Consider the following 70,580-nt stretch of genomic DNA (forward strand, 5'->3'; position numbering starts at 1 on the left):
TGTGTCGTCATTAATGCCCTGTCACGGCAATGCCCAGAGACCAATTGCATTAATAACGAGCTTCCTGTTACATGCATAATCTGAGTCCTGTTTTGCTTAATAATCCAGACACTGACAGGCCGGTGAAAAGTTTTCAGTACAGGCAGATCGTGCTGCACAGAGATCAGAGGGTGATAGAACAGAGCGAGGGATGCGATGTTACAGGTGCGGAGAAGGTGCACACAGGGCGAGCTCAACAATAGGTTTTGAAATTTGAGAGCTGCTTTCAGAAGGGTGTGACATCAGGCAGGCCGACTGAGCGAACGCCTTTCCGCACTCGGAGCACACGTCCGGCCTCTCCCCGGTGTGGCTGCGTTGATGGGTCTCCAGCAGGTAGTGATAATTGAATCCCTTCCCAGAGTCCCCGCACTCCCACGGCTTCTCCCCGGTGTGAGCCCGACAGTGAAATTCCAGCCGAGATGGGTGATTGAATCCCTTCCCGCAGTCCGCGCGTCTCCACAGTTTCACCATGGAGCTGGTGTCCATCTGTCTCTTCAGGTTCAATCCTTGTGTGCAGACACTTTGAATGGTGTGTTTTATTTTCTTCAGGCTGTGTAACTGGTTAAAGGTCCTTCCACGCTCACTGCTGCACTGGAACACTCTCACACGTGTGTGTGTGTGTGTGTCCGTCCCTCAGTACTTTTTCCAGCCACACTGACCCTTAAAATGCATCCTCAAAGTCAGAGCAAAGAGATACGCACTTCCCCTTCCATATGCAATGGCTGATGATATTCAGGTCCTGATGTCTCAAGTGACTTGCTGTGTTGTTTGATTCGAGCCTTCTGAATGTAACCTCTCCCCTTTTGAATTCCCTGTAGAAGGGCATTACAGAAATCATCACGGTCAGACCGAGTTAGTAATTTACCAACTAATCTAATTGTTATCAATATTTATCCCCTCTCACTCTCCCAAAGCTGTAAAACCCCATCACACTCAGACTCTCTGTCCCCAGTACTTGGACTCAATGGGCTGAATTTTTAATTTGATGTAGTGTTGCCACAAATAACTAGGTACAGCGAAAAGTTTTGTTTTGCATATAGTACGGCAGATTATACCATACAGAGATAATTAGGGTAATAGGTCAGAGGGAGGAATACAATGTTACAGCTTCAGAGGCGGTGCATAAAGAGCAAGGTCAACATTACGTTTGTAATTGGAGAGGTCCATTCAGAAGTCCAATAAGAGCGGGGAAGAAGCTGTTCTTGAATCTGTTGGTACACGCGTTTTAAGGTAAACCCCTTCTGTGCCACAATGACATGTTTGTGAAATGTCCCTTTGTATTTTAGCACTTGCAGTTGGGAGGTCACCAGGTGAACCAGTTGCACTCCCTCTAAAGCGACCTCGACTGAGGCTAATTGCTCAGAACTGAACGCAGCTTACCTGGAGTTGACCTGACCACGTTTGTGAATCACAGCGCTTTTCCATTCAAACTAACACTTGAAATCCCCCACCCATAGGCAGAACAGACAAACCTTTTGTCCTTCCATGTTCCAAGACTTATGACGTTCAGATCCTGAAGAAATGAGTGACCCCAGTCAAATCTCAACGTGGCGTTTGACCTCACCTTCCCATCTGTCAATCTTCTGGTTCTACTCTGCTGGAAGATTGTAGACAACTTTAGGTTAGAAATTCAAAAAGAGACCAACACTTTTTGTGGGTGTGAGTTTGGTGTTTACAAATCCTCCGTTCCCCCCCCCCCCCCCCCCCCCCCCCCTCCAGGCCTGGTAACAGGATTTTACCAACGCTGAAGAATTCTGCTCCAGATATACCTCAGCCCTAGCTCAGCTTTTCCGGTCTAGCCAAAACGCTGGCAGAAACCTGACTCAGTGGCAAGTTGCCCAAATGTGTCCTGTACACAAAAAAGGCAGGACAAACTAAACTGGACACTCCATCAGCCTACCCTCCACCAGCAGGAAAGTGATGGAAGTTGTCATCAACAGAGCTATCAAACAGCTCTGGCTCAGCAATAACCTGCTCAGTGACAGCCAGTTTGGATTCTGCCAGGGCCACTCAGTTCCTGACTTCATCACAATCTCAGTTCAAACAGGGTCAAGAGAGCTGGATTCCAGAGGTGAGGTGAGAATTGACTGAGTGCAGCATCAAGGATTCCTGTCAAAACTGAGGAATTTGGGGAATGAAAACGCTTCGCTTGTAGGACTCATACCTGGCACAAATGAAGTTGGTTGTGGTTGTTGGAGCTCAGTCATCTCAGCTCCCGCTGCTTCTAAGGGTGGTGGAGGCAGAAATCCTCGTCACATTTAAGAAGTATTTAGATATGCACTAACAATGTCAAGGCAAACAAGGCTGTGAGCCAAGTGCAGGTAAATAGGAGTAGAATAGTTGCTTGTTTTTGTCTCAATGGGCCAAAGGGCCTTCCTCTCGAGCTGGAGACCTCTCTCACTCTATAACCATCCAGGACAAAATAACATGCACATGCATCCACTCTCTCAACCACTGATGCCTTACAGTCTGTACAGACTCGGGAGACATCCGACCCAGACCCACACCCTGCCCGCATAACTCCGCATTGTCTACTCCTCCGAGCCAGCACATGTCTGGACTCTGTGGGAGAACGTGTAAACTCTACACTGACAGTTGCCCCCAAGGCTGGCATCGAACTGGGGTCCCTGGCGCTGTCAAGCGCTAACAAAACACACTTCGGAAATTCACTAAAGGTCTTAAACGGCACCTTCCAACCTCCTGACCGCTTGCATTTAGAAAGACAGGGGGGCAGCAGACAGATGAAAACACCAGCCCACGCAAGCTCCCCATCCGGGCCACTCACTGTCCCGACTTGGAAGTATACCGGCTGTCTCTGGGTCAGAATCCTGGAACTGCCTTCCCTAACAGTCAAGATTAGAGTGGTTCTGGAAAAAACACAGCAGGTCAGGTAGCATCGGAAGAGCAGGAAAATCGACATTTCGGGCAAAAGCCCTTCATCAGGAGTAAAGACAGGGTGCCTGCAGAGTGGAGAGATAAATGATTGGGAGGTGGGGCTGGGAAGAAGGTAGCTGAGAGAAGATGATAGGGCGGAGTGAATAGGTGAGAAGGAAGATTGACCGGTGGGTCAGGTCATGAGGATGATGAAGTTCTGAAGAAGGGTCACTGAACTCGAAACGTTAACTCTGCTTTCTCTACACAGATGTTGCCAGACCGTCTGCGTTTCTCCAGCTAGTTCTGTCTTTGAACCAAAACACTGACAATATTCAGTGGACAACATAAATGTTTCCCAGGAGATAAATTATTTGCTGCGGGTTTCGCGCGGGCTGTGCTGATTGATAGTCTCAAACATCCACCCTCGAACTTCGGAACTGGTTTAAAAAAAATTCAGGAATCTCTTGCTCCCAGCCCTGCCAGAGATTCTTGCATTTGCAATGTAACGCATGGAGGGAAGGTTACCCAGCACGCCCCGCGCGTGTGAATACGGCCTATCGCCATCGCCGCGGTTGTGCCGCGCAAGTGCATCGAGCCCCGGGTCTCCGCCCCAGGGGGCCTGACTGAGCGTGCGCGACACTGTTCCCGGAAGCTGTGCTCAGCTGGTACAGGGAGCGATGGCTACTGCAGTCAGAGGCGGTGGGATGTTGGGGGGTGGGGGCAGAGAGACACTGGAGTCAACTCTAGCCGTGCAATTCGAGGAGGCAGGGGAGAGGGAAATAATAAATAAGGAGTAACACTTTGGGAGGGGCGTGGGAATCAGCAAAGCTCTGATCAAGACGGAAACCCTGGAAGGTGGATGGGGAAGATTCACCCGCAAGCTGGAGGCCCCAAGGCTACAGGTAGGCTCCTGCAGTGATAATGTCTCTACCTCTAGGGGAGGGAGACCTGGGGATCAAATCCCACCTGGTCCAGAGATGTGCAATAACATTGCAGCACAGTGGTTAGCACTGCTGCTTTGCAGTGCTGGGGACCTGGGTTTGATCCCACCCTCGGGCGACTGTCTGGGTGGAGTTTGCATCTTCTCCCCCTTTTCACTGGTCGCTACAATATCAAGGGCCGAAGGTCCTGTACTGCGCTGTAATGTCCTATGTTAAAAATCACACAACATCGGGTTATAGTCCAACCGGATTATTTGGAAGCACTAGCTTTCAGAGCACTGCTCCTTCATCAGGTGGGTTATGGAGGTTAAGATCATGTTCACAGAATATAGAGCCACAGGAGTCCAGTGTCATGTACAGTAACAATCCTTGATTGAGAATTTCATCGTTTACTGAAAAATGTGTTGCTGGAAAAGCGCAGCAGGTCAGGCAGCATCCAAGGAGCAGGAGAATCGAACATCGGTTCTCCTGCTCCTTGGATGCTGCCTGACCTGCTGCGCTTTTCCAGTAACACATTTTTCAGCTCTGATCTCCAGCATCTGTAGTCCTCACTTTCTCCTAATTTCATCTTTTATAATGGGATCTGCTGGTTTCTGTTCTTTGATATAGAAATCCCAGAACTGCTTTTAAATTACATTCTCAAGGTAGCTCAGGTTTTTAAACATTAGGTGTGAAGTCTATGTTCTGTGTCTGCGTGGGTTCCTCCCACAGTGCAAAGATGTGTAGATTAGCCATGGGAAGTGCAAGGTTACAGGAGATAGGTAGAGGGGTGGGACGCTCTTCAGAGGGGCGGTGTGGACTTGATGGGTCAAATGGCCTACTTCCACACTGTAGGGATTCTATGATAGCATTTGTGAGCAAGTCAGTTCGAAGATACTAAAACCTGCAGGCTTTTCCCGTGACAGATAAAATGACCTATTTTGATTCAATGGGAGTTTTAGGGTCACTGGAATCAGAAGAGAAAATGATCGGTTTAACTTCCATTCTGCATAAGAAGGGCTGGAGAGTTGAACCCATCCCAAGTATAGAGGGAGATAGAAAGAGAGAGAGAGAGAGAGAGAGAGAGACGGGGGAAATGGATTGATGGAAAGCGATGGGTGGAAGCAGAGGGAGAGGGTATGTGGGACGGGACATTTTCAGCTATCGGGAAGAAGGGAAAACCATGTTCTGCAGAAACTAGAGGTGTCTGTTCACGCATTTCTATCCCGTACTGACAGGGTTTGTAATCTCCATTTGCAGAATCTTAAAATGAGAGTATTCCCAGGCTGGAAACATCACTTCAAGATCTGGCGGAGTCACTTGATTCAAACGGACCTGAGTACCATCAGTCTTTGGGAGGAGTACCTTTGTCTGTTCTGTTTGTGGGAAAGATTTCAAACATTGATGAGACTGCAAGAGTACCAAGATGCCCGTACACTCAGGAGTAAGAATGTTTCAGCGCACTGACTGTGGAAGGGCCTTGAACCAGTTACAATCCTGAGTGAGAGGGACTGGATGAAAAAGCTTACACAGGCTGATGAATATTTGTATCATTCATAGCAGGGGGGAAACTGATGTGTGTGTTCTTTATGTAGACGACCAGCATCAGCCCAATCCTCACACTATGGAGAAACCGTGGAAATGTGGGGACTGTGGGAAGGGATTCCGAACCCCATCTGAGGTTGAGATCCATCGACGCAGTCACACTGGGGAGAGGCCGTTCACCTGCGCCGAGTGTGGGAAAGGGTTCGCTGACTCATCCCACCTGCACAGACACCAGCGTACCCACACCCGGGAAAGTCCCTTCGTCTGCCCCGAGTGTGGGAAGGGGTTCACTCGCCTGCAGCACCTAGAGACACACGGGCGCATTCACACCGGCGAGAGGCCGTTTACCTGCTCTGTGTGCGGGAAGGGATTCTCTCAGTCGTGCAACCTGCTGATACACCAGCGGCTTCACACCGGGGAGCGGCCGTTCGCCTGTGCTGTGTGCAGGAAGGGATTCGCTCAGCTATCCCACCTGCTGAAACACCAACAGGCTCATGAGTGATGCGGCGAGTGGCTTTTGCGTAACGCGAGGAGTTAATCAAATCTGTTACGAAAGGCTCGCCGCAGACAAGGGAAGCCTCGAAACTGCTCGTGTAGGAGACTCCGTTCGAACTGAATGTCGCAGCTTTGTGATAAAAACGGGCGAGTGAACACACTGTTGAGTGAAGTGAGCATTGTTCACGGGGACACAGAGCGAGGTTACGTGACGGTCAGGAACTGGACGGAGATTAAAGACCAAGAGTTGGTGCTGTGAAAACTGATGGAAGTCCTTCACTCGTTCTCAACACCGGTAACAAAGGAAAGTAAATGTCAACTGGGTTAATCTGTAAATCAATTACCTGGGTTTGTTGCTGTCGTTTGCTTCAGGGAAGATAAGCTTGTCCTAACTCGTACCAGACATTGGTGAGGCCTCTTCTGGAGTACTGTGTGCATGTTATAGGAAGGATATTATTAAGCTGGAGAGGGTTCGGAAGAGAGTTACCAGGATACTGCTGGGGTTTGAGTTATCAGGAGAGGCTGGGAGTTTTTTCACTGGAGTGTTGAGGTTTAGAAAGTCATGAGGGGCGCAGATAAGGTGAATGGCAGGTGTCTTTCCCTGAGGATGGGGGCTTTCAAGACAAAGGGGCACAAAGTGGGCGGCACGGTGGCACAGTGGTTAGCACTGCTGCCTCACAGCGCCTGAGACCCGGGTTCAATTCCCGCCTCAGGCGACTGACTGTGTGGAGATTGCACGTTCTCCCCGTGTCTGCGTGGGTTTCCTCCGGGTGCTCCGGTTTCCTCCCACAGTCCAAAGATGTGCAGGGTCAGGTGAATTGGCCATACTAAATTGCCCGTAGTGTTAGGTAAGGGGTAAATGTAGGGGTATGGGTGGGTTTCGCTTCTGCGGGTCGGTGTGGACTTGTTGGGCCGAAGGGCCTGTTTCCACACTGTAATCTAATCTAATCTAATTTTCATGGCGAGAGGAGAGAGATTTCAAAAAGACGTGAGGCAACTTTTTTTTATATAGAGTGGTTTGCGCGTGGAACGATCTGCCGGAGGAAGTGGTGGATGCGGGTACACTTACAACATTTAAAAGACATTTGGATAAGGACATGAACGAGTGGCCAGGAGCAAGCAGATGGGACTAGTTTAGGTGGGATTAGGGTCGGCACGGACTGGTTGGGCCAAAGGGCCCGTTTCTGTGCTCTGCGACTTGGCCTCTTTTAAAGTTGATTCAAAACGAAGCTCCGTTGTCAAGAACGCTGAATTGGGAGCCATCGGATGAGATGCATTGGGTGGATGGTGCGTTCAACCTCGTCGAAGGCTGCAGAGACGTCAGGAAGAACGGGGAGGGTGGCTTTACCTGTGTCACCGTCCCGTAGAATGTCACTCACGACAAGACATCGGTTGGAGAACTGTCGCGGGGCGGAAAGCTGGAGTGGAGGCATTCTAAAGAAAGATGGCTATGCATTTAGGAGTTTCATGGTATTCATTCATTCACTCAATGAATCAACTGTTGTATTCATTCAGTCAGACAGTCATTCTTCTGAGCTTAGAATCCCTACCGTGTGGAAACAGGCCCTTCAGCCCAACAGGTCCACACTGCCCCACTGAAGATTAACCCATCCAGACCCATTCCCCATTACTCTACATTTATCCCTGACAAATGCACCTCACCTGCACATCTCTGGGCACTATGGGTAATTTACCTTGGCCAATCCACCCTAACCTGCACATCCCTGGGCACTATGGGTAATTTACCTTGGCCAATCCACTCTAACCTGCACATCCCTGGGCACTATGGGTAATTTAGCACGGCCAATCCACTCTAACCTGCACATCCCTGGGCACTATGGGTAATTTAGCATGGCCAACCCACCCTAACCTGCACATCCCTGGGCACTATGGGTAATTTAGCACGGCCAATCCACTCTAACCTACACATCCCTGGGCACTATGGGTAATTTAGCACGGCCAATCCACCCTAACCTGCACATCCCTGGGCACTATGAGTAATTTAGCACGGCCAATCCATCCTAACCTGCACATCTTTGGATTGTGGGAGGGAACCGGAGCACCTGGAGGAAACCCACGCGAATTTGCAAATCCACACAGACAGTTGTCCGAGGCTGGAATCGAACCCGGGTCCCTGGTGCTGTGAGGCAGCAGCACTAACCCCCGAGCCACCGTGTTGTGAGGTGACAAAATGCTTTAGGATTTTGGAATGACAACGGGAGATCAGGGACAGAGTAGTGGATTGTGAAGTGGTTGAGGAAATTGTGTTCTGACGACTTGATTTTTATTCGTTCATGGGATTCATTGCCCTTCTCTAATTGGGGCAGACAGCAGATTCAGAGTCAAGCACATTGCTATGGATCCACAGGCTGAGACAACTGGGATGAGATTCTGAATTTATTTTTGGGATAAGGGCATTGCTGGCTAGGAATTATTGTCAGTCCTTAATTGCTCAAACGTCATTTAAGATACATCTGAAATGAAGAGATCTTGGAGTGCGAGATCATAGCTCCTTGAAAGTGGAGGTATACAGGTATACAGCATAGCGAAGAAGGCATTTGGTACGCTTGTCTTTATTAGTCAGCGCACTGAGTGTAGAAGTTGGGAGGTCATATTGCGGCTGTATAGGACATTGGTTAAGCCACTTCTGGAACACTGTGTGTAATTCTGGTCTCCCTTCTGCCCGAATGACGTTGTGAAACTTGAAAGGGTTCAGAAAAGATTTACAAGGATGTTGCCAGGGTTGGAGGGTTTGAGCTACGGGGAGAGGCTGGAGCATTGGAGGCTGAGCGGTGACCTTATAGAGGTTTATAAAATCATGAGGGGGCATGGATAGGGTAAATAGACAAGGTCTTTTCCCTGGGGTGGGGGAGTCCAGAACTAGAGGGCATAAGGTCAGGGTGAGAGGGGAAAGATATAAAAGGGACATGAGGGGTGACTCTTTCATGCAGAGTGTGGTGCATGTATGGAATGAGCTGCCAGAAAAAGTGGTGGAGGCTGGTACAATTACAATATTTTTGCTTTCTTTATTCATTCATGGGATGAGGGCACCACTGGCTGGGCACAGCATTTATTGCCCATCCCTAATTGCCCAGAGGGCAGTTAAGAGTCAACCACATTGCTTTGGGTCTGGAGTCACATGTAGGTCAGACAAGGTAAGCATGGCAGTTTCGTTCCCTAAAGGAAATGAGTGAACCAAATGGGTTTTCCTGACAATCGACAATGGATTCACGGTCATTGTTAGACCCTTAATTCCAGATCTTGTTTCATTGAATTCAAATTCCACTATCTGCCCTAGCAACCTGGATTCCCAGAACATTAGCTGGGTCTCTGGATAAACAGTCCAGTGATAATACCACCTGGCCATTGCTTCCCCTATTTAAAAGGCATCTGGATGGGTATATGAATGGGAAGGGTTGAGGGAGATGTGAGCCAAGTGCTGGCAGATGGGGCTAGGTTAATTTAGATATCTGATCAGCGTGTATGAGTTTGGTTGAAAAAAAACCCCAAAATCCCACATGTCCACATATACGTTTGTGGGGTGAATTTGTACTTGCAGAGTTACATTGTACCTTGCTCAAAAACTGCATGAATCCATGTAAGACTCTGTCAACTCACTTCTTAGATTAGAATCAGTCTAAACACTATGGCACAGACAACAAAACACAGGGGACAGACACCTTCAACATCTTAAGATCTTATCTGGGCTGACACCAATTGTTAAAACTAACCTGCGAATGTTACTTCTAAAAAAAAGTTTTGTGATTTGCATATCAAAGGAGTGAAACTATCATGGTCATTCTAACAGATGAGAGACTTAACAAACAATCAAGGTATTTTTCAATGTATGATTTCACTTGCATCACACTGTAAACTTGCTATAAGATTAGATTACATTAGATTAGATTACATTACAGTGTGGAAACAGGCCCTTCGGCCCAACAAGTCCACACCGACCCGCCGAAGCGTAACCCACCCATACCCCTACATTTACCCCTTACCTAACACTACGGGCAATTTAGCATGGCCTATTCACCTGACCTGCACATCTTTGGACTGTGGGAGGAAACCGGAGCACCCGGAGGAAACCCACACAGACACGGGGAGAACGTGCAAACTCCACACAGTCACCTGAGGCAGGAATTGAACCCGGGTCTCTGGTCCTGTGAGGCAGCAGTGCTAACCACAGTGCCACCGTGCCACCCACTAACTTTGTGGGCGGCACGGTGGCACAGTGGTTAGCACTGCTGCCTCACAGCGCTGGAGACCAGGGTTCAATTCCCGCCTCAGGCGACTGACTGTGTGGAGTTTGCACGTTCTCCCCGTGTCTGTGTGGGTTTTCTCCGGGTGCTCCGGTTTCCTCCCACAGTCCAAAGATGTGCAGGTTAGGTGAATTGGCCATGCTAAATGTTAGGTCAGGGGTAAATGTAGGGGTATGGGTGGGTTGCGCTTCGGCGGGTCGGTGTGGACTTGTTGGGCTGAAGGGCCTGTTTCCACACTGTAATGTAATCTAATAAATTCTGTGTCTTATGATCGTGTACTCCACAACCCCCTGATGAAGGAGCAGCGCTCCGAAAGCTAGCGCTTCCAAATAAACCTGTTGGACGAAAACCTGGTGTTGGGTGATTTTTAACTTCTGGCTTTGTTTCCCGATTCATTCCCATTGGTTGGAGGACCAGCCCCGCTCTGTCATCCAGCCCCGCCCCGTTGCCTGCTACTGGCTGGAGGCCCAGCCCGTTTTACTTGGATTGGTTGGCGGACCAGTTTCCCTCCCACCCTAGTTTTAATCCAGCCGCTTTGCTTCGATTGGTTGGAGGACCGGCCCACCTTTATTCTCATTGGTTGGAGGACCTCCCCGCTTTCGGCCGCCTCCATTCACTCTGATTGGTTGGAGGGCCTATTGGCCGGAGCTGCTGCCAATTGTGATGGCCCCGTTCTACGCGGGTGCATTAGCAACGCAAAGGCTGCCCCATAGGGCGCATGCGCGATCCCCATCTTTGTGTAGATGGATGTTGTGGTACCAGCACCATCTTTATTGCCTTCCAAGTGCACCAGTCTGTTCAAAGGAGAAGAATTATCCAGCACTTTGTTGTTTTTTTTTTCAATGCAGCCCAGAGGGGAAGGACGAGTGTGTAAGAGTAAGATTTGTGCTGGAAGTGAGGACTGTTTATAAACTCCTTTTGCAGGGCACTGGAGATAGGGAGGTCAACCCCCATCATCAGATTAACACCTTTCAGAGTGACTGCATTCATCAAGAGGTGAAGATCAAAGGCGTCTGAACGTGGAAAGAGAGAGTCATTTCTCGGTTCTGCCTGCGGGGAAATGATTTCAAACTTTGCTGAGACTGAAAATACATGACCTGAGTGAGAGTATTCCAGGGTGGAGAAAGCTCTGAGCTGAAAACGTGTTGCTGGAAAAGCGCAGCAGGTCAGGCAGCATCCAAGGAGCAGGAGAATCGACGTTTCGGGCATGAGCCCTTCTTCAGGAATCCTGAAACGTCGATTCTCCTGCTCCTTGGATGCTGCCTGACCTGCTGCGCTTTTCCAGCAACACATTTTCAGCTCTGATCTCCAGCATCTGCAGTCCTCACTTTCTCCTGGAAAAAGCTCTGACCAGTTACACAGCCGAAGAAAAGCACCACATCAGTCACAGAGGATAGAGATTGAGTGTGGCTTCAACTGACTGTCTAACGGGTCACCCGCACCATGGAGAAACCGTGGAAGTGTGAGGACTGCGGTAAAAGGTTCACTTGTTCGTCCCGGCTGGATATACACCGGCGCATTCACACCGGGGAGAGGCCGTTCACCTGCTCCGAGTGCGGGAGGAGGTTCACTCAGTCGTCCGGCCTTTCCCTGCACCAGCGGGTCCACACCGAGGAGAAGCCGTTCAGCTGCACGACCTGCGGGCATGGCTTCAAGTCTTCCTCCCTGCTCACCGAGCACCAGCGGATTCACACGGGGCAGAAGCCGTTCACTTGCTTCGTGTGCGGGGAGAGGTTCGATCAGATAGATGCTGTCCAGTCGCACCACTACTTCCACACGAAGGAGGGCCCGTACAGGTGCGCGTCCTGCGGGAAGACCTTCAGGCAGACGAGCGACCTCCAGGAGCACCGGCGCACTCACACGGGGGGAGAAGCCGTTCACCTGCCCCGTGTGCGGGAAAGGATTCCCGTAGTCATCCCAGCTGCTGACACACCAGCGGGTCCACAGTGTGGATCAGCCTTTCAGCTGCTCGGTCTGTGGGAAGGGATTTGCTCAGTCATCCCAAATGCTGAGACACCAGCGAGTTCAGAAAGTGACTGCAGGGGTTGGACCCTCCTGTTAATCAGGATTGTCCACAATTGATAATTTAACACTGTTATTGACGTCATTAACAGTCCCAATAACAAGCCAGGGTTTAATGTTCTGTCCATTGCTCGGGGCTGCAGTGTTTTATTTTGTAAAAGTGCAATTTGTTCCCTTCATCGAAGAGCTCTCACCAGGAACTCATTTGCAATAAAATGAAGAACATTAACTTCAAACCTGAATCGATCTTGGGTGCAAAGTTCAGTTCCGCCAATGAACATCTCATTTGAATTCTCACCGACAATTAGAATCGTCGAGTCAAAGAGATGTACAGCACAGAAACAGACAATTTGGTCCAACTCGTCCATGCTGACCCAGATACCCTAACCCAATCTAGTCCCATTTCCTAGCACTTGTCCCACATCCCTCGAACCGTTCCTATTCACATACCCATCCAGATGTCTTTTGAGTGTTGTACCAGCCTCCCACCACTTCCTCTGGCAGCTCATTCCATACACGCACCACCCTCTGTGTGAAAAAGTTGCCCCTTAGGTCCCTTTTATATCTTTACCCTCTCACCCAAAACTTATGACCTCTAGTTCTGGACTCCCTCATGCCAGGAAAATACTTTGTCTATTTATCCTATCCATGCCCCCTCATGATTTGATAAACCTCTATAACGTCACCCTTCAGCCTCCAACACTCCAGGGAAAACAGCCCCAGCCTATTCAGCCTCTCCCTGTAGCTCAAACCCTCTAACCCTGGCAACATCCTTGTAAATTTTTTCTGAACCCTTTCAAGTTTCAGAACATCTTTCCGATAGGAAGGAGACCAGAAATGCTCGTAATATTCCAAAAGTGGCCGCAGCATGACCTCCCAACTCCTATACTCAATGCTCTGACCAATAAAGGAAAGCATACCAAACACCTTCTTCACCATCCTATCTATCTGTGACTCTCAAGAAACTATGAACCTGTACTCCAAGGTCTCTTTGTTCAGCAACACTCCCTAGGATCTTACCATTAAGTGCACAAGTCCTACTCTGATTTGCTTTTCCAAAATGCGGCACCTCGCATTTATCTGAATTAAACTCCATCTGCCGCTCCTCAGCCCATTGGCCCATCTGGTTAAGTGTGATGCTGGAAAAGAAGGGCTGATAAAGGGCTTTTGCCCGAAACGTCGATTTTCCTGCTCCTCGGATGCTGCCTGACCTGCTGTGCTTTTCCAGCACCACTCTGATCTAAACTCTGGTTTCCAGCATCTGCAGTCCTCACTTTTGCTCATCTGATCAAGATTCTGTTGTAATCTGAGGTAACCCTCTTCGCTGTCCACAACACCTCCAATTTTGGTATCATCTGCTAATTTACTAACTATACCTCTTATGCTCGCATCCAAATCATAAATGACAAAAAGTAGAGGACCCAGCACCGATCCTTGTGGCACTCCACTGGTCATAGGCCTCCAGTCTGAAAAACAATCCTCCACCACCACCCTCTGTCTTCTACCTTTGAGCCAGTTCTGTATCCAAATGGCTAGTTCTCCCTGTATTCCATGAGATCTAACCTTGCTAATCAGTCTCCCATGGGGAAACCTTGTTGAATACCTTACTGAAGTCCATATAGATCGCATCTACCGCTCTGCCCTCATCAATCCTCATTGTTGCTTCTTTTAAAAATTCAATCAAGTTCATGAGACATGATTTCCCAACCACAAAGTCATGTTGACTACCCCTAATCAGTCCTTGCCTTTCCAAATACATGTACATCCTGTCCCTCAGGATTCCCTCCAACAACTTGCCCACCACTGAGGCCAGGCTCACCGGTCTATAGTTCCCTGGCTTGTCGTTACCACCCTTCTTAAACTGTGGCACCACGTTAGCCAACTTCCAGTTGTCCGGCACCTCACCTGTGACTATTGATGATACAAAAATCTCAGCAAGAGGCCCAGCAATCCCTTCCCTAGCTTCCTACAGAGTTCTAGGGTACACCTGATCAAGTCCTGGGGATTTATCCATTTTAATCCATTTCAAGACATTCAGCAACACCTCCCCTGTAATATGGACATTTTTCAAGATGTCACCATCTATTTCTGCACATTCTATAACTTCCATGTCTTTCTCCACAGTAAACACTGATGCAAAATACTCAATTAGTATCTCCCCCATCTCCTGTGGCTCCACACCTCAGCTGCCTTGCTGATCTTTGAGGGGCCTCTTTCTCTCCGTTGTTACCCTTCTGTCCTTTATTTATTTATAAAATCCCTTTGGATTCTCCTTAATCCTATTTGCCAAAGCTATCTCATGTCCCCTTTTTGCTCTCCTGATTTCTCTCTCAAATATACTCCTTCTTGCCTTTATATTCTTCTAAGGATTCATTTGATCTCTTCTGTCTATACCTGACATATGCTTCCTTCTTTTTCTTAATCCAAACTTCAATTTCTCTAGTCATTCAGCATTCCCTACAGCTAACAGCCTTTCACCCTGACAGGAATATACTTTCTCTGGACTCTCGTTATCTCATTTCTGAAGGCTTCCCATTTTCCAGCCGTCCCTTCACCAGCAAACATCTGCCCCAAGTCAGCTTTTGAAAGTCCTTGTCTAATCCCATCAAAATTAGCCTTCCTCCAATTTAGAACTTCAACTTTTAGATCTGGTCTATCTTTTTTCATCACTATTTTAAAACTAATAGAAGTATGGTCACCGGCCCCAAAGTGCAATAAAATGATACACCAAATTCTCCCACCTTCTCCACTGTGACCTCTCCATTCCGAAACTAAATTATCGAGGAGTGTGACATTGTGAAATGTGTTACACGCTGATGGTGATGAAGGGTTTGGAAGTCACTGTGTTCAACTATTTCTGACGGAGCAGCAGCAACATTTGGGGAGGGACAGATTGCATGACATGGACTGGTTTGAAAGCCCCTCAGCAGAGGTGAACATGTGTTTCTCCAGCAAAAAGCATAGCTGACCTGATGCACAGCCTCAAACCCAAGAATCTCTTCTCATCTTCAGCAAAACAAATGAGCTGGTCATCGACTTCAGGGAGCAGAGTGGAGGGCACATCCCTGTCTGCATCAAAGGCGCTGAGGTGGAGGCGGACAAGGGAGCATCAAGTTCCTGGTGTGTAAAATGATGCTGCTTCTTCATGTGCTAATATAGTCGGTAGGAGGTATGTCCAGTGTTAACATAGCCTGTAGGCGCTGTGTTCTTTGTCCGTGTTACCATTGCCTGTAGGCGCTGTGTTCTTTGTCCGTGTTAACATTGCCTGTAGGCGCTGTGTTCTTTGTCAGTGTTACCATTGCCTGTAGGCGCTGTGTTCTTTGTCAGTGTTACCATTGCCTGTAGGCGCTGTGTTCTTTGTCAGTGTTAACATTGCCTGTAGGCGCTGTGTTCTTTGTCAGTGTTACCATTGCCTGTAGGCGCTGTGTTCTTTGTCAGTGTTACCATTGCCTGTAGGCGCTGTGTTCTTTGTCAGTGTTAACATTGCCTGTAGGCGCTGTGTTCTTTGTCAGTGTTAACATTGCCTGTAGGCGCTGTGTTCTTTGTCAGTGTTACCATTGCCTGTAGGCGCTGTGTTCTTTGTCAGTGTTACCATTGCCTGTAGGCGCTGTGTTCTTTGTCAGTGTTACCATTGCCTGTAGGCGCTGTGTTCTTTGTCAGTGTTACCATTGCCTGTAGGTGCTGTGTTCTTTGTCCGTGTTAACATTGCCTGTATGCGCTGTGTTCTTTGTCAGTGTTACCATTGCCTGTAGGTGCTGTGTTCTTTGTCAGTGTTACCATTGCCTGTAGGCGCTGTGTTCTTTGTCAGTGTTACCATTGCCTGTAGGCGCTGTGTTCTTTGTCAGTGTTAACATAGCCTGTAGGCGCTGTGTTCTTTGTCAGTGTTAACATAGCCTGTAGGCGCTGTGTTCTTTGTCAGTGTTAACATAGCCTGTACGCGCTGTGTTCTTTGTCAGTGTTAACATCGCCTGTAGGCGCTGCGTTCTTTGTCAGTGTTAACATAGCCTGTTGGCGCTGTGTTCTTTGTCAGTGTTAACATAGCCTGCAGATGCTGTGTTCTTTGTCAGTGTTAACATCGCCTGTAGGTGCTGTGATCTTTGTCAGTATTAACATAGCCTGTAGGAGGTGTGTCCTTTCTTTGTCAGTGTTTTAGATTAGATTACTTACAGTGTGGTAACAGGCCCTTCGGCCCAACAAGTCCACACCGACCCGCCGAAGCGTATCCCACCCAGACCCATACTCCTACATTTACCCCTTCACCTAACACTACGGACAATTTAGCATGGCCAATTCACCTAACCTGCACATTTTTGGATTGCGGGAGGAAACCGGAGCACCCGGAGGAAACCCACGCAGACACAGGGAGAATATGCAAACACCACACAGAGATCACCTGAGGTGGGAATTGAACCCGTGTTTCTGGCGTTGTGAGGCAGCAGTGCCGCCCACAAACATAGCCTGGAGGTGCTGTGATCTTTGTCAGTGTTAACATAACCTGTAGGTGCTGTGTTCTTTGTCAGTGTTAACATCGCCTGTAGGTGCTGTGATCTTTGTCAGTGATAACATAGCCTGTAGGAGGTGTGTCCTTTCTTTGTCAGTGTTAACATAGCCTATAGGTGCTGTGATCTTTGTCAGTGTTAACATAGCCTGTAGGTACTGTGTTCTTTGTCAGTGTTAACATAGCCTGTAGGTGCTGTGTTCTTTGTCAGTGTTAACATCACCTGTAGGGGCTGTGATCTTTGTCAGTATTAACATAGCCTGTAGGTGCTGTGTTCTTTCTCAGTGTTAACATAGCCTGTAGGTGCTGTTATCTTTGTCAGTGTTAACATATCCTGTAGGTGCTGTATTCTTTCTTTGTCAGTATTAACATAGCCTGTATGTGCTATATCCTTTGTCAGTATTAACACAGCCTGTAGGAGGTGTGTCCTTTCTTTGTCAGTGTTAACATTGTCTGTAGGTGCTGTGATCTTTGTCAGTGTTAACATAGCCGGTAGGTGCTGTGATCTTTGTCAGTGTTAACATAGCCTGTAGGTGCTGTGTTCTTTGTCAGTGTTAACATCGCCTGTAGGTGCTGTGATCTTTGTCAGTATTAACATAGCCTGTAGGTGCTGTCTTCTTTGTCAGTGTTAACCTAGCCTGTAGGTGCTGTGATCTTTGACAGTGTTAACATATCCTGTAGGAGGTGTGCCCTTTCTTTGTCAGTGTTAACATAGCCTGTAGGTACTGTGTTCTTTGTCAGTATTAACATAGCCTGTAGGTGCTGTGTTCTTTGTCAGTGTTAACATCGCCTGTAGGTGCTGTGATCTTTGTCAGTATTAACATAGCCTGTAGGTGCTGTCTTCTTTGTCAGTGTTAACCTAGCCTGTAGGTGCTGTGATCTTTGACAGTGTTAACATATCCTGTAGGAGGTGTGTCCTTTCTTTGTCAGTGTTAACATAGCCTGTAGGTGCTGTGATCTTTGTCAGTGTTAATTTCGCCTGTAGGCTTGCATTCTTTCTCAGTGTTAACATAGCCTGTAGGTGCTGTGATCTTTGTCAGTGTTAACATATCCTGTAGGTGCTGTATTCTTTCTTTGTCAGTATTAACATAGCCTGTAGGTGCTGTGTTCTTTGTCAGTGTTAACATATCCTGTAGGTGCTGTATTCTTTCTTTGTCAGTATTAACATAGCCTGTATGTGCTATATCCTTTGTCAGTATTAACACAGCCTGTAGGAGGTGTGTCCTTTCTTTGTCAGTGTTAACATTGTCTGTAGGTGCTGTGATCTTTGTCAGTGTTAACATAGCCGGTAGGTGCTGTGATCTTTGTCAGTGTTAACATAGCCTGTAGGTGCTGTGTTCTTTGTCAGTGTTAACATCGCCTGTAGGTGCTGTGATCTTTGTCAGTATTAACATAGCCTGTAGGTGCTGTCTTCTTTGTCAGTGTTAACCTAGCCTGTAGGTGCTGTGATCTTTGACAGTGTTAACATATCCTGTAGGAGGTGTGCCCTTTCTTTGTCAGTGTTAACATAGCCTGTAGGTACTGTGTTCTTTGTCAGTATTAACATAGCCTGTAGGTGCTGTGTTCTTTGTCAGTGTTAACATCGCCTGTAGGTGCTGTGATCTTTGTCAGTATTAACATAGCCTGTAGGTGCTGTCTTCTTTGTCAGTGTTAACCTAGCCTATAGGTGCTGTGATCTTTGACAGTGTTAACATATCCTGTAGGAGGTGTGTCCTTTCTTTGTCAGTGTTAACATAGCCTGTAGGTGCTGTGATCTTTGTCAGTGTTAATTTCGCCTGTAGGCGTGCATTCTTTCTCAGTGTTAACATAGCCTGTAGGTGCTGTGATCTTTGTCAGTGTTAACATATCCTGTAGGTGCTGTATTCTTTCTTTGTCAGTATTAACATAGCCTGTAGGTGCTGTGTTCTTTGTCAGTGTTAACATAGGCTGTAGATGCTGTGTTCTTTATCAGTATTAACATAGCCTGTAGGTACTGTGTTCTTTGTCAGTGTTAACATAGCCTGTAGGTACTGTGTTCTTTGTTAGTATTAACATAGCCTGTAGGTACTGTGTTCTTTGTCAGTGTTAACATAGCCTGTAGGTGCTGTGTTCTTTGTCAGTGTTAACATATCCTGTAGGTGCTGTATTCTTTCTTTGTCAGTATTAACATAGCCTGTATGTGCTATATCCTTTGTCAGTATTAACATAGCCTGTAGGAGGTGTGTCCTTTATTTGTCAGTATTAACATAGCCTGTAGGTGCTGTGTTCTTTCTCAGTGTTAACATAGCCTGTAGGTGCTGTTATCTTTGTCAGTGTTAACATATCCTGTAGGTGCTGTATTCTTTCTTTGTCAGTGTTAACATAGCCTGTAGGTGCTGGGTCCTTTGTCAGTATTAACACAGCCTGTAGGAGGTGTGTCCTTTCTTTGTCAGTGTTAACATTGTCTGTAGGTGCTGTGATCTTTGTCAGTGTTAACATAGCCGGTAGGTGCTGTGATCTTTGTCAGTGTTAACATAGCCTGTAGGTGCTGTGTTCTTTGTCAGTGTTAACATCGCCTGTAGGTGCTGTGATCTTTGTCAGTATTAACATAGCCTGTAGGTGCTGTGTTCTTTGTCAGTGTTAACCTAGACTGTAGGTGCTGTGATCTGTGACAGTGTTAACATATCCTGTAGGAGGTGTGTCCTTTCTTTGTCAGTGTTAACATAGCCTGTAGGTACTGTGTTCTTTGTCAGTATTAACATAGCCTGTAGGTGCTGTGTTCTTTGTCAGTGTTAACATCGCCTGTAGGTGCTGTGATCTTTGTCAGTATTAACATAGCCTGTAGGTGCTGTCTTCTTTGTCAGTGTTAACCTAGCCTGTAGGTGCTGTGATCTTTGACAGTGTTAACATATCCTGTAGGAGGTGTGTCCTTTCTTTGTCAGTGTTAACATAGCCTGTAGGTGCTGTGATCTTTGTCAGTGTTAATTTTGCCTGTAGGCGCTGCGTTCTTTCTCCGTGTTAACATAGCCTGTAGGTGCTGTGATCTTTGTCAGTGTTAACATATCCTGTAGGTGCTGTATTCTTTCTTTGTCAGTATTAACATAGCCTGTAGGTGCTGTGTTCTTTGTCAGTGTTAACATAGGCTGTAGATGCTGTGTTCTTTATCAGTATTAACATAGCCTGTAGGTACTGTGTTCTTTGTCAGTGTTAACATAGCCTGTAGGTACTGTGTTCTTTGTTAGTATTAACATAGCCTGTAGGTACTGTGTTCTTTGTCAGTGTTAACATAGCCTGTAGGTGCTGTGTTCTTTGTCAGTGTTAACATATCCTGTAGGTGCTGTATTCTTTCTTTGTCAGTATTAACATAGCCTGTATGTGCTATATCCTTTGTCAGTATTAACATAGCCTGTAGGAGGTGTGTCCTTTATTTGTCAGTATTAACATAGCCTGTAGGTGCTGTGATCGTTGTCAGTGTTAACATAGCCTGTAGGAGGTGTGTTCTTTCTTTGTCAGTGTTAACATAGCCTGTAGCTACTGTGTTCTTTGTCAGTATTAACATAGCCTGTAGGTGTTGTGTTCTTTCTTTGTCAGTGTTAACATAGCCTGTTGGTGCTGTTTTCTTTGTCAGTGTTAACATAGCCTGTAGGTGCTGTGTTCTTTGTCAGAATTAACATAGCCTGTAGGAGGTGTGTTCTTTCTTTGTCAATGATAACATAGCCTGTATGTGCTATATCTTTTGTCAGTATTAACATAGCCTGTAGGAGGTGTGTCCTTTATTTGTCAGTATTAACATAGCCTGTAGGTGCTGTGATCTTTGTCAGTGTTAACATAGCCTGTAGGAGGTGTGTTCTTTCTTTGTCAGTGTTCACATAGCCTGTAGCTACTGTGTTCTTTGTCAGTATTAACATAGCCTGTAGGTGTTGTGTTCTTTCTTTGTCAGTGTTAACATAGCCTGTTGGTGCTGTTTTCTTTGTCAGTGTTAACATAGCCTGTAGGTGCTGTGTTCTTTGTCAGAATTAACATAGCCTGTAGGAGGTGTGTTCTTTCTTTGTCAATGTTAACATAGCCTGTATGTGCTATATCTTTTGTCAGTATTAACATAGTCTGTAGGAGGTGTGTCCTTTATTTGTCAGTATTAACATAGCCTGTAGGTGCTGTGATCTTTGTCAGTGTTAACATAGCCTGTAGGAGGTGTGTTCTTTCTTTGTCAGTGTTAACATAGCCTGTAGCTACTGTGTTCTTTGTCAGTATTAACATAGCCTGTCGGTGCTGTGTTCTTTCTTTGTCAGTGTTAACATAGCCTGTTGGTGCTGTTTTCTTTGTCAGTGTTAACATAGCCTGTAGGTGCTGTGTTCTTTCTTTGTCAGTGTTAACATAGCCTGTTGGTGCTGCTTTCTTTGTCAGTGTTAACATAGCCTGTAGGTGCTGTGTTCTTTGTCAGAATTAACATAGCCTGTAGGAGGTGTGTTCTTTCTTTGTCAATGTTAACATAGCCTGTAACTGTGTTCTTTGTCAGTGTTAACATAGCCTGCACGTGCTGTGTTCTTTCTTTGTCAGTGTTAACATAGCCTGTAGGTGCTGTGTTCTTTGTCAGTATTAACATAGCCTGTAGTTGCTGTGTTCTTTGCCAGTGTTAACATAGCCTGTAGGTGCTGTTTTCTTTGTCAGTATTAACATAGCCTGTAACTGTGTTCTTTCTTTGTCAGTATTAACATAGTCTGTAGGTGCTGTGATCTTTGTCAGTATTAACATAGCCTGTAGGTGCTGTGTTCTTTGTCAGTGTTAACATAGTCTGTAGGTGCTATTTTTTTGTCAGTATTAACATAGCCTGTAACTGTTCTTTCTTTGTCAGTATTAACATAGTCTGTAGGTGCTGTGTTCTTTGTCAGTGTTAACATAGCCTGTGGCTGCTGAGTTTTTTCTTTGTCAGTGTTAACATAGCCTGTAGATGCTGTGTTCTTTGTCAGTGTTAACATATCCTGTAGGTGCTGTATTCTTTCTTTGTCAGTATTAACATAGCCTGTATGTGCTATATCCTCTGTTAGTATTAACATAGCCTGTAGGAGGTGTGTCCTTTATTTGTCAGTATTAACATAGCCTGTAGGTACTGTGTTCTTTGTCAGTATTAACACAGCCTGTAGGTGCTGTGATCTTTGTCAGTATTAACATCGCCTGTAGGTGCTGTGTTCTTTGTCAGTGTTAACCTAGCCTGTAGGTGCTGTGATCTTTGACAGTGTTAACATATCCTGTAGGAGGTGTGTCCTTTCTTTGTCAGTGTTAACATAGCCTGTAGGTGCTGTGTTGTTTGTCAGTGTTAACATAGCTGATCAGTGCTGTTTCTTTGTCAGTATTAACATAGCCTGTCAGTGCTGTGTTCTTTGTCAGTGTTAACATAGCCTGTAGGTGCTGTGTTCTTTCTTTGTCAGTGTTAACATCGCTTGTAGGTGCTGTGTTCTTTCTTCGTCAGTGTTAACATCGTCTGTAGGTGTTGTGTTCTTTGTCAGTATTAATATAGCCTGTAGGTGCTGTGTTCTTTCTTTGTCAGTATTAATATAGCCTGTAGGTGCTGTGTTCTTTGTCAGTGTTAACATAGCCTGTAGATGCTGTGTTCTTTGTCAGTCTTAACATAGGCTGTAGGTGCTGTGTTCTTTGTCAGTGGTAATGTAGTCTGTAGGTGTTGTGTCTTCCTTTGTCAGTGTGTTGATGTAATTAGTCTGCAGGCGTTTGTACTTTCCTTGTCAGTGTGTTAATACAAGCTGTAGGTGATGTGCATTTTCTTGGTGGTGTCAATATAGCCTGTAGCAGTTGGGCTCTTTCTTCGCCAGTGTGTTAATGTAATTCTTGGAATTGTGTTTTTTCTTCATCAGTGTTAATGTTGACTGTAAGAGTTATGTTCTTCCTTTGGTGTTGTAATTATAGCCTGTATTGATGTGTTCTTTCTTTATCAGTGCATTAATATAACCTGTCGGTATTATGTTAGTCTTGCTTTGTCGGTGTTAATGTCTGGAGGTGTTGTGTTCGTTCTTTGTCAGTGTTAACATAGCCTTTAGGTGTGGTGTTCTTTCTTTGTCGGTGTGTTAATTTAGCCTGTAGATGTTGTGTCCTTTCTTTGTCAGTATTAATATAGCCTGTAGATGTTGTGTTCGTTGCCAATATTAATATAGCCTGAAGGTATTCTGTTCTTGATTAATTACTGCTAATGTTAATCCAGAGTTATTGCATACTTTGTCAGTGTCAATATAGCCTGTAGGAGCTGTGTCCTTTCTTTGTCAGTGTTAGTATATCCTGTAGGTGCTGAACTCTTTCTTTGTCAGTGCATTAATATAGCCTGTAGGAGTTGTGTCCTTGATTCATTACTGTTAATATTAATCCGTAGGTGTTGCATACTTTCTTTGCCAGTGTTAATATAGCCTCTAGCTGCTGTTATTTCATTGTCAGTGTGTTAATGTGGGCTGTAGGAGTAGTGTCCTTTCTTTGTCAGTGTGTTAATGTGGTCTGTAGGAGTTGTGTCCTTTCTTTGTCAGTGTGTTAATGTGGTCTGTAGGAGTTGTGTCCTTTCTTTGTGAGTGTGTTAATGTGGTCTATAGGAGTGTGTCCTTTCTTTGTGAGTGTGTTAATGTGGTCTGTAGGAGTTGTGTCCTTTCTTTGTGAGTGTGTTAATGTGGTCTGTAGGAGTTGTGTCCTTTCTTTGTCAGTGTGTTAATGTGGTCTGTAGGAGTTGTGTCCTTTCTTTGTCAGTGTGTTAATGTGGTCTGTAGGAGTTGTGTCCTTTCTTTGTCAGTGTGTTAATGTGGTCTGTAGGAGTTGTGTCCTTTCTTTGTGAGTGTGTTAATGTGGTCTGTAGGAGTTGTGTCCTTTCTTTGTCAGTGTGTTAATGTGGTCTGTAGGAGTTGTGTCCTTTCTTTGTGAGTGTGTTAATGTGGTCTATAGGAGTTGTGTCCTTTCTTTGTGTGTGTGTTAATGTGGTCTGTAGGAGTTGTGTCCTTTCTTTGTCAGTGTGTTAATGTGGTCTGTAGGAGTTGTGTCCTTTCTTTGTGAGTGTGTTAATGTGGTCTATAGGAGTTGTGTCCTTTCTTTGTGAGTGTGTTAATGTGGTCTGTAGGAGTTGTGTCCTTTCTTTGTGAGTGTGTTAATGTGGTCTATAGGAGTTGTGTCCTTTCTTTGTCAGTGTGTTAATGTGGTCTGTAGGAGTTGTGTCCTTTCTTTGTCAGTGTGTTAATGTGGTCTGTAGGAGTTGTGTCCTTTCTTTGTCAGTGTGTTAATGTGGTCTGTAGGAGTTGTGTCCTTTCATTGTCAGTGTGTTAATGTGGGCTGTAGGAGTAGTGTCCTTTCTTTGTCAGTGTGTTAATGTGGTCTGTAGGAGTTGTGTCCTTTCTTTGTGTGTGTGTTAATGTGGTCTGTAGGAGTTGTGTCCTTTCTTTGTGAGTGTGTTAATGTGGTCTATAGGAGTTGTGTCCTTTCTTTGTGAGTGTGTTAATGTGGTCTGTAGGAGTTGTGTCCTTTCATTGTCAGTGTGTTAATGTGGTCTGTAGGAGTTGTGTCCTTTCTTTGTCAGTGTGTTAATGTGGTCTGTAGGAGTTGTGTCCTTTCTTTGTGAGTGTGTTAATGTGGTCTGTAGGAGTTGTGTCCTTTCTTTGTGAGTGTGTTAATGTGGTCTGTAGGAGTTGTGTCCTTTCTTTGTGAGTGTGTTAATGTGGTCTGTAGGAGTTGTGTCCTTTCTTTGTGAGTGTGTTAATGTGGGCTGTAGGAGTTGTGTCCTTTCTTTGTGAGTGTGTTAATGTGGTCTGTAGGAGTTGTGTCCTTTCTTTGTGAGTGTGTTAATGTGGTCTGTAGGAGTTGTGTCCTTTCTTTGTGAGTGTGTTAATGTGGTCTGTAGGAGTAGTGTCCTTTCTTTGTCAGTGTGTTAATGTGGTCTGTAGGAGTTGTGTCCTTTCTTTGTGAGTGTGTTAATGTGGTCTGTAGGAGTTGTGTCCTTTCTTTGTCAGTGTGTTAATGTGGTCTGTAGGAGTTGTGTCCTTTCTTTGTCAGTGTGTTAATGTGGTCTGTAGGAGTTGTGTCCTTTCTTTGTCAGTGTGTTAATGTGGTCTGTAGGAGTTGTGTCCTTTCTTTGTCAGTGTGTTAATGTGGTCTGTAGGAGTTGTGTTCCTTTTTGGCCTGTGTGTTCATGTGGCCTGTCCATTTTGTGCGCTGCGTGTGCCTGTGATTTGCTCTGCGGTGTGGAATCTGTGCTGATGAGGCCATGCTTTGAGCCTGGCCGTACTAGCTTAGTGCAGGAAGACCGCTGAATTCTGGGGGGGGGGGGGGGGGGGAGTTCCACGCAATCACGGAGGAAATGTGTTTTCCCACAGACAGACAAAAGACTGGACATGCGCACATCTGGGAATGGACAAGAGCCACCATGCTTGTGGAGTGAAATATCCATCAGCATTTCTAATTGGGGTTGCTGGCGCCCAGTGCTCCGACAATACTTGAGAAGCTTGTCCCAGCACTGACGCTCAGTCACAGCAGTGTGCACCATCTGCAAGATGCACCGCAGAAACTCACTGAAGACTCCTTGGACAGCAGTTTCTAAAATCCACTTCCATCTGGAAGGACAAGGGGTAGCAGATACATGAGACGCAGAGATAAGGTCGACGATTGGAATCTTTCCTCCCTAGATTTGAAATGTCTCCTACATGCATTTGAGATGAGCAGGGGAGTTCAAAGGAGATGTGAGGGTGAAGTGTTTGATTTCCACAAAGTGTGGTAAGGGTCTGGAACGCACTGCAGGGGGATGGTGGCGCAGGCAGATACGATGGGGGCATTTAAGGGGCTTTTAGAGAAGTACACGATTTTGGATATGGACCAAGAGCAGGCAGAAGGGATTAGTTTAATTTGGTGTCATGTTTGGCACAACATTGTGAGCCAAAAGTTCCTGTTCCTGTGCTGAACTGTCCCATGTTGTACTCAGTTGAAAGTGCGAGTGAGAAAGCTCTCTGCTGGCAATTTTTACTTACGGCAAAGTTCCATTATCATCATGCAAGAGATAAAATAGAACAGTGATGTGCATACCCGCTGGCATTACATTTCCATTACTCAGGTATGTGCTCTTCCATTGATTTCATGGACCTTAGGATCAAATCGTTGAATCCCCACAGCGTCGGAAGCAGGCTGTTCGGCCCATTACCGACTTTCCAAAGAGCCTCCTGCCCACAAGCAAAAGTGGAGCCAGCACTGAATGCTGCGGAGCACCGCTGGTCACAGGCCACCCAGTCTGAAAACAAAACAGCGTAAGAAACGGGAGCAGGGGCAGGCCCTCCGGGCCCCACCCCACTCCCCGAGCCTGCTCCGCCATTCAATCAGATCGTGGCTGATCTTTTCTGGGGAACTCAGCCCCACTTACCCACCCGCTCCCCCCTAACCCTTAATCCCTTTTGTGTTCAAAAATCCACCTGTGCCTTCCAAACATTCAACGTGGGAGCCCCAACCCCTTCACTGGGCGGGGATTTCCACAGGTTCACAACCCTTTGGGTGAAGAGGTTCCTCCTCAACTCCGCCCTAAATCTCCTCCCCCTTATTTTGAAGCTGTGCCCCCCCCCCCAGTTCTCGCTTCACCCACCAATGGGAATAACCACTCCCCTTCTCTTTTAACTATTTCCTTCATCATTTTGTGTTTCTACAAGAACGCACCCCCCCACCTCAATTGACAATAGGCGCAGGAGTAGGCCATTCTGCCCTTCGAGCCTGCACCACCATTCAATATGATCATGGCTGATCATCCTTAATCAGTATCCTGTTCCTGCCTTATCTCCATAACCCTTGATTCCACTATCCTTCAGAACTCTATCCAATTCTTTCTTAAATGAATCCAGAGACTGAGCCTCCACTGCCCTCTGGGGCAGAGCATTCCACACAGCCACCACTCTCTGGGTGAAGAAGTTTCTCCTCATCTCTGTCCTAAATGGTCTACCCCGTATTTTTAAGCTGTGTCCTCTGGTTCGGCACTCACCCATCAGCGGAAACATGTTTCCTGCCGCCAGAGTGTCCAATCCTTTAATAATCTTATATGTCTCAATCAGATCCCCTCTCAGTCTTCTAAACTCAAGGGTATACAAGCCCAGTCGCTCCAGTCTTTCAGCGTAAGGTAATCCTGCCATTCCAGGAATTGACCTCGTGAACCTACGCTGCACTCCCTTAATAGCCAGAATGTCTTTCCTCAAATTTGGAGACCAGAACTGCACACAGTACTCCAGGTGTGGTCTCACCAGGGCCCTGTACAGCTGCAGAAGCACCTCTTTGCTTCTATACTCAATCCCTCTTGTTATGAAGGCCAGCATGCTATTAGCCTTCTTCACTACCTGCTGTACCTGCATGCTTACCTTCATTGACTGGTGTACAAGAACACCCAGATCTCTTTGTATTGCCCCTTTACCTAAATTGATTCCACTTTGGTGGCAAGAACAGGAAGGCAGATTACTACCTAAGTGGATAACCATATATTTATCCACATTAAACTGCATCTGCCCACTCACCCAACTTGTCCAGGTCACCCTGTAATCTCCTAACATCCTCCTCACATTTCACCCTGCCACCCAGCTTAGTATCATCAGCAAATTTGCTAATGTTATTGCTAATACCATCTTCTATATCATTAACATATATTGCAAAAAGCTATGGTCCCAGTACTGATCTCTGCGGTACCCCACTGGTCACTGCCTGCCATTCCGAAATGGAGCCGTTTATCACTACTCTTTGTTTCCTGTCAGCCAACCAACTTTCAATCCAAGTTAGTACTTTGCCCCCAATACCATGCGCACTAATTTTGCTCACTAACCTCCTATGTGGGACTTTATCAAAAGCTTTCTGAAAGTCCAGGTACACTACATCTAATGGATCTCCCTCGTTCATCTTCAGAGTTACATCCTCAAAGAATTCCAGAAGATTAGTCAAGCATGATTTCCCCTTCATAAATCCATGCTGACTCTGACCTATCCTGTTATTACTATCCAGATGTGTAGTAATTTCATCCTTTATAATAGACTCCAACATCTTTCCCACCACGGAGGTCAGACTAACTGGTCTATAATTTCCTGCTTTCTCTCTCCCACCTTTCTTAAAAAGTGGTACAACATTAGCCACCCTCCAATCCGCAAGAACTGATCCCAAATCTATTGAACTCTGGAAAATAATCACCAACGCATCCACGATTTCTCGAGCCACTTCCTTCAGTACCCTGGGATGTAGACCATCAGGCCCCGGGGACTTATCAACCTTCAGACCTAACAGTCTCTCCAATACCAATTCCTGGCAAATATAAATTCCCTTAAGTTCAGGTCCTTCAGCCACTGTTACCTCTGGGAGATTGCTTGTGTCTTCCCCAGTGAACACAGATCTGAAGTACCAATTCAATTCTTCTGCCATTTCTTTGTTCCCCGCAATATATTCCCCTGTTTCTGTCTTCAAGGGCCCAATTTTAGTCTTAACCATTTTTTTCACCTTTCACATACCTAAAAAAGCTTTTACTATCCTCCTTTATATTTTTGGCCAGTTTACCTTCGTACCTCATTTTTTCTCTGCGTATTCCCTTCTTCGTAATCCTCTGTTGTTCTTTAAAAGCTTCCCAGTCCTCCGTTTTCCCACTTACCTTTGCTATGTTATACTTTTTCTCTTTTAACTTTATATGTTTCTTAACTTCCCTCGTTAGCCACGGCCACCCATGCCTCCTCCTAGGATCTTTTTGGAATGAACTGATCCTGCATCTTCTGCATTATACACAGAAATATCTGCCATTGTTCCTCCACTGTCGTCCCTAAGGTTTTGCACCATTGAACTTTAGCCAGCTCCTCCCTCATAGCTCCCCTTATTCAACAGAAATATTGTCACTTCCAATTGTACCCTCTCCCTCTCAAATTGCAGATTGAAGCTTGTTGTATTATGGTCATTTCTTCCCAATGGCTCCTTCACTTCGAGGTCTCTGACCAATTCTGGTTCGTTACACAATACCCGATCCAGAATTGCCTTCTCCCTGGTCAGCTCCAGCACCAGCTGTTCTAAGAATCCATCTCTGAGGCACTCCACAAAGTCTCTTTCTTGAGGTCCAATACCATCCTGATTCTCCCAGTCTACCTGCATGTTGAAATGCCCCATAACAACTGTAGTGATATCTTTGCGACAGGCCAATTTCAGCTCCTGAGTCAACTTACATCCGACATCCAGACTACTGTTTGGGGGCCTGTAGATAACCTCCCATTATTCTTTTAAATTCCAATGAGTATAATTCCAGTTTACTCAGTCTCTCCTCATAAGCCAACCCCCTCAACTCCGGAATCAACCCAGTGAACCTCCTGTGCCCCCCCCCTCCAGTGTCAGTACGTCCTTTCTCAAGTGAAGAGACCAGAACTGTACACTGTAGTCCAGGTGCGGCCTCACCAACATCCTGTACAGCTGCAGCATAACCTCCTTGTCTCCTGCCCTTAAGCCAACTTTGGTACCATCTAAGTGTTTTGCATTTGTGAGTTTCAAAAGCTTTAAACAGATGCATCATATGGGAATAGTTTGGTCAGTTCTGCTTTGTCGCTATTCATTTTGCTTAATAAAATTTAGTTCTCTCGTTAAAGGCAAAGCAACAACGGTGTGCACATAATATTTCAGTGAGACAACCTGGTCAAAACCAAAACATGATCAATCAATCAATCAATCAAGCTGGATTTCAGTCTGGAATCTGAACTGCCATGTAGAGGAACCTCGATTATCCAGACAAGGTCACGAGGTCCTGATGTTTGCCTATCTACATCAACCGGCACTCGATTATCCAGCATTCGATCTGGATGCTGGATAATCTGCCCCGCCCGTGTCCTTGGATTAGATTCTGCACAGTATGGAAACAGGCCCTGCGGCCCAACAAGTCCACACCGACCCTCCGAAGGGTAACCCACCCAGACCCATTTCCTTACCCTCGATTTACCCCTGACTAATGCACCTGACACTGTGGGCAATTTAGCAGGGCCAATTCGCCTGACCTACACATATTTGGACTGTGGGAGGAAACCGGAGTACCCGGAGGAAAGCCACGCAGACACGGGGGGGGGGGGGGAGAAGAACATGCAAATTCCACACAGACAGCTACCCGAGGCAGGAATTGAACCTGGGTCCCTGGTGCTGTGAGGCAGCAGTGCTAACCACTGAGCCACATGCCGCCCCAAATCGAGGTTCCTCTGTAAAAAAAAACATCAGCTGGGACCATATTGTACGGCACCAGCCAGTCAGACATGTAAAAAGACGATATGCAAAACCTTTTGAGAGCACGTTTGTTTATTATTGGAAATAGAACTTTTAACCCACCTAATGCACAACCCAATGCAAGCTCAAGAGATGTCCTTTCACTTCTGCCTTTTCCACCAACCAGGCGCTGCACACACGAGACTCATCAGACCCTACGCCAGGTAGTTTATAACGTCGGAAACGGAATAGCGGAGATGTATTTAAAATAAATTAACAAGGGTCTTACTTATAGACTCCGAGTTGAAAAGATTCAATTACTCACGTATACCTAGACACAGTCTTTGGTATTTGTCCCATATTAGCCAACTAGAGAGAGGAACCCGAAACAAATGTACAACATGAAAATGTGCGGACGGAGAAGGAATCCCTGAAAGGAAACTCATAGTAGTCTGAGAGAATTTCCCGGGAGCATCGGCATGGGAATTGAGATGTCGAAGCCAAGGATCCTCATGTTGCTGCGAATGCGGTTCCCGATGAGAGTTCTGGTGTAGGGAGGAAAGAGCACAGATGACTCTTTTTCACGAAGAGACGCCCCACAGTGCGGAAACTCGGCAACGTGTCCCGGATGTTGAAAAGCAGCCGGTTACGGGGGGGAAAAACGGTGAACGGCAAGCGGGTCGTTCTCGCCCCAGCAGGATCCAACAGCTGCAAGTCACTCAGGGAGCTGCTGGTGCCTGGCCAGGCGGCGGGGCTGAGCCGATCCCTTCCCGCACACGGGGGCAGGCGAACGGCCGCTCCGGAGCGTGGGTCCGCTGGTGGGTCAGCAGGTTGAAAGACTTGGTGAAGGCCTTCCCGCACACGGGGCAGGCGAACGGCCGCTCGCCGGTGTGGACCCGCTGGTGGGCGGCGAGGTTGGAAGAGCGGGTGAACCCTTTCCCGCAGGCGGGGCAGGCGAACGGCCTCTCCCCGGTGTGGGTGCGCCGGTGCGCCGTCAGGTTGGACGGCTGCCGGAACCTCTGCCCGCAGGCGGCGCAGCCGAAGGGCTTCTCCTCGGTGTGGACCCGCTGGTGCCTCAGCAGCGTGGGCAGGACCGTGAAGCCCTTCCCGCACTCGGAGCAGGTGAACGGCCTCTCGCCGGTGTGGGTGCGCTGGTGCAGGCCCAGGGCGGACGAGTGCCGGAACCGCTTCCCGCAGGCGGCGCAGCCGAAGGGCTTCTCCTCGGTGTGGACCCGCTGGTGCGACAGGAGGTGGGACGACAGCGCGAATCCCTTCCCGCACTCGGAGCAGGTGAACGGTCTCTCCCCGGTGTGGGCCCGCTGGTGGGTCTGCAGGTGGAAGGACTGAGAGAAGCCTTTCCCGCACGCCGAGCAGGTGAACGGCCTCTCGCCGGTGTGGGTGCGCCGGTGCACGGTGAGGGCGGACGAGTGCCGGAACCCCTTCCCGCAGGCGCCGCAGTGGAACAGCTTCTGCTCGCTGTGAATCCGCTGGTGCGACCAGAGGCCAGACGACTGAGTGAACCCTTCCCCACACACGGAGCAGGTGTACGGCCTCTCTCCAGTGTGGCTCCGCCGATGGCTCTCCAGCAGGGATGGGTAATTGAACCCTTTCCCACAGTCCTCACACTTCCACGGTTTCTCCATTGGCTCCTTGAGATGTTTCCCCGCACACAGACCGGGCAAACATTTCCAAATGTTACGCACAAAGGCCCAGGATATTGAGGTCCCGATCTTGGCGCACAGCTTGATTCCGAGTTTCCCGTCTGTGAATCCTTGTGTTCTAAACACCTGGAAAATAAGTTCACAAAACCTTTCACTGCAAGTGCTGGACAGAAATTCAGAGGAGAATTCTAGACCCTACGGAACATTTTGGCTCTCCTAAAGCTGTGATTCCCTGTCCCCAAGACGTTCTCCATCGGTGACTCAGTGGTTAGCACTGCAGCCTCACAGCACCAGGGTCCCAGGTTCGATGCCAGCCTCGGGTGACTGTCTGTGTGGAATTTGCACATTCTCCCCGTGTCTGTGTGGGTTTCCTCCGGGTGCTCCGGTTTCCTCCCACAGTCCAAAGATGTGCAGGTCAAGGTGAATTGGCCACGCTAAATTGCCCCTAGTGTTCGGTGCATTAGTCAGAGGGAAATAGGTCAGGGTGGGCCACTCTTTGGAGGGTCGGTGTGGACTTGTTGGGCCGAAGGGCCTGGTTCCACACTGTAGGGAATCGAATCTAATCTAATCAATCATCTCACGCCTGGGCCAAATCTGAAGACTTTGTACATTATTTCATCTCACTCTATTCTAGTCCATTTCTCCAGACCATGTTTGCAGAGTGAGAATGAAATTAATGGTGGATCACTTTCTCTCCTGGTCACTGGGTTCCGATGACCACTTAGAGGAAGAAGGATTGTGTAATGGTGCTATTACTGCACCAGTAAATCAGAGACCCAGGTGAACACCCGGAGGATGTGGTTTAAAATCCCAACACGGAATCAAAACTGAATTCACACAGCATGGTAGCTCAGTCGTTAGCACTGCTGCCTCACAGCACCAGGGACCTGGGTCCGATTCCCGCCTTGGGTGGCTGTCTCTGTGGAGTATGCACCTTCTTCCCTTGACTGAGTGGGTTTCTGCCAGGTGCTCTGGTTTCTTGCCACAGTCCCAACGAAGTGTTGGGTGGACTGGCCTTGCTAAATTCGTCCCATAGCAACTGGGGATGTGCGCACCGTAGGTGGATTAGCCGTGGGAAAAGGGAGGGGGAACGGGGGTGGGTGGGGAGCTCTTCAGAGGGTCAGTGCAGACTTGACAGGATTCCACGATTCTATCTGGAGCACGGCAATTCGCCAAGCGAAGGTCCACTCGAGTCAGAGACGAGCGGCACAGGAACACACCCTCGCGTCCAACTCGTCCGGGCCGGTCAGATACCCGATATTAACCTAGTCGCGTTTGGCCCACGTCCCTTCCTAGTCACGTCCCCATCCAGGTGTCTTTTACACGTTGCCATTATACCACTCCCTCTGGCGGCTCATTCCACGCGCACACCATCCACTGCGTGAAAAGGTCAACCATGAGCACCCTTCGGGGAGGGGGGGGGGGGGGTGTGGGGAATCTGCTGTGCTTACCCGGCCTGGCCTACACGTGGTTGCGGAGCCACGGTCACTCTGGTCGACCCTCAGCCGCCCTCTGGGGGCGGTTAACAAATTCCAGGGTCTTAGCGGCGGTGACTACACTCAGCAAAAGAACGAACGGAATCACTCTGCCCCAATTAGGGAAGGTGCACGTTTCCCCCACCCACCTACCTACCTACCTACCCCCCCTCCTCCTCCTGAACCCAGCAGGGAGGGAAGGAGCTGTCCATCCAGCAACTGGGTCTGTGCTTCCACCCACGTGATCCCCTTACCACCCAGACACACACACCGCGCATGTCCCCAACTGGCCACGCCCCCCCATTGTTGACAGCCGCCGCGGACAATAGGGGGAGAGAGAAGATCGACGGCGCCAACGACCAATCGGAGTGAGTGAGTGAGTGGGTGGGGGGAGGGGCGTGGTCGGACAGGGCGCCAGCCGCGCGTGCGCCAGGCTACCCCCCTCCCCCCGCCGCCGCCGCCGCCAAAGATGGCGGCCGTCACCTCAGCTCGGAAAGCGCAGAGAAAGTCAAAGAGCAAAGAGGGAAGCGGCGTGAACCGAACAGTCCGCGCCGGCCCGCAAAAGGCAGGGCGGTAACCTCGCCCTTTGCAGGTTTCTTACGGGCGCTACTTGCGAAGCCCGCCCGCGCGGTCTGCCCCGCCGTACTCACCCGTCGCAACGGGTCGTCCTCGAGCTGGTGAGGGGCAGCGCGCATGCCCGGCCTCGCGGCGCGGCGCGGCTGACGGTGGGAAGCTTGAGGGCGGGGCTGGAGGACCGTCGAATCGGAGCCAGGGACAGTGGGGGGGGGCGGGGCTGGAAGACCAACGGGATCGCCCGACCAATCGGGGCCGACGCAGGCAGGGGTGGGGCTGGACGGCCGATGCGTCCTCCGTCCAATCGGAGTCAATGAGGCGGCCGCGGCTGGCAGGCAGGCCCGCCCTCTGCCCAATCGGAGTCAATGAGGGGGCGCGGTCGGCAGGCAGGCCCGCCCTCTGTCCAATCGGAGTCAATGAGGGGGCGCGGCTGGCTGGCAGGCAGACCCGCCCTCTGTCCAATCGGAGTCAATGAGGGGGCGTGGTCTGCAGGCAGGTGAATCCTCCGTCCAATCGGAATCAATGAGGAGGCGTGGCTGGAAGACCGACATGTCCTCCGTCCCAACGGAGTCAGTAAGAGGCGGGGCGGGAGGACCGAGCTGGTCCTCCAACCAACCCAGGTGAATAATGCTGTTGTCCTCCAGAAGGACAGAGGTGACAGACAAGCCCCCTAATTCAATAGGCCCCCTACCACCCATTGTGCAAGTTCTGACCCTATTTGTTTTGCCAAAATGCAATACATTGTATTCATCCAAATTCTTACTGGAGATGGTCATTGCCTGGCCATTTGTGTGGCATGAATGTTACTTAACCATTTATTGGCCCAAGCCGGCATTTTTATCTGCACTTGGACGTCTTACTTTGAGCCACTTTTTAAAACAACACGCAAGAGGCTTCACGTCCCTCAGTGCAAAGCGGGCCAGCGGCCTGGCGCCACCGCCACCAATGCTCAGTCGTAGCGCAGAGTGCCACCGACAAGGCGCCCTGCAGAAACCCAGCAAGGCTCCTTGGGCAGCACCTTTCAAACCCTCGGTTTCCACCGTCCAGATGGGAACACCACCCCTCTGCAACCATCCCTCCGAGCCAGACTTGGAAACGTATCGGTCGTTTCTTCAGTGTCGCTGGGTCTCTCCGCTGGCATTGGGGGCTTTACTTACTTCAAGTGCACTACAGTGGTTCAGGAAGGCCACCAACATCTCAGGGCCAAATAGTGATGGGAAGGTTTGGATGAGTCCATTCCTCCAGGAGGATTTAATGTCAGACAAATAGTATATCTGAACAGATTCCTTGGAATAGCAGCAAACCTGTCACTTAGATGCAAGACTGATGTAAGGTATTGAAAAAGGGGGCCTATAAGCGTGTTAACGACAGTATACACAAGGCATCTGTGAACTAACAAACACCCTATTGAACAACGTGGACAAAAGAGCTGAATCCCTTAGGTGAGGTGAGAGTGACAGCCCTTGACATCTAGGCCGCATTTGACCGAGTGTGGCACTGAGGAGCCCTGGCAAAACTGGAACCAATGAGTAGCGGGGGGCAAACACTCTGCTGATTGGAGTCATACCTGGCACATTGGAAGATGGTTGTGTTTGGAATTGTCACCCACAGAAAGCTGTTCGGGCCAGTTCATTGAATACATTCAGGATGGAGCTGGACGGGAGCTAAAGGCATCAACGGTTATGGGGAGAGGGTTGGAATGGGAGATTATACGATCATATTGAATGGGATGCACGTTCAAAGGGCCCAATGGCCCACTCCTGCACCTATTTTCTGTCTATTCTCTTCATAAATTAATATGTTTCTATAAGATTCCCCCCATCTCATCCTTCTAAATTTCAATGAATATAGTCATGGTCGACTCAATCTGTCCTCAATCCGTGGGGCGGCACAGTGGTTAGCACTGCTGCCTCACAGCGCCAGGGACCCGGGTTCGATTCCCAGCTCGGGCAACTGTCTGTGTGGAGTTTGCACATTCTCCCCGTGTCTGCGTGGGTTTCCTCCGGGTGCTCCGGTTTCCTCCCACAGTCCAAAGATGTGCAGGTCAGGTGAATTGGCCATGCTAAATTGCCCGTAGTGTTAGGTGATTAGTCGAGGGGAATGGGTGGGTTGCACTTTGGAGGGTCGGTGTGGACTTGTTGGGCCGAAGGGCCTGTTTCCACACCGTAGGGAATCTAATCATCGGCCAACCCTCTCGCTGATTCCTGAATCAACAGAGAAACCTCCCCCCCCACCAGATTTTGACTCGGGAAAGAAATCAAGGGGAAAAGGCAGAAAGATGAGCGTTGAAGAAGATCAGATCAGCCACGATCTCATTCAGTGACGGAGGGGGGGGGCCTTCGGACGCTCTCACACCTTATACCCTCCTTTACGAGTGGGATGTTTGAAGGCCAGCTCTCTTACTGCTCCTTAAGCCAACAACCTTCAGTCGTCAGGGGTTTGACGATGGCAGTGTGCCAGGGTGACTTTCGGTATCACATTGCAACGCGTGCCTCATTCAAGGTGTTTGTATTCACCCTTGTGTTTTATTCACACACGTCGATAAAACGGGGGAGCACGAAGGTGTATGGAAAATAAAGAGCATGAAAGTATGGGAAGGGTTAAAGCATGAAGGCCACTGGCAGTCTGTGGAAGGCAGGATGGGGTAAGAATATTAGAATGCTCTAACACCAATTAGCAGAGTAAGGCTGAGGCTGGAAGGTCACTATGGCGAGATGAGATAACAGTTAGAGGTAGTCTCCGTGTTAAGTGCCATTATCACAAGATTGGGACCATAAATATTTGGGACATGACATGAAGTATCTAATGAATAGTTAGTAGAGTCAGCTTGAGACAGGAGACGATTGTAATAGATGGAACAGCTAAATATCTAATCGTGACAGGTTAGTCTGGAATGGAAGATCACTGGATCTAATATCTAATCATGACATTAGGAAAATATTAAGTAGGGTCTGGAGTGAAGGACTGTTGTTGCAAAAGTTAGCACTAAATATCTAACCGTGACATTAGAATAACATTAAGTAGAATGTACAACGAAAGAGATAATGGGAACTAACATCACTGGTTTACTGTGTGGCTATAGGAAGGTACTTTGATTAATATAGTTGGACATGCTGATAAGTTAACAGAAACATGATAAAAAACATGTTAAAAACCACGGATGCTGAGGTTCGTGGGCACTCGAGAATCTGCTTTCTGTTTCCAAATAAAAGACCTACTTCTTAACGAACTCTCTGGTGGTTCTCCACCACACATAGTGCCAGTCTTTCTTTACCTGAAGGTCAAGTATCTACCGTGTGACAGTTCCTGCTTTTAAGAGTTCCTCCTTTTGGCTCTGCTATTTTTAATCCAGATTAACTTTCGATCAGCACGTCCCATCTGCCTCTGAATTGACAGCACGTTTCACCCTCGCTCTTCCTGACTCTGAACACAATTGTGAGGGAGCATCACAGTTCTTAAAGCGCCTCAAATTTGAACACCAGCGCTGCAGGTGAAGAGAGACCAAGCGATTTGCCCCCTCTCGGTCTGACCCCAAAGGACGATGTCCAGGTTAAAATTCACTCCTGCTGTAACGCTGCCCAAGGTGAGCTCCAGCCGGGAGGTACGGATAGGATGGACGCCAGGTGTCTTTTCCCGGAGGGTGGGGGATTTCGAGACTGGGGGGGCAAATGTTTAAGCTGAGAGGAGAATGATTTTAAAAAAGACATGGGGGGGGACAAATTTCTTGCACACACAGAGTGGTTCGCGTGTGGAATGGACTTCCTGAGGAAATGGTGGATGTGGGTACAGTTAAAACATTTGAAAGACATTTGGATAAGCACACGTATAGGAAATCAGCCAGATGCAGGCAGGTGGGACTAGTTTAATTTGGGATTAGGGGCGGCACAGACTGGTTGGGTCGAAGGGTCTGTTTACCTGGTTCCACTTAAAAGATATTTTTCAGAGGAGTGGAATAATGGCCCAATGGTTAGCACCACTGCATCACAGCGCCAGGGGCCTGGGTTCGATTCCACCCTCAGGCGACTGTACGTTCTCCCTGTGTCTGCATGGGTTTCCTCCTGGTACTCCAGTTTCCTTCCACAGTCAAAAGATGTGTAGGTTAGGGTGGATTGGCCGTGCTAAATTACCCATAGTGCCCAGGGAGGTGTAGGTTAGGGTGGATTGGCCGTGCTAAATTACCCACAGTGCCCAGGTATGTGCAGGTTAGAGTGGATTGGCCGTGCTAAATTACCCATAGTGCCCAGGGATGTGCAGGTTAGGGTGGATTGGCCGTGCTAAGTTACCCATAGTGCCCAGGGATGTGTAGTTTAGGGTGGATTGGCCGTGCTAAATTACACATAGTGCCCAGGGATGTGTTGGTTAGGGTGGATCGGCCGTGCTAAATTACCATAGTGACCAGGGATGTGCAGGTTAGGGTGGATTGACCGTGCTAAATTACCCATAGTGCCCAGGGATGTGCAGGTTAGTGTGGATTGGCTGTGCTAAATTACCCATAGTGCCCAGGGATGTGCAGGTTCGGGTGGATTGACCGTGCTAAATTGTCCCATAGCATGCAGGCTTAGGTGGGTTAGCCGTGGGAAATGCAGATTTACAGGCATAGGGTGGGATGCTGTTCAGAGGGTCAGTGTGGACTCAATGGTCTGAGTGGCCCGCTTCCATACTCTAGGGATTCGACGACTCCGCGTTGTACGATTCTAAATTAAACACACTGGTCGGGAAAAGACAAAAATGCAGGACAGTCCGTGGAGCGCAAAGCCAATTTATTTCACATCCATCCAGGATACTCAACTCTGGTCCAAGTCTGGGAGGTCGCTAACATCTGCAGCGAAAACTCCAGCTGTCAGAATAATAACACCGTACAGCTGTCACACAGGAGGTCATTTGCCCCATCGCGTTTGTGCCCGCATTCTAACTAAGATATGGCATCTCTGACTCATGTCCAAGTGGTTTTCAATAGCTATCAATAAATCTACCAGGCAGTAAAATTCTAGGTCCCCACCTCCCCTCGGGTGAAATGATTTCCACATTCCTCCTCCCATCCCTCCCGCTGATTACACTAAGTTTCCGCCTCATCCTCTTCTCCGCTCGTGGAAGTGGATTCCTCTTCGACCAAACACACACACACAATCCTCGTTCTCCACTGCTCTAGCCTCAGTCTACTCAATTTCCCCATGTAAGTAAACGTGGCACTCCCACTCACATTCTCTGCACCTTCACTGGTTGCAGTCACACCCTTTACTGCAAACGCGGATGCCATGCTGCAGCTATAACAAAATAACTGTGGGTGCCCGGGAATCCGAAACTAAAGCAGAAATTGCCGGACAGACTCAGCAGGTCTGGCGACATAGAAGTCCTCGAGATGTACAGCATGGAAACAGACCCTTCGGTCCAGATATCCCAACCCAATCTAGTCCCACCTGCCAGCACCCGGCCCATATCCCTCCAAACCCTTCCTATTCATATACCCATCCAGATGCCTCTTAAATGTTGCAATTGTACCAGCCTCCATCACTTCCTCTGGCAGCTCATTCCATACACGTACCACCCTCTGTGTGAAAAGGTTGCCCCTCAGGTCTCTTTTATATCTTTCCCCTCTCACCCTAAACCTATGTCCTCTAGTTCTGGACTCCCCCACCCCAGGGAAACGACTTTGTCTATTTATCCTATCCATGCCCCTCATGATTTTATAAACCTCTATAAGGTTTATAAACCTCAACCTTCAACGCTCCAGGGAAAACAGCCCCAGCCTAATCAACTTCTCCTTGTAGCTCAAACCCTCCAACCCTGGCAACATCCTTGTAAATCTTCTCTGAACCCTTTTTAGTTTCACAACATCTTTTTGATAGGAAGGAGACCAGAATTGCATGCAGTATTCCAACAGCGGCCTAACCAATGTCCTGTACAGCCGCAACATGACCTCCCAACTCCTGTACTCAATACTCTGACCAATAAAGGAAAGCATACCAAACGCCTTCTTCACTCTCCTATCGACCTGCGACTCCATTTTCAAGGAGCTATGAACCTGCACTCCAAGGTCTCTCTGTTCAGCAACACTCCCCAGGACCTTACCATTAAGTGTATACGTCCTGCTAGGAATTGCTTTCCCAAAATGCAGCACCTCGCATTTATCTGAATTAAACTCCATCTGCCACTCCTCGGCACATCTGAACAAGGTCACGTCGTAATCTGAGGTATCCAATGCCCCCTCATGATCTTATAAACTTCTATAATGTCAAAATTATACATTTTTTAAAATTCAGTCATAGATGCTGCAAAACCTTTGCTAATACCTGTTATATAAGAAATAACGCATTAACGTGTAAGTGACCGATATACATCCCCACGGAAATCAAAGGATTTTGTGGTTCTCCACGGCATGGCTGGAAGCGGTCTCTCTTTTGCTTCCCGTTGCTCCAGTTGATGGCGTTTGTCTAGCACATGGGAAGCATCCGGATTTTCCCTCATGGAACAGGATGAGGCTTCCACGGGACTGAGCTGTCCTGCCGTACCTTTGCTGGATAGATCGCCGTCATCATGCACCCATAGACTTCAAGCCAACGTCGGCTCCCGCTCACGTGCAGAGGTCACTCGGGGAGTCCGGCAACATGTTATCCCCCCACCCTTCGGCCTCACTGTCTCCACAGTACTTTAAAAAAAACACTGCAGCTCCAGGGTGGCTGAATGCGCGAGTGCGCCAACGGTCCCGGTGACGTCGGTTATGGGAGGTAATAAGTGCGGCTGACGCCACACCGTGCCACGTGCGACGTGCTTGAAGCAGGCAGCTGCTCTTCAAGGTGGGCAAGGCAGAGAGTGAGAACGAGACAGAGAGAGAGAACGAGAGAGGGACAGAACGAGAGAGAGAGAAAACACGAGCGAGAGAGAGAACACAAGTGAGAGAGAGAGAGAACGTGATAGAACGAGAGAGAACAAGACAGAGAGAGAGACAGAGAGACAGGGAGAGAGAATGAGAGAGAAAGAGACAGACTGAGAGCGAAAGAGAGACAGTGAGAGAGAGAGAGAACGAGAGAGAGAGAGAACGAGAGAGAGAGAGAGAGAACGAGAGAGAGAGAGAGAGAGAACGAGAGAGAGAGAGAGAACGAGAGAGAGAGAGAGAGAACGAGAGAGAGAGAGAGAGAACGAGAGAGAGAGAGAGAGAGAGAACGAGAGAGAGAACGAGAGAACGAGAGAGAACGAGAGAGAGAGAGAGAGAACGAGAGAGAGAGAGAGAGAACGAGAGAGAGAGAGAGAGAACGAGAGAGAGAGAGAGAACGAGAGAGAGAGAGAGAGAACGAGAGAGAGAGAGAGAACGAGAGAGAGAGAGAGAACGAGAGAGAGAGAGAGAGAACGAGAGATAGAAAGGAGAGAGAACGAGAGAGAGAGGAGAGAGAACGAGAGAGAGAAACAAGAGAGAGAGACAGAGAGAGAATAAGAGCAAGAGAGAGAGTGAGAGAACGAGAGAACGAGAGAACGAGAGCGCGAGAGAGAGATGGGTTGCATTCAGGCTTATGGGTTGCTGGGATGGTGGTGGAGTAAAAACTGGGATGAACACAGAAGATAGTCCTCTCTCTCCCCACCTCTGCTCAGGTGGCAGAAACTGTGCTGGGAGAGGGGGTCACATGCACCGCCTGGAGGACGGCCGCGTCTCAAAGCCTCCCCCTCTGTGGAGAGCTCACATCCGGGGAGGAGACCCATGTGGCATCCCCAGCTGCACTACAAGGACGTCTGTGCCAGGGAAACATGAAGGCGCTTGGTATCGTGACGGAGTCCTGGGAAAGGCTTGCAGCTGACTGCACGAGATGGAGAAGCAGCCTGAACCGGCACCTCAAAACGGGGGGAAAAGGAGCTGAGGAGAGCTGCAGCAGACAAGCGGGCACCAAGGGAGGACCGGCAGCAGCTCCAGCAGATCAGCGACCACATACAGAGGTGACCGCTGTGACCGGGACTGGTACTCCAGCATTGGGCTCTTCAGTCACAAGCTACGTTGCTTCAAGGAAGCAGAAAGCCCGAACAACAAAGCTCAGTGGTTAGCTCATGACCGGGTTCGATTCCCAGCCTCGGATGACCATCTGTGTGCACATGGTCCCCTCCCCCACCCCAACCGCGTTTGCATGGGTCTCTGCCGGGTGTTCCGGTTTCTTCCCACAGTCCGAAGATGCCCAGGTTCGGGTGGATGGGCCGTGCTAAATTACCCATAGTGCCCAGGGATGTGTTGGTTAGGGTGGATTTGACGTGCTAAATTACCCACAATGCTCAGGGATATGTAGGTTAGGGTGGATTGGCCATGCTGGATTACCCATAGTGCCCAGAGATGCGTAGGTTAGGGTGGATTGGCTGTGCTAAATTACCCATAGTGCCCAGGGATGTGCAGGTTCGGGTGGATTGGCCATGCTAAATTACCCATAGTGCCCAGGGATGTGCAGGTTAGGGTGGATTGGCCGTGCTAAATTACCCACAATGCCCAGGGATGTGCAGGTTAGGGTGGATTGGCCATGCTAAATTACCCACAGTGCCCAGGGATGTGCAGGTTAGGGTGGATTGGCCGTGCTAAATTACCCACAGTGCCCAGGGATGTGCAGGTTAAGGTGGATTAGCCATGCTAAATTACCCATAGTGTTATGTGCATTAGTCAGGGGTAAATATAGGGGTAGGGGAATGGGTCTGGGGTGGGTTACTCTTCAGAGGGTCAGTGTTGGAGTTGTTGGGCCGAAGGGCCTGTCTCCACACGGTAGGGGATCTAATCCGATCTAAATAACGAGGATGCCACCTGTGGGTCAGCCATGAGCGAAAGGGGCCCCACACCCCGCTGCACTGAGGCTCCCAACAGACCCCTTTCCCCTTTCTCCATTGAGAAGCAGCTGTTTCCATCCCTTTGCAGTGGCGTGGAACAGCCCTTGCCCCCCCCCCCCCCCCCCCCCCCCCGTGATTTCAAACCCACAGCCACTGACTGTTAGCCTCTGAAAGAGCCCGGGACTTCGTCAGTTCAAGGACAATCGGACACAGGCAACAACGTGCCAGCGACACGCACATCCAATGAGGAATAAAGAGAAAATAAAATCAACGCCTCACGCTATACTTGAGTAGTGCGGAGATTCAAACAGACCTCAGTGTTCTGGCTGTGCTCGAGCTAGTAGCTCGCGCAGGATATTCTCTTACAGTCCTGCTCAAGGAAGCGAAGTGGTCCAAGTACCTTCTTGACCCGTCCCGATCGACCTGTGGGCGATGTGTGTGTGCCTGCACCCCTCAGCCTCGCACAGCTCACCGTCCGTGCCCCTGCCCTGGTTCAGTTTCCGCCAAAATCCATCGCCTCATGCTGCTCCGGGACTCAGATGCCCACTTGAAGCTTCTCTGCCCATCCTGTCGATGTGGTCCAGCGGTTATTCCTCATTGTCAAGCCCGCAAGCCTCGTCCGTGATGTTTACAGGCCCTCTTAGCCTGGCCCTTGTTTTTTAAGTCTATAGCCTCGGTGTGTGTGTGCGTGTGCGTGCACGTGTGTGTGTATGTGTGTGTGTGTGCACATGCATCTGTGTGTATGTGCGTATATCTGTGTATGTCTTGTGTGTGCATCTGTGTGTGTGCATCTGTGTATGCGTCTGTGTGTGTGCGGCTGTCTGTGTGAGTGTGTGTCTGTGTGTGTGTGCGCCTGTGTGCATCTGTGTGTGTGTGCCTGTGTGTGTGTGTCTGTGTGCGTGGGCCTGTGTGTGTGTGTGTGTCTGTGTATGTGTGTGCGCCTGTCTGTGCATGAGTGTCTGTGTGTGTGAGTGTCTGTGTGTGTGTGTCTGTGTGTGAGAGTGTGTGCGCCTGTCTGTGTGTGCGTATGTCTGTGTATGTCTTGTGTGTGCATCTGTGTGCCTGTCTGTGTGTGTCTGTGTGTGCATGTGTCTGTGTGTGCGTGTGTCTGTGTGTGCGTGTGTCTGTGTGTGCGTGTCCGTCTGTGTCCGTCTGTGTGTGTCTGCCTGTGTGTGTGTGTGTGTCTGTGTGCATGTGCCTGTCTGTGTGTGCGTCTGTGTGTGTGTGTGTGTCTGTCTGTCTGTGTGTGTACGTCTGTGTGTGTGTATGTCTGTCCGTGTGTGTCTGTCCGTGTGTGTGTGTGTGAGTGTCTGTGTGCCTGTCTGTGTGTGTCTGTGTTGGGGGGAGGGTAGGTAGAACAGGCGATCGGCTGCGATTCACTCCTGGATGTGGGTCACCTCAGCGGCAGAGTCCAACCCCTGCTCACGCAAGTGCAGCTGGTGGTGTCTCAGGGAGGTTGTTGGACTGGCTGAAGCCCTCGCCGCAGGCGGCGCAGTGGAACGGCCGCTCCCCGGTGTGGACCCGCCGGCGCGTCAGCAGGTTCTGCCTGCTTTTGAACCGCTTCTGGCAGACGGGGCAGCCGTGGGGCCTCTCGTCGGTGTGGACCAGTCGGTGCGTGGTGAGGCGGGAGGCGTACGGACGCTCCCCGGTGGGCCCCCCGCCGGTGGGCCAGCAGGTCCGGCAGGTCCACCAACTCCAGCCCGCACTCGGAGCAGGCGAAGGGCCGCTCCCCGGTGTGCGTGTACCGGTGCTCGAGCAGGTCCTTCCCGCATCTTGAATCGCTTCGCGCACTGGGGACGCGGGAAGGGCCTCTCGGTGGCGTGGGCGAGCTGACGGGTCAGCAGGGGGGACGAGCAAGCGAAGCCCTTGCCGCGCACGGCGCAGGCGAACGGCCGCTCCCCGGTCAGAGCCCGCTGGTGGTTCAGCAGATCCTTCCGGCTGTTGAAGCTCTTCCCGCAGTCCGGGCACGTGAACGGCCTCCTATCGGTGTGGACAACCTGGTGGGTCAGGGAGGTGGGACGACTGGGTGAAGCCCTTCCCGCAAACCTTGCAGGCGATCGGCCGCTCCCTGGCGTGGCTGCGCCGGTGGGTCACCACGTCCTTCCTGCTCCTGAAGCTCTTCCCGCAGTCCGGGCAGGTGGACCCGCCGGTGAGCCCGGAGGGTGGAGAAAGCCTTAAACCCCTGGCCGCACTCCGGGCAGGCGAACGGCCGCTCCCCGGTGTGGCTGCGGCGGTGAGTCTCCAGTTCCGAGGGGGTAATTAAACCCCTTCCCGCAGTCCCCACATTTCCACGGCTTCTGCCTGGCGGGGACCTCCCCGTGCCTCTGCAGCTTTGCCGAGCGAACGAAGCTTAAGTCAATCCGCAGTTCACTGAAAGTCACTCAGTTGGGGGTGGGGGGGGGGAATGTGTCTTTGTCTTGAAAACAGAAAAAACAATAGAAATTGCAGCAGGTCAGGCAGCCTCTGTGCAGAGAGAATAAGCTAACGGGTCCTAGTCTAACTGACTCTTCATTTCTCTCGTTGGTTTTCCAGCCTTATTGCTTACAGTTTTTTTTCCTCACAGAGTAGAGAACCAGAAAGTGCTGCAGAAAACTGGCAGCTCCAACAGCGTTTGTGGAGACAAAAAAAAACCCAGCAAACATCGCGTTAACATTTCGAGTCCAGCAATCCATTGTCTTTTCCAACACCCCTCGTGAGGTTCCCGGCTGGATTTTCTTAAACGCCCCAATTAGTCCAGGCTTTCCCGACTGAGGTATAAGTTCACAAGACCCTTCCCTCCTGCCAATCCACAAGAGACAGGAGGGGAAATTAGGCCATTCAGCCCATCGCGTCTACCCCGCCATTCAAACATGGCTGATAAGCTTCTCAGCCCCACTCTCCCAATTTCTACCCATCGCCCTTGATCCCTGTAAAATCCAGAGAGTGTATGCACACAAAACCAGCAACCAGAATTAGATTCCCTACAGTGTGGAAACAGGCCCTTTGGCCCAACCAGTCCACACCGACCCTCCGAAGAGTAACCCACCCAGGCCCATTTCCCCTCTGACTAATGCGCCTAACTCTACGGGCAATTTTAGCACGTCCAATTCACCTTGACCTGCACATCTTTGGCCTGTGGGAGGAAACCGGAGCACCCGCAGGAAACCCACGCAGACACGGGGAGAATGTGCAAACTCCACACAGTCAGTCGCCCGAGGCAGAAATCGAACCTGGTACCCTGGTGCTGTGAGGCAGCAGTGCTAACCACTGTGTCACTTTTTTGAAAAAAAAATCCCTTCGGAGGGTGCGTGTGGACTCGTTGGCCCGTTTCCACACCGTAGGGAATCTAACCTAACTGGTCCATGCCGACCAGATATCCCAACCCCAATCTAGTCCCACCTGCCAGCACCCGGCCCACATCCCTCCAAACCCTTCCTATTCATACACCCATCCAAATGCCTCTTAAATGTTGCAATTGTACCAGCCTCCACCACTTCCTCTGGCAGCTCATTCCATACACGTACCACCCTCTGAGTGAAAAAGTTGCCCCTTAGTTCTCTTTTATACCTTCCCCCTCTCACCCTAAACCTATGCCCCTCTAGTTCTGGACTCCCCACCTCCCCCCCCAACCCAACCCCAGGGGAAAGACTTTGTCTATTTATCCTATCCATGCCCACCGTAATTTTGTAAACCTCTACACACGTTAAACGTCTCGAATCCAGTGGAGAAACCCAAGAAAAAGAGAGATGTAAATCCCATCTCTCTCTTGGTGCACGATGGAGATTGCAAAGAGACAAACATTTCTCTGGCTTGCAATTTTTTTTTTGGAAAACCCTTCTCTCCTGGGAAGAGGAGTTTATCAAACCCATCCCTGTCAATCCCCCTCCCCACTTTATGTTCTCTTGCAGCTCTCTGCGCCCGCAGGGACCCCCACCCCCAGCCCCAGCCCCAGCCCCAGCCCCAGCCCCAGCCCCAGTCCCCCAGTCCCCAAACTCACCCAGCGACCCACCGCCAGCGCCCACTCGCGTCTGTGCGCCGCCCGCCCGCGATGAGGATAGGGGGCTTTCACCAGCGCGGGGGGCGACGGGTAAACGCACCGCCATTGATGTCGAAGGGCTGGGCGCCTCGTGATGCGTCGCTGCTGCGATGCAGTGGAGACTCCGCGCCAGCTTTGATGAAGGGTCATCTAGAACCGAAATGCTCGTTTGTTCTCTCTCTCTCTCTCTCTCTCCACGGATGCCTCCTGAGCCGCTGTAATTTCCTGTCATTTCCCGTTGACAGGAAATGGGTTTCAATGTAAGTCCTTATTTTTGTTTAAACAAACGCAATTGAACGTCTGTAATTTCCAGCATTGTTTTGTTTTCAGTGCAGACTGCAGCCAGACGTTCAATGTGCAGGTTAGGTGAATTGGCCACGCTAAATTGCCCTTAGTGTTAGGTAATAAGGGGTAAATGTAGGGGTATGGGTGGGTTGCGCTTCGGCGGGTCGGTGTGGACTTGTTGGGCCGAAGGGCCTGTTTCCACACTGTAAGTAATCTAAGTAATCTAAGGTATATTTGAAATTCCAAGCTTTTGGAATGCTGTTCCTTCACCTGATGACGGAGCAGCGCTCCAAAAGCTTGTGATTTCAATTAAACTTGTTGGACTGTCACCTGGTGTTGTGGGACTTCTGACTATGTTAGCCTGAAACCTTGAGCAGTTTAGCCTTATACCCTCTGGCATTTTGAAGAATGAGAAGAGACCTAATTAAGATGTGGATTTTAAAAATCGCTATTGTCCCAGAGGACAGTGCTCTCATTGCAGAGGGATGATTGGTGCTGGTTTCATCTGAAGGCCACCTACCTCATACATTGGCAGAGGCTGAGAATGTGAGTCCCTCATTGTAACTTCAGCCGGTGTGGGGATTGAACCCATAGTGTTGATATCCCAAACTAGCCAACTGAGCAAACTGACCCGCCTGAGGCATAGATGATAGAACATAGAACATAGAAAAGTACAGCACAGAATAGGCCCTTAGGCCTACGATGTTGTGCTGAGACTTAATCCTAATGTAAAATATAGTAAATTATCCTACGCACCCCTCAACTCACTGCTATCCATGTGCATATCCAGCAGTCGCTTAAATGTCTCCAATGAATTCGCTTCCACCACCACAGCTGGCAACGCATTCGACGCATTCACAACTCTGCGTAAAGAACCTATCTCTGACGTCTCCTTTATATCTTCCACCTAATATCTTCAAACTATGACTTCTCGTACCAGTCAATCCTGTCCTGGGGAAAAGTCTCTGGCTATTGACTCTATCTATTCCTCTCATTATTTTGTTCACCTCGATCAGATCTCCTCTCTTCCTCCTTCTCTCCAGAGAGAAAAGTCCAAGCTTATTCAACACAAGCTTGCCATTTCTTCATATGGCAAGCCCTCCAGTCCAGGCAGCATCCTGGTAAACCTTCTTTGCACCTTCTCCAAAGCCTCTGTATCTTTCCTATAGTAGGGCGACCAGAACTGGACGTGTGGTCTCACCAGGGAGTTGTAGAACTGCAGCAAAACCTCATGGCTCTTAAACTCGATACCCTTGTTAATGAAAGCCAAAACACCATATGCTTTCTTAACAACCCTATCCACTTGGGTGGCAACTTTGAAGGATCTATGTACTTGCACACCCAGATCCCTCTGTTCCTCCACACTGCCAAGAATCCTGTCTTTAATCCTATATTCAGAATTCGAGTTCAACCTTCCAAAATGCATCACTTTGCATTTATCCAGGTTGAACTCCGTCTGCCATTTCTTAGCCCAGCTCTGCATCCTGTCTATGTCACGCTGCAGACTGCAGTAGCCCTCTATACTATTGATGACACCTCCAACCTTTGTGTCACTTTCCTAACCCACCCCTCAACCTCCTCATCCAAGTCATTTATAAAAACTACAAAGAGAAGAGGCCCAGGAACAGAGCCCTGCGGGATCCCACTCAACACTGTCCTCCAGGCAGAATATTTTCCATCTACAACCACACTCTGCCTTCTGTCAGCCAGCCAATTCTGAATCCAGATAGCTCAATCTCCCTGTATCCCATACTTCCTGATTTTATGAAAGAGCCTACCATGGGGAACCCTATCAAATGCCTTGCTGAAGTCCATATACACCACATCCACTGCCCTACCGACGTCGACCTGCTAAATATGATGCTAAAGGTGTTTGACAAAATAGATGTAGAAAGGATGTTTCCTTATGTGGGGCTATCTAGAACGAGAGGTCGTGGTTTTAGAATTGAGGAGGAAAAGGTTGAGGAGAAATGAGTTCTCTCAGAGAGTCAGAAATCACATTCCCACAGTTCAGTCGTTGCCGGATATATTTAAGGAGGACGTAGACAGGTTTTTAATTAGTAATGCGTGCAAGGGCTTTGGTGAGCAGGAAGGAAACTGGAGTTGAGGTCGAGATGAGATCAGCCATAAGTTGGTACAGAAGGCTGGAGGGGCTGAGTTACATACTCGCCCTTGTTCCATGGGCACGGACTCACCAGAAGGAAGGTGGGTAGGAATGGATGGAGGATTGCGAGCTTCCCCCCATTTCGCAGCAGAATCCAACCCCTACAGTCAGATGTGATCTCATAGTGCCTCAGCGGATGAGTCACTGTCCACATCCATCATGTTAAAATCGAGCTTTCCCTACGAGTGCACCAGCCTTACATCAGGTCCTTGGAACTTTCAAAGTTAGTGGTTGGGAAGCTGTGTGGACCCTTTTAAAGTCGTGATGTATCTGCACATTTTCATTCCAGAAAGGCTGTGGTACCTTGTCAGATTACAGGACTGCCAAGTACGTTGTGCACATCCTCTGCAGCCGTAGCACTGTATTCCTCGCTCTGTTCTAATACCCTTATGCACTTTCGATCTGTCTGTAGTGCACACAAAACAAAACTTTTCTTTGTACCTAGGTACATGTGACAATAATAAATCAAATCAAATTTTAAAAAGGAAACCATTTTTCAGAATCACCTTCACCTTAGTACGACTGAGTTTCCAATTCTCTTCGACAACATCATCAGAGTGCATTTATATAATACATTTACCAGAATAAAACCACCTCAGATGCTTCTCTATTAAGATTATCTATGCATATACCTCCAGCCATAATGCGGCACAGAAGAAGTTTGAGCATACATGTTATTTGCTAAAGTAAATTAGTGTCTCCGTTAAACAGTGCACCTCCTGCCTTTCTGCCCTTTTCCTGCATATTATTTACTTTGTGAATGCATCGATTGAACATGCCTCCATCACACGTCTGAGCCAATTAAACTGGGGGCAAAGCTGTTATACGCTGGTGAGGGAATCCACGACAGCCTCAGAAGCTGGGACCCAGTCTTTGCAAATTTAATTCGTTTAATCGTCAATGACATGGAACGAGTCATTCTGCTCGTTGATTCCATGACAGCTGTCTAGAGCAATCTATTCAACCCCTCGCATTGGACATTTCACCAATAGGCTGGAACTCATGAGGCTGATGGTATGGAATCTGAGATAAATCTTTGAGTGCCACCATCACCACAGACCCAATACATTGAAGGCAGTGTGAGACTCACTTGCTTGTATATATATCCATGTATATTATGTAGTTTAAGCTAACAGACTCATTAGTTTGTATATGTCACTAATACATATTAAGTAGATTAAGCTAAGAAATTTGCTTCATCTTAAAGTGCATATCCCTTGTACTAATTTTGATCAAACCTTGAAAAACCTGGTAGGTATTTTCAGCCTAACATTACAGAAGAGGCTAATCACCTCCTCCGAGTGTGGGAATGGATTCACTCAGTCCTCTGACCTGCTGAGACATTGCAAGTTCACAATGGGAAGAGACCACTCACTTGCTCCAAGGATGGGAAAGGATTCACTCAGTCCTTTGATCTGTGACACACGCGGGATCACACTGGGGATAGACCATTCACTTGCTCCAAGTGTGGGAAATGATTCACTCAGTCCTCTGTTCTGCTAAGACACATGCCAGTTCACACTGGGGAGAGACTGTTCACTTGCTGCGAGTGTGGAACAGGTTTTGCCAAGTCTTCCAACTTGCGCACGCAAGTGTGTGTGTGGGAAGGAATTCACTCAGTCAAACTGCCTCCACAGACACCAGCAAGTGACTGCAGGGGTTGGATCCTGCTGTCTATGGCTTCGTTTAATCGTGCCCAGCATTAAGAAGCTGACAATGTGAGATTTGTTTCTGTTAACTTTAACAATTAACAATAATTCTTTGAAATTTGCATCACAGGTAGACAGGGTGATGAAGAAGACATTTAGCACACTTGTCTTCATTGCTCAGACCTTTGAGTATTAGAGTTGGGGATGTCATGTTGAGTTCGTACAGGACGTTGGTGAGACCTCTTCTGGGGTACTGCATCTAGTTCTGGTCTCCCTGTTATAGCAAGGATATTATTAAGCTGGAGAGGGTTCAGAAGAGATTTACCAGGATGTTGCCGGAAACATCTATGCAACAGAAGACTGAAGATGACCCAGGGGGGAATCTACAAAGAGAGAAGTTCAACAAGTGGTTTTGAAAATTGACTTGATGTAAATTTAATAGGGGCTTTATCGATCATCATGTTTTTATAGAGTGAGAGGTAGATAATTTTTTTTAAAGATTTACAAGGATGTTGCCAGGGTTGGAGGATTTGAGCTCTCGGGAGAGGCTGAACAGGCTGGGGCTGTTTTCACTGGAGCGTCGGAGGTTGAGGGGTGACCTTATAGAGGTTTATAGAATTATGAGGGGCATGGATAGGGTAAATAGACAATGTCTTTTCCCTGGGGTGGGAGAGTCCAGAACTAGAGGGCATATGTTAAGAGTGAAAGGGGAAAAAATTTAAAAAGGATCTGAGGGGTAACTTCTTAAATGAGAGGGTGGTGTGTGTATGGAATGAGCTGCCAGAGAAAGTGGAGGAGCCTGGTCGAGTTACAGCATTTAAAAGGCATCTGGATGGGTATATGAATACGAAGGGTTTGGAGGGATATGTACCAAGTTTTGGCAAATGTGACTGGGGCGTCAGATCGGGACATGAGGTTAGGCATACCAATTGGATGTTGGACCAAAAGGTCTGTTTCTGTGCTGTGTTAATTCTGCTAATTAAACCAAACACACAGAAAAGCTCACCTTGTCTCATAATCTGTTAAAGTATGAGTGACAATGAGTGATAGATCCTTTTTAAATTTTTCCCCCTTTCACCCTTAACATATACCTTCTAGTTCTGGACTCCCCCACCCCAGAGAAAAGACCTTGTCTGTTCACCCTATCCATGCCCCTCATGATTTTATAAACCCCTATAAGGTCACTCCTCTGCCTCTGACGCTCCAGGGAAAAAAAAATCCACAGCCTGTTCAGCCTCTCCCTATAGCTCAAACCTTGCAGTCCCAGCAAGATCCTTGTAAATCTTTTCTGCAGCCTCTCAAGTTTAACAACTTATAGTCGCCCTATAGAAAGGCGAGTTGAAATGTACGCAGTATTCTAGGAGTGGTCTCACCAACGTCCTGTATGGCTGCAACATGACCCTCCCAACTCCTGCACTCAGTGCTCTGACCAATGAAGTCAAGCAGCCAAATACCTTCTTTGCCACCCTGCGAAAGGGATTCATTCAGTGACCTGCCCCTGCTGACACATCATCGCGTTCACATGCGATTTCTGGAATTCCTGTTCATCAGATCCAGGATTGAACTTTGTTCAATAGCAACTATTCCTGTTGATGTGAAGAAACTCCAGCCTATTCAGCAGAATTGGGTATTACAGATGTGGGGAGTCTAGATTAGAGTGTGGTGCTGGAAAAGCCCAGCAGGTCGGGCAGCATCCGAGGAGCAGGAACATCGATGTTTCAGGCAGAAACCTGATGAAGGGTTTTTGCCCGAAACGTCGATTTTCCTGCTCCTCGGATGCTGCCCGACCTGCTGTGCTTTTCCGGCACCACACTCTAATCTTGACTCCAGCCTATTAGTCGATGCTAATATTCAGCTTGAAGGATAAATAAATCAACTTTGTGTTAAACACAATGTAGCATGTCTTTTTTATTTAATATCGCAAACACACATTAGTTTCTTCCGAAGTGGATGTACGAGAGAGGGAGGGATGTGGGTGGTAATTTTAGGCAAGATGTTGTGGAACTTGAAAGGGCTCAGAAAAGATTTACACGCACGTTGCCAGGGCTGGAGGGTTTGAGCTCGAGGGAGCAGGCTGGGGTTATTTTCCCTGGAGCTTTGGAATTTGAGGGGGTGACCTTATAGAAGTTTATAAAATCATGAGGGGCTTGGATAAGCTGAGTAGACAAGGTCTTTTCCCCGGGTTGAGGGAGTCCAAAACTAGAGGGGCATAGGTTTAGGGTAAGAGGGAAAAGATATAAAAGAGACCTAAGGGGCAACTCTTTCATGTAGAGGGTGGTACGTGTATGGAATGAGCTGCCAGAGGAAGTGTTGGACGATGGTATAATTGCAACATTTAGAAGGCATCTGGATGGGTACGTGAATAGGAAGGGTTTAGAGGGTTATGTGCCAAATGTTGACAAAAGGGACTAGTATAATTTAGGATTTGTGGTTGGCATGGACAAGTTGGACGTGTTTCCATGTTGTACATCTCTGTGACTCTCAGATGAGAGTGCGGTCGCGACAGATTCCCGTTTCTTCATTGTTGCTGCTGTGTGAGGGACTCTCCATGCTCCACAAATTCCCATTCCCTTGTCATTCCTGCAGCGTGGATGTTTCTCCATCTCTCACGAATTTCCCATCCCTTGTCATCGCTGTCCTGTGAGACACTCATTGCCTTCGACTCATTCCCATTTCCCTGATCATTGCCGCTGTGAGGGACTCTTCCCTACTCCACTCATTCCCATTCCCTCGTCCACTCCCTCTGAATTGTGCCTTGTTTTCTAAAAGTGGCCTCACCAATGTATCTGTGCAGCAGCAACATGACGTCCAAATTTCCTTTACTCAATGCAATGACCAATGAAGGCAAGCATGCCAAATGCCTTCGTCACCACCCTGCCTTAGACTCCACCTTCAAGGAACTTGATTTCAAGTCTGTGTTTTAGTCATTCACAACGTGAGAGCATTGCTGGCTAGGCAAGCATTTATTGCCCGTCCCTAATTGTTAAGAGTCAATCACATTGCTGTGGGTCTGCAGTCACATGTGGGCCAGACCAAGTATGGATGGCAGTTTCCTTCCTTGAAGGATATTAGTGAACCCAATTGGTTTACCTTGACAGTCAATAATGGATTTACACTCACCATTAGACACGTAATGGGGGGGGGGGGTTTGAACCCGGAACCCCAGAACATTACCTTGGTCTCTGAATTAACTGGAAGATAGCGAGGACTGCCGATGCTGGTGAAGTCACCGGTCTGGAAAGGTTGACTTCTGACCGCAGATGCCACGGTGGCTCAGCGGTTGGCACTGCTGCCTCCCAGCACCAAGGTCCCGGTTTCGGTTCTGGCCTCACGTTCTCCCACCGTGTCTGCGTGGGTTTACCTCCGGGGTGCTCCGGTTTCCTCCCACAGGGTGGATTGGGCCAGGCCGAATTGCCCGTGGTGTCAGGTGCTGTTGTCGGAGGGGAAGTGGGTTCTGGCTGCGCTGTGCTTTCGGAGGGACTGGTTGGGCCGAAGGGCCTGTTTCCACACTGCTAAACAGACGCCGCCCATCACCGAGAAGGCTGGGCCGAAGGGCCTGTTTCCACACTGCTAAACAGACGCCGCCCATCACCGAGAAGGCTGGGCCGAAGGGCCTGTTTCCACACTGCTAAACAGACGCCGCCCATCACCCAGAATGGTGGGCCGAAGGGCCTGTTTCCACACTGCGAAACAGACGCCGCACATCACCCAGAAGACTGGGCCGAAGGGCCTGTTTCCACACTGCAAAACAGACTCCACCCATCACCCAGAAGGCTGGGCCGAAGGGCCTGTTTCCACACTGCTAAACAGACGCCGCCCATCACCCAGAATGCTGGGCCGAAGGGCCTGTTTCCATACTGCTAAACAGACTCCACCCATCACCCAGAAGGCTGGGCCGAAGGGCCTGTTTCCACACTGCTAAACAGACTCCGCCCATCACCCAGAAGGCTGGGCCGAAGGGCCTGTTTCCACACTGCTAAACAGACGCCGCCCATCACCCAGAATGCTGGGCCGAAGGGCCTGTTTCCACACTGCTAAACAGACGCCGCCCATCACCCAGAATGCTGGGTCGAAGGGCCTGTTTCCACACTGCTAAACAGACGCCGCCCATCACCCAGAAGACTGGGCCGAAGGGCCTGTTTCCACACTGCTAAACAGACTCCGCCCATCACCCAGAAGGCTGGGCCGAAGGGCCTGTTTCCACACTGCGAAACAGACGCCGCCCATCACACAGAAGGCTGGGCCGAAGGGCCTGTTTCCACACTGCTAAACAGACTCTGCCCATCATCCAGAAGGCTGGTCCGAAGGGCCTGTTTCCACACTGCTAAACAGACGCCGCCCATCACCCAGAAGGCTGGGCCGAAGGGCCTGTTTCCACACTGCTAAACAGACTCCACCCATCACCCAGAAGGCTGGGCCGAAGGGCCTGTTTCCACACTGCTAAACAGACTCCACCCATCACCCAGAAGGCTGGGCCGAAGGGCCTGTTTCCACACTGCTAAACAGACTCCACCCATCACCCAGAATGCTGGGCCGAAGGGCCTGTTTCCACACTGCTAAACAGACTCCACCCATCACCCAGAAGGCTGGGCCGAAGGGCCTGTTTCCACACTGCTAAACAGACTCCACCCATCACCCAGAAGGCTGGGCCGAAGGGCCTGTTTCCACACTGCTAAACAGACGCCGCACATCACCCAGAAGGCTGGGCCAAAGGGCCTGTTTCCACACTGCTAAACAGACTCCACCCATCACCCAGAAGGCTGGGCCGAAGGGCCTGTTTCCACACTGCTAAACAGACGCCGCACATCACCCAGAAGACTAGGCCGAAGGGCCTGTTTCCACACTGCTAAACAGACTCCGCCCATCACCCAGAAGGCTGGGCCGAAGGGTCTGTTTCCACACTGCAAAACAGACTCCGCCCATCACCCAGAAGGCTGGGCCGAAGGGCCTGTTTCCACACTGCTAAACAGACGCCGCCCATCACCCAGAATGCTGGGCCGAAGGGCCTGTTTCCACATTGCTAAACAGACTCCGCCCATCACCCAGAAGGCTGGGCCGAAGGGCCTGTTTCCACACTGCTAAACAGACTCCACCCATCACCCAGAAGGCGGGGCCGAAGGGTCTGTTTCCACACTGCAAAACAGACTCCACCCATCACCCAGAAGGCTGGGCCGAAGGGCCTGTTTCCACACTGCTAAACAGACGCCGCCCATCACCCAGAATGCTGGGCCGAAGGGCCTGTTTCCACACTGCTAAACAAACTCCACCCATCACCCAGAAGGCTGGGCCGAAGGGCCTGTTTCCACACTGCTAAACAGACGCCGCCCATCACCCAGAATGCTGGGCCGAAGGGCCTGTTTCCACACTGCTAAACAGACTCCGCCCATCACCCAGAATGCTGGGCCGAAGGGCCTGTTTCCACACTGCTAAACAGACGCCGCCCATCACCCAGAATGCTGGGCCGAAGGGCCTGTTTCCACACTGCTAAACAGACGCCGCCCATCACCCAGAATGCTGGGCCGAAGGGCCTGTTTCCACACTGCTAAACAGACGCCGCCCATCACCCAGAATGCTGGGCCGAAGGGCCTGTTTCCACACTGCTAAACAGACGCCGCCCATCACCCAGAATGCTGGGTCGAAGGGCCTGTTTCCACACTGCTAAACAGACGCCGCCCATCACCCAGAAGGCTGGGCCGAAGGGCCTGTTTCCACACTGCGAAACAGACGCCGCCCATCACCCAGAAGGCTGGGCCGAAGGGCCTGTTTCCACACTGCTAAACAGACTCTGCCCATCATCCAGAAGGCTGGTCCGAAGGGCCTGTTTCCACACTGCTAAACAGACTCCACCCATCACCCAGAAGGCTGGGCCGAAGGGCCTGTTTCCACACTGCTAAACAGACGCCGCCCATCACCCAGAAGGCTGGGCCGAAGGGCCTGTTTCCACACTGCTAAACAGACTCCACCCATCACCCAGAATGCTGGGCCGAAGGGCCTGTTTCCACACTGCTAAACAGACTCCACCCATCACCCAGAATGCTGGGCCGAAGGGCCTGTTTCCACACTGCTAAACAGACGCCGCCCATCACCCAGAAGGCTGGGCCGAAGGGCCTGTTTCCACACTGCTAAACAGACTCCGCCCATCACCCAGAAGGCTGGGCCGAAGGGCCTGTTTCCACACTGCTAAACAGACTCCGCCCATCACCCAGAATGCTGGGCCGAAGGGCCTGTTTCCACACTGCGAAACAGACTCCGCCCATCACCCAGAAGGCTGGGCCGAAGGGCTTGTTTCCACACTGCGAAACAGACTCCGCCCATCACCCAGAAGGCTGGGCCGAAGGGCCTGTTTCCACACTGCTAAACAGACGCCGCCCATCACCCAGAATGCTGGGCCGAAGGGCCTGTTTCCACACTGCTAAACAGACGCCGCCCATCACCCAGAAGGCTGGGCCGAAGGGCCTGTTTCCACACTGCGAAACAGACTCCGCCCATCACCCAGAAGGCTGGGCCGAAGGGCCTGTTTCCACACTGCTAAACAGACGCCGCCCATCACCCAGAAGGCTGGGCCGAAGGGTCTGTTTCCACACTGCAAAACAGACTCCACCCATCACCCAGAAGGCTGGGCCGAAGGGCCTGTTTCCACACTGCGAAACAGACGCCGCCCATCACCCAGAATGCTGGGCCGAAGGGCCTGTTTCCACACTGCTAAACAGACTCCGCCCATCACCCAGAAGGCTGGGCCGAAGGGCCTGTTTCCACACTGCTAGACAGACTCCACCCATCACCCAGAAGGCTGGGCCGAAGGGCCTGTTTCCACACTGCTAAACAGACGCCGCCCATCACCCAGAATGCTGGGCCGAAGGGCCTGTTTCCACACTGCTAAACAGACTCTGCCCATCATCCAGAATGCTGGGCCGAAGGGCCTGTTTCCACACTGCTAAACAGACTCTGCCCATCACCCAGAATGCTGGGCCGAAGGGCCTGTTTCCACACTGCTAAACAGACGCCGCCCATCACCCAGAATGCTGGGCCGAAGGGCCTGTTTCCACACTGCTAAACAGACTCCACCCATCACCCAGAAGGCTGGGCCGAAGGGCCTGTTTCCACACTGCTAAACAGATGCCGCCCATCACCCAGAATGGTGGGCCGAAGGGCCTGTTTCCACACTGCTAAACAGACGCCGCCCATCACCCAGAATGCTGGGCCGAAGGGCCTGTTTCCACACTGCTAAACAGACTCCACCCATCACCCAGAAGGCTGGGCCGAAGGGCCTGTTTCCACACTGCTAAACAGACTCCACCCATCACCCAGAAGGCTGGGCCGAAGGGCCTGTTTCCACACTGCTAAACAGACTCCACCCATCACCCAGAATGCTGGGCCGAAGGGCCTGTTTCCACACTGCTAAACAGACTCCACCCATCACCCAGAAGGCTGGGCCGAAGGGCCTGTTTCCACACTGCTAAACAGACTCCGCCCATCACCCAGAAGGCTGGGCCGAAGGGCCTGTTTCCACACTGCTAAACAGACTCCGCCCATCACCCAGAAGGCTGGGCCGAAGGGCCTGTTTCCACACTGCTAAACAGACGCCGCCCATCATCCAGAATGCTGGGCCGAAGGGCCTGTTTCCACACTGCTAAACAGACTCTGCCCATCACCCAGAAGGCTGGGCCGAAGGGCCTGTTTCCACACTGCTAAACAGACTCTGCCCATCACCCAGAAGGCTGGGCCGAAGGGCCTGTTTCCACACTGCGAAACAGACTCCGCCCATCACCCAGAAGGCTGGGCCGAAGGGCCTGTTTCCACACTGCTAAACAGACTCTGCCCATCACCCAGAAGGCTGGGCCGAAGGGCCTGTTTCCACACTGCTAAACAGACGCCGCCCATCACCCAGAAGGCTGGGCCGAAGGGCCTGTTTCCACACTGCTAAACAGACTCTGCCCATCACCCAGAAGGCTGGGCCGAAGGGCCTGTTTCCACACTGCGAAACAGACTCCGCCCATCACCCAGAAGGCTGGGCCGAAGGGCCTGTTTCCACACTGCTAAACAGACTCCGCCCATCACCCAGAAGGCTGGGCCGAAGGGCCTGTTTCCACACTGCGAAACAGACTCCGCCCATCACCCAGAAGGCTGGGCCGAAGGGCCTGTTTCCACACTGCTAAACAGACTCTGCCCATCACCCAGAAGGCTGGGCCGAAGGGCCTGTTTCCACACTGCTAAACAGACGCCGCCCATCACCCAGAATGCTGGGCCGAAGGGCCTGTTTCCACACTGCTAAACAGACGCCGCCCATCACCCAGAATGCTGGGCCGAAGGGCCTGTTTCCACACTGCTAAACAGACTCCGCCCATCACCCAGAATGCTGGGCCGAAGGGCCTGTTTCCACACTGCTAAACAGACGCCGCCCATCACCCAGAAGGCTGGGCCGAAGGGCCTGTTTCCACACTGCTAAACAGACTCCGCCCATCACCCAGAAGGCTGGGCCGAAGGGCCTGTTTCCACACTGCTAAACAGACTCCGCCCATCACCCAGAAGGCTGGGCCGAAGGGCCTGTTTCCACACTGCTAAACAGACTCTGCCCATCACCCAGAATGCCCCGCGCGGCTGAAAGTCCTCTATCCCCCGGAGCGGGCGGGGGCGCGCGCCGCGGGGCGGGGCAGGCGCCGTGCGCACGCGCAAGGTCAGACGGGCCTCCCAGCGGTGGCGGCGTCGTCGGCTGTGACGCCGCTCGGTAAGACGCGGGCGGCCGGGGAGCGGGCAACAAGCGGCGGGGTTGGCGAGGAACCCCGCAGGGAGGCGCCCGGTGGGGGGTGGTGGGCAGTGGGTGTGTGTGTGTGTGGGCCGCGGGCGGTTTTGAATCTCCGCCGCAACGGTCCGGCCGCGGGGCAGCGGCCGCCATCTTGTTTCGGGCTGGCGTCCACCTCGTCGTCGGGCACCGGGGAAGGGGGGGCGCTGTGCGCATGCGCGTCCCGCCCCGGGGGGCGGGGCGGGCGTAAGGGGCGGGGCGGGCGTAAGGGGCGGGGCCACCGCGCTGCCAACACGTCACCCTGAACCCCCGCCCCCGCGCGCTGCCAGCCACGTGACCCCCTCCGCCACGTGACCCAAGGTGAGGGACAATGCAGACCCAGAGGGTCGTAGAGATGTGCAGCACAGAGGCAGACCGTTCGGCCCAACTCCACCATGCTGGCCCAGCTATCCCTCAGTAGAAAGTGAGGGCTGCAGATGCTGGAGTACCAGAGTTGAAAAATGTGGTGCAGGGGGGGGAAAAAAAAACACAGCCGGCCAGGCAGCACCCGAGGAGCAGGAGAGTCGACGTTTCGGGGGGGGCGTACGCCCTTCTTCAGATGTGGTGCTGGAAAAACACAGCAGGCCAGGCAGCATCCGAGGAGCAGGAGAGTCGATATTTCGGGGGGGGCGTACGCCCTTCTTCAGATGTGGTGCTGGAAAAACACAGCAGGCCAGGCAGCATCCGAGGAGCAGGAGAGTCGATATTTCGGGGGGGGCGTAAGCCCTTCTTCAGATGTGGTGCTGGAAAAACACAGCAGGCCAGGCAGCACCCGAGGAGCAGGAGAGTCGACGTTTCGGGGGGGCGTAAGCCCTTCTTCAGATGTGGTGCTGGAAAAACACAGCCGGCCAGGCAGCACCCGAGGAGCAGGAGAGTCGACGTTTCGGGGGGGGCGTAAGCCCTTCTTCAGATGTGGTGCTGGAAAAACACAGCAGGCCAGGCAGCACCCGAGGAGCAGGAGAGTCGACGTTTAGGGGATGTAAGCCCTTCTCCAGATGTGGTGCTGGAAAAACACAGCCGGCCAGGCAGCATCCGAGGAGCAGGAGAGTCGACGTTTCGGGGGGGCGTAAGCCTGTCTTCAGATGAGGTGCTGGAAAAACACAGCAGGCCAGGCAGCATCCGAGGAGCAGGAGAGTCGACGTTTCGGGGATGTAAGCCCTTCTCCAGATGTGGTGCTGGAAAAACACAGCCGGCCAGGCAGCATCCGAGGAGCAGGAGAGTCGACGTTTCGGGGGGGCGTAAGCCTGTCTTCAGATGAGGTGCTGGAAAAACACAGCAGGCCAGGCAGCGTCCGAGGTGCAGGAGAATCAACGTTTCGGGGGCGTAAGTCCTTCTTCAAGAAGGGCTTATGCCCGAAACGTCGATTCTCCTGCTCCTCGGATGCTGCCTGGCCGGCTGTGTTTTCCCAGCACCACATTTTTCAACCCCAGATATCCCTAACCTACTCTAGCACTAGGCCCATATCCCTCTGAACCCTTCCTATTCGTGAGGAGGAACTTCTTCTCTGAAGAGAGATTACTGCGTGCAGTTCTGGTCTCCTTCCTATCGGAAAGATGTTGCGAAACCTGAAAGGGTTCAGGAATGATTTACAAGGATGCTGGAGGGTTTGAGCTACAGGGAGAGGCTGAACAGGCTGGGGCTGTTTTCCCTGGAGCTTCGGAGGCTGAGGGGTGACCTTAGAGAGGTTTACAAAGTCACGAGGGGGCACGGAGAGAGTAAATAGACAAGGTCCTTTCCCTGGGGTGGGGGAGTCCAGCACTAGAGGGGGGTAGGTTTAGGGTGAGAGGGGAAAGATATAAAATAGACCTAAGGGGCAACGTTTCCATGCAGAGGGTGGTACGTGTATGGATCGAGCTGCCAGAGGAAGTGGTAGAGGCTGGCGCAATTACAGCATTTCATAGACGTCTGGATGGGAACGTGGGTAGGAAGGGTTTGGCGGGATATGGGCCAAGTGCTGGCAAATTGGATTAGATTAGGTTAGGGATATCTGGTTGGCATGGACGAGTTAAACCGAAGGGTCTGTTTCCGTGCTGTACGTCCCTGTGACTCTGACCCGCCAAGGCAAGCATGCCACGTCCCTTCTACACCAAACTGTCTACCTGCTACTCTACCTTCGAGGAATGTGTTTTTATTCACTCACAGGGTGAGGGCATTGCTGGCTGGGCAAGCAACCCGACCTTGTGATTGCCATCCACCTTAAAGACCCACCCCTCGCCCAGTGCCCCCTCCACTATCAGAGTGAGGCCAGACAGACACTGAAGGAGCGACTCCTCACACATTGCCTGTGGAGCTCTCACAGCCCAATGGCCTCAACATTGACTTCACCAGCCTCAAGCTTCCCCCTCCCAACCTGTTGCTCTGTCGAGGCCCCTCCTCCTCCTCGCTTCCCCGACCTATTCTAACCTGTCCATCTACCCACTCACCTATGCGCTCCACCCTTCCCACTGACCAAACGTAATAACCTCTGACCTCCATCCACCTGTCAACATCTCACCTCCCCTTCCCCCAGCCCCGCTCCACCGTCCCTCCTTCAATTTGCTTCTGGACTCCCCAGTCCTGATGAAGGGTTTCAGCCCAAAACGTTCACTCCCCTGCTCCTCGGACGCGGTCTGACCTGCTGCGCTCTTCCAGCCTCACATCTACTGACTCTAACTTCCACCAACTGCGGTCTTTACTGTCTCCCGCTCCCCTTGTGGCTGAGCAACACTCACCTGCACATCCGCTGGACAATTTAGCACGGCCAACCCACCCTCACCTGCACATCCCCTGGACAATTTAGTACGGCCAACCCACCCTCGCCTGCACATCCCTGGGACAATTTAGTACGGCCAACCCACCCTCACCTGCACATCCCCTGGACAATTTAGCACGGCCAACCCACCCTCACCTGCACATCCCCTGGACAATTTAGTACGGCCAACCCACCCTCGCCTGCACATCCCCTGGGACAATTTAGTACGGCCAACCCGCTCTCACCTGCATATCCCTTGGACAATTTAGCACAGCCAACCCACCCTCACCTGCACATCCCCTGGACAATTTAGCACGGCCAGCCCACCCTCACCTGCACATCCCCTGGACAATTTAGCACGGCTAACCCACCCTCACCTGCACATCCCCTGGGACAATTTAGCACGGCTAACCCACCCTCACCTGCACATCCCCTGGACAATTTAGCACGGCCAACCCACCCTCACCTGCACATCCCCTGGACAATTTAGCACGGCCAACCCACCCTCACCTGCACATCCCCTGGGACAATTTAGCACGGCCAACCCACCCTCACCTGCACATCCCCTGGGACAATTTAGCACGGCCAACCCACCCTCACCTGCACATCCCCTGGACAATTTAGCACGGCCAACCCACCCTCACCTGCACATCCCCTGGACAATTTAGCACGGCCAACCCACCCTCACCTGCACATCCCCTGGACAATTTAGCACGGCCAACCCACCCTCACCTGCACATCCCCTGGGACAATTTAGCACGGCCAACCCACCCTCACCTGCACATCCCCTGGGACAATTTAGCAGTGCCAACCCACCCTCACCTGCACATCCCCTGGGACAATTTAGCACGGCCAACCCACCCTCACCTGCACATCCCCTGGGACAATTTAGCACGGCCAACCCACCCTCACCTGCACATCCCCTGGACAATTTAGCACGGCTAACCCACCCTCACCTGCACATCCCCTGGACAATTTAGCACAGCCAACCCACCCTCACCTGCACATCCCCTGGACAATTTAGCACGGCCAACCCACCCTCACCTGCACATCCCCTGGACAATTTAGCACGGCCAACCCACCCTCACCTGCACATCCCCCGGACAATTTAGCAGGGCCAACCCACCCTCCCCTGCACATCCCCTGGACAATTTAGCACGGCCAACCCACCCTCACCTGCACATCCCCTGGACAATTTAGCACGGCCAACCCACCCTCACCTGCACATCCCTGGGACAATTTAGCACGGCCAACCCACCCTCCCCTGCACATCCCTGGGACAATTTAGCACGGCCAACCCACCCTCCCCTGCACATCCCTGGGACAATTTAGCACGGCCAACCCACCCTCCCCTGCACATCCCTGGGACAATTTAGCACGGCTAACCCACCCTCACCTGCACATCCCCTGGACAATTTAGCACGGCCAACCCACCCTCCCCTGCACATCCCTGGGACAATTTAGCACGGCCAACCCACCCTCACCTGCACATCCCTGGGACAATTTAGCACGGCTAACACACCCTCCCCTGCACATCCCTGGGACAATTTAGCACGGCCAGCCCACCCTCACCTGCACATCCCTGGGACAATTTAGCACGGCCAACCCACCCTCACCTGCACATCCCCTGGACAATTTAGCAGGGCCAACCCACCCTCCCCTGCACATCCCCTGGACAATTTAGCACGGCCAACCCACCCTCACCTGCACATCCCTGGGACGATTTAGCACGGCCAACCCACCCTCACCTGCACATCCCCTGGACAATTTAGCACGGCCAGCCCACCCTCACCTGCACATCCCCTGGACAATTTAGCACGGCCAACCCACCCTCACCTGCACATCCCCTGGACAATTTAGCACGGCCAGCCCACCCTCACCTGCACATCCCCTGGACAATTTAGCACGGCCAACCCACCCTCACCTGCACATCCCCTGGACAATTTAGCACGGCCAACCCACCCTCACCTGCACATCCCCTGGACAATTTAGCACGGCCAACCCACCCTCACCTGCACATCCCCTGGGACGATTTAGCACGGCCAGCCCACCCTCACCTGCACATCCCTGGGACTATTTATTACGGCCAACCCACCCTCACCTGCGCACCCCCTGGATTGTGGCAGGAAACTGGAGCAGACGCAGGGATGGCGTTGCTGGGAGACCGTGCAAACTCCTGCACAGGCGCAGTCCACCAATGGTGGAGGCAAACCCTGGATCCCTGGCACCCTGAGGCAGCGATGCTCACTGCACAACCGCTGTACAATTCCCCCCCCTTCCCACCCCACAGTCCAAGGCTGGGAGCGGAGAAACAAATTGGAGGAGGGGGTAGCAGCAGAACAGAAGCGATGAGCTGCAGAAGTCGATGGTCTGAAATAAAGACAGAAATTGCTGGAGAAACTCAGCACGGAAACTGAGCTGGAAAGTTCCCTGATCAGTGAGGCAATTCGAGGGTTATGGAGGGACATCGGATCAACCTATTGAATGGCAGAACAAGCTCCTCTTCCTCATTTCTTACGTTCCTTCAGTGTCACTGGGTCAAAGTCCTGGAATTCCCTCCTTAAGGACAGCGTGGGGCGAAAGAGAGAGAAAGGGAGAAAACGGACTTGACTTTCCGAGTCCAGTGACCTTTCTTCAGAGCTCTGTTTTCTCTCCTTCTTCCAGAGCTGTTGCCAGATCTGACAGGTTTCTCCTGCAATTTCTGTTTTGGTTTCAGATTTCCAACATCCACAGCTCCTTGTTTTTACTGTCGTGAAAGCAGAACAAAAGCAGGGTTTTCTTTTGTTGACTCCTTTATTCATTCTGTGGGAGGTGGGCGGCTTGAGAAGGCTGGAGGGGGTGAGGCTGCCTTCTTGAACCGCTGCAGTCCACCTGCTGTGGGTTGCCCCCCACACTGCCCTTAAGGAGGGAATTCCGGCACTTTGTACCCGCGACGGTGAAGGAACGGCGATACGTTTCCAAGGGCAGGATGGGGAGCGGCTTGGAGGGGAACCTGAAAGGGGGGGGTGGTGTTCCTAGACATCTACTGACCCTTGTCCTTCTAGACGGAAGTGGTCGTGGCTTTGGGGGATCTTGGGTGACTTTGCAAGAATGATACCTGGGACTTCAGGAGTTAGGTTGGCAAGGAGGGATGACAGAAATTGGGCCAGATTTACTGTGGGATTCAGAACGTCACGGGGTGATCTGATGGAACTCTACAAGACTTTGACAGGAAAGGACATAAACTATTTCCACAGAACTGAGGGCAGAGCCTGAAAATTAGGGCCAGACCATCCTGTGAAGAGATGTTCTGAAGAGTCACTGGATGTGAAATCTTGACACTGTTTTATCTCCACAGATGTGGCTCGACCTGCTGAGTCTCTCTGGCAATTTCTCTTTTTGCTTCTGAATACCAGCCCCCTCAGTTCTTGGCTTTATCCCCTGTTAAGCGTTTTGTTAAGGAAAGATATCGAGGGATGAGGCCCGAAGTCTATGACATTTGCTTCAGCCGTAATCTCATTGAACGCCAGTACAATGGGGTCCGAATGGCCTCCTACTGTTCCCGTTTCAGCCCCTGGAATGGCGGGGGAGGGTACGATGAGATGTGGATTTATAGCTATGGGGGAAACAGAGAGCGGAGGAACAGAAATTATCCCCAGCTTCTGCGTTTCTGTACCGCGTTTACAAAGCTGATCTTTGTGAACTCCTTTTGCAGGGGATCAGGCAGGGGAATTTGGCAGAGCCGCCTGTTCTAACCGCAGCGAGATCTGACGAGAGTGGACGCCAAGCGTCTGGCTCTGAACCGGCACGGGCCTCCGAACGCGCAACCAGAAACGTCCGGTGTCTGGGAAGAGGTTCCGGACGTCCCCGTGTCCGGGTGAGACCAGGAGGACTGCGCGCGCCCGGGAGAGCCGGGCGTTTCCGCGCAGCTTGAAAAGAGCAGACGAAACGCCGCGGGAAGGAGCCAGGCCCCCATGCCCCGAGCAGGCGAGGCTTCAATGGAGAGGCCGTGGAAGTGCGGGGACTGCGGGAAGGGCTTCAATTACCCGTCGCTGCTGAGGAACCACCAACGCGTCCACGGCAAACCCGCGGCCGGCGACAAGCCCTGGACGTGCGGCGACTGCGGCAAGGGGTTCAGCTACCCGTCCCTGCTGCGGAACCACCAGCGCGTCCATGCCCCGCCCCGGGAGAAGCCCTGGAAGTGCGAGGACTGCGGCAAGGTCTTCGGTCACAGCTACCGGCTGGACAACCACCGGCGGGTCCACGCCGGGCACGGAGAGAAGCCGTGGAAGTGCGGCGACTGCGGCAAGGCCTTTGAGTACCCGTCCTGGCTTGAGATTCACCGGCGGGTCCACGATGGGCCCGGGGCGGCGGATAAGCCCTGGAAGTGCGGCGACTGCGGCAAAGGCTTCAACTACCCGTGCCGTCTGGAGAGCCACCGGCGGGTCCACGCTGCGCCCGGCTCCAGGGAGAAGCGGTGGAAGTGCCAGGACTGCGGCAAGACCTTCTGCTACCCGTCGCTGCTGGAGCACCACCAGCGGGTCCACGCGGCGCCCGGCGCTCGTGAGAAACCGTGGAAGTGCCAGGACTGCGGCAAGGCCTTCTGCTACCCGTCGCTGCTGGACACCCACCGGCGGGTCCACACCGGGGAGAAGCCCTTCACCTGCTCGCTGTGCGGCAAGGGCTTCACCATGTCAACGTGCCTGCTCTCCCACCAGCGGACGCACACCGAGGAGAGGCCCTTCAGCTGCCCCGTGTGCGGCAAGTGGTTCCGGTCCTCCTCCGACCTCAACGTCCACCGCCGGGTCCACACCGGCGAGCGGCCGTTCACCTGCCCGGCGTGCGGTAAGGGCTTCTCCTGGTCGTCCAGCCTGCGCTCACACCTGCAGGCCCACGCCGAGAAGCGGCTGGCCTGCGGCCGCTGCGGCAAGAAGTTCCGGCATGCGGCCAGCCTGGCTGAGCACCAGCGGGCGCACGCCGGCGAACGGCCCTTCGCCTGCCCCGTCTGCAGCAAGGGCTTCACCGGGCCCACCAGCCTCCAGCGGCACCAGCGGATCCACACTGAGGAGCGGCCCTTCGGCTGCGCCGCCTGCGGCAAGCGGTTCCGCCAGGCCTCCGACCTGACGGCCCACCGGCGGGTCCACACCGGCGAGCGGCCCTTCGCCTGCCCGGCCTGCGGCAAACGCTTCACCAAGTCCTTCAGCCTGCTGCGGCACCGGCGGGTCCACACCGGCGAGCGGCCCTTCGCCTGCCCCGCCTGCGGTGCGGGCTTCACCCAGCTCGCCAACCTGCGGGCGCACCAGCGACACTGCAAACGCCCGATGCCGGCAGATTACCCGGCTTCCAGCAAGAAGTAGCCGTCTCCCTCCCGCTGGTGGGTAACCCCTCCACCATCGCGTTCATTATTGTCATTAAGCAGAGATTGACCTCCTCCCCTCCACCCCAAGAACTAAAAACCAAAACAGAGCACCTCACCCCATAATCTGGAAAAGGACATTGAGAAGTGGGGTAACCTGCTTTTCAGCAACTTCTAGCGATTCAATAAAATAAATCCCCGACACTTAAATAAGTTGTTACTTGTCAGTTTTAATCTAAAATCTCACGGTGAACAAATTAACTAAACGATAAACAAACCGAATAAATCTCTCTTAACTATTAACTATCTCCGAATAAAGAAAGAGTCTAATTGTGTGCTTTTCCAATAAATTCATGTCCCGCTTATATTGAAAAAAAAATAGAATTTAATCTCTTGAAATTACGGCCAGGTTGTGTCTCTTCCGGAACATTCTGTGCCTTCCCTGTCGATTATTCTGTCAGGAATACTAACTAGTTGTGCTGTTAGTACTGTTGTTATTGGGACGGTGCTTTCTGTAGGACAGAAAGGAGGCTGTGAGAGCCAGCGATTCTCTCTCGAGAGCTGAGGGCCATTAGCTCTGGGGATGGCAGCTGGCTCTCGGCCCTTTGTCCTTCTTTGCCCACCCTCAATGACCTATCAATATTTCTTCCAATAGGATTGGCACTGTGTTGTCAAAACCATCAGATTTAAATTGAATTGGCCTTTGGTATTGAAGTGCCTGGTTCAAATTGATTGGCTAAATTCAGGGGGCTGATGTCTGCCGCTTGGTCTGCTAACTGTCTGGCCTTTCCATTCAAATGTGCATTTGCATTTTAAATCTCTAAGCACAGGAAAAGCACATGATCTTTTATAAGGACCACGCAATGCTTCCCTCCGCCTCCGCCAGCATTTTACAAACACCAAATTCTAATTTCCTGCCTCCCACTCCACAAGTATCGTACCCAACTGCGCAACAATATCACTCGCGGCTCCGCACATGCGTTTTTTTTTTAAGAAGGCCCGGTTCCCTCTGGGCGCCTGCCTGCAAATTCATGTCGCGTTCGAGAAAAAAAACTGCGTCAGCTTGGGAAGGCCTGGGTGGGGACAGAATTCCAGGCCAGCCGCCGCTGCCTCTCCTCCGCGCTATTCTCTCGGTTGGAAGTCGACCCCGATGCGTCCGAAAGCAAAAGAGGACATTGCGACGATTCGGCCAACCCCGCGCTGCTGCGATGGCTTTCACTTGGGCCACGTCAAAAACACAGCAAATGTTTCCTTTTGAACTAACCAGCTCCCGCGGGGACCAGGGATGTGCCAGTTGGTTCAATATTCTGGCTAATCAGGAGGGAACATGTGACTGCAGTAAACCGTGACCAAGTGAAACTTCGAGACGTTGACAGACTCTGTGACTCTATCTCTGTACCTGTCTGTCGACTTACCTGTCACCTTCTGTTTCGTTGTAATTGAACCTGGATTAGGCCATTGAGCCTGCTCCATCAATCAATAAGATCATGGCTGATCTATCTATTGCCTCAGCTCCTCCAACCTACGTTATCCCCACAATTCTTAATTCCCCTACCGTGCAAAAACTCAGCCAACTGTGCCTTGAATATATTGAATGAAGCTGCCTCTACTGCTTCCTTGTCAGAGAATTCCATAGATTCACTGCTCCTCTGGGAAAAGCTTCCTCATCTCTGTCCTAAATCTACTCCCCCCCCGCCATCTTGAGGCCATGCCCTCTCGTCCCAGTCTCACCCATGAGCAGAAAGAAAACCCGCCTGCCTCTATTTTATCTATGCCCTTGCATAATTTTATATGTTTCTATAAGATCCTCTCTCTCATTCTTCTAAATTCTAGCGAGTACGGTCCCAGGCGACTCAACCTCTCCTTTTGGGCAGCACGGTGGCACAGTGGTTAGCACTGTTGCCTCACAGCGCCAGAGACCCGGGTTCAATTCCCACGTCAGGCAACTGTCTGTGTGGAGTTTGCACATTTTCCCCGTGTCTGCGTGGGTTTGCTCCGGGTGCTCCGGTTTCCTCTCACAGTCCAAAGATGTGCAGGTTCGGTGAATTGGCCAAGCTAAATTGCCCGTAGAGTTAGGTGAAGGGGTAAATGTAGGGGAATGGGTCTGGGTGGGTTGCTCTTTGGAGGGTCAGTGTGGACTCGTTGGGCCGAAGGGCCTGTTTCCACACTGTAAGTAATCTAATTAGATGTAATCTAATCTAATAGGGTAACCCCCTCACCTCTGAAATCAACCTGGTGAACCTCACTCTGCACCACCTCCAAAGCCAGTATATCCTCCCTCAAGTAAGGAGACCAGAACTGCACACAATACTCCAGGTGCCCCCTCACTAAAACCTGGTACAATTGCAGCAGAACCTCCCCGCTCTTAAGTTCAATCCCTCTAGCAATGAAAGCCAATATTCTGTTTGCCTTCCTGATTACCTGCTGCACCGGCAAAAGAACTGGCGATTCATGTAGAAGCAGTCCTAACTCCCTCTGCACAACAGCATGCTGCAGTCCTTCACCATTTAATTAATACCCTGACCTACGACCTTTAGTGGATAACCTCACATTTACCAACATTGTACTCCATCTGCCACCCACTTAACCGATATAAATTTCTCTGCAGACCCTCCACATCCTCTGCACGGCTTGCCTTTCCACTCAATTTAGTGCCATCAGCAAACTTGGATACATTACACTCGGTCTCCTCTTCCAGATCATTTATAAATGTCACGAACGGGCCTAACACTGACCCCTGCAGCCCCCCACTTGCCACTGATCTCCAACCAGAGAAACACCCATGTTTCCCCACTCTCTGCTTCCTATTGGTTAACCAGTCCTCTATCCATGTTGGCAGATTCCCTGCAACTCCCTTCATTCTTATGGATGAGTCTTTTATGCAGCACCTTTATGGAACTCCTTTTTGGAAATCCAAGTATACAACATCCGCCTGTTCCCCTCCATCCGTCGCGCTTGTTACAACCTCAAAGCACTCCAGTAAATTTGTCAAACACGTCCTTCCCTTCCCGAGTCCATGCTGGGTCTGCCTGATGGAAAGCTTGAAAAAGCAACAAAGATCCATGAAACAAACAATAGACAAAGATAGATTATGAATGCAAACCAGCACAGAGTATGAAAACAGGTAGGAAAAGTTTTTATAAATATATAAAATGGATAAGAGTGGCTTCCATCCAGATGTCTCACTGTTTCTTCTTTAACAATAGCCTCCAGCATTTTCCCAACTACAGATGTTAAGCTAACAGGCCTAGAGTTACCTACCTTTTGCCTACACCCTTTTATTAAATTAGCAGTGCGTCTTCCATTCTGGTGTGAC

The 70,580-nt window shown here is 50.6% G+C and overlaps 3 protein-coding genes and 1 pseudogene across 4 annotated transcripts; 3 read left to right on the plus strand and 1 right to left on the minus strand.

Annotated features, from left to right (window-relative positions):
• Nucleotides 1–3,660: 3,660 nt before the first annotated feature.
• LOC148144576 (uncharacterized) lies at nt 3,661–9,830 on the plus strand. The gene is made up of 2 exons (XM_087974882.1): nt 3,661–3,815; nt 5,094–9,830. The coding sequence occupies exon 2, from the start codon at nt 5,371–5,373 to the stop codon at nt 5,878–5,880; it is 510 nt and encodes a 169-aa protein (XP_087831008.1). The 5' UTR covers nt 3,661–3,815; nt 5,094–5,370; the 3' UTR covers nt 5,881–9,830.
• A 1,513-nt stretch (nt 9,831–11,343) lies between these two features.
• Nucleotides 11,344–25,224, plus strand: LOC122543545 (uncharacterized). The gene is made up of 2 exons (XM_087974881.1): nt 11,344–15,277; nt 24,966–25,224. The coding sequence occupies exon 1, from the start codon at nt 11,579–11,581 to the stop codon at nt 12,215–12,217; it is 639 nt and encodes a 212-aa protein (XP_087831007.1). The 5' UTR covers nt 11,344–11,578; the 3' UTR covers nt 12,218–15,277; nt 24,966–25,224.
• Nucleotides 25,225–29,883: 4,659 nt separating this feature from the next.
• On the minus strand, nt 29,884–33,706 carry LOC122543536 (uncharacterized; annotated as a pseudogene). The gene is made up of 2 exons (XR_015751517.1): nt 33,597–33,706; nt 29,884–31,597 (listed from the first exon to the last, which is right to left on the minus strand). The product of XR_015751517.1 is annotated as an uncharacterized LOC122543536 (transcript).
• A 25,393-nt stretch (nt 33,707–59,099) lies between these two features.
• On the plus strand, nt 59,100–68,934 carry LOC122543556 (uncharacterized). Its single transcript, XM_043682376.2, has 2 exons — nt 59,100–59,144; nt 65,624–68,934. Exon 2 carries the CDS (start codon nt 65,883–65,885, stop codon nt 67,263–67,265), a length of 1,383 nt encoding a protein of 460 aa, XP_043538311.2. The 5' UTR covers nt 59,100–59,144; nt 65,624–65,882; the 3' UTR covers nt 67,266–68,934.
• Nucleotides 68,935–70,580: the final 1,646 nt, after the last annotated feature.

The sequence above is a fragment of the Chiloscyllium plagiosum genome, unplaced genomic scaffold (genome assembly GCF_037043375.1).
Source record: "Chiloscyllium plagiosum isolate Xiang-an unplaced genomic scaffold, Cpla_swu_hap1 HiC_scaffold_27, whole genome shotgun sequence".
NCBI classification, from domain to species: domain Eukaryota; kingdom Metazoa; phylum Chordata; class Chondrichthyes; order Orectolobiformes; family Hemiscylliidae; genus Chiloscyllium; species Chiloscyllium plagiosum.

Bases quoted from the DNA above. Each gene is read 5' to 3' on its own strand.
- LOC122543545 (XM_087974881.1), top strand. From the start codon at position 11,579: ATGGAGAAACCGTGGAAGTGTGAGGACTGCGGTAAAAGGTTCACTTGT.
- LOC148144576 (XM_087974882.1), top strand. From the start codon at position 5,371: ATGAATATTTGTATCATTCATAGCAGGGGGGAAACTGATGTGTGTGTT.
- LOC122543556 (XM_043682376.2), top strand. From the start codon at position 65,883: ATGCCCCGAGCAGGCGAGGCTTCAATGGAGAGGCCGTGGAAGTGCGGG.